Source organism: Pogoniulus pusillus, chromosome 4, assembly GCF_015220805.1.
Source record: "Pogoniulus pusillus isolate bPogPus1 chromosome 4, bPogPus1.pri, whole genome shotgun sequence".
Taxonomy (NCBI): Eukaryota; Metazoa; Chordata; class Aves; order Piciformes; family Lybiidae; genus Pogoniulus; species Pogoniulus pusillus.
In genome coordinates, this window is record NC_087267.1 from 48,262,358 (window position 1) to 48,332,506 (window position 70,149).

General features: G+C 51.5%; 1 protein-coding gene across 5 annotated transcripts; it reads right to left on the minus strand.

Annotated features, from left to right (window-relative positions):
- Nucleotides 1-1,427: 1,427 nt before the first annotated feature.
- FBLN1 (fibulin 1) lies at nucleotides 1,428-59,451 on the minus strand. Of its 5 annotated transcripts, none has more exons than XM_064142828.1 (18): nucleotides 58,180-59,451; nucleotides 48,405-48,504; nucleotides 41,931-42,066; nucleotides 39,836-40,007; nucleotides 38,476-38,535; nucleotides 36,641-36,742; nucleotides 34,525-34,662; nucleotides 32,932-33,069; nucleotides 31,152-31,295; nucleotides 30,760-30,888; nucleotides 29,647-29,772; nucleotides 28,547-28,666; nucleotides 27,177-27,308; nucleotides 25,750-25,873; nucleotides 18,276-18,418; nucleotides 17,961-17,975; nucleotides 15,759-15,890; nucleotides 1,428-2,983 (listed from the first exon to the last, which is right to left on the minus strand). In XM_064142828.1, exons 1-18 carry the CDS (start codon nucleotides 58,253-58,255, stop codon nucleotides 2,844-2,846), a joined length of 2,127 nt encoding a protein of 708 aa, XP_063998898.1. In that variant the 5' UTR covers nucleotides 58,256-59,451; the 3' UTR covers nucleotides 1,428-2,843. The 5 variants fall into 5 exon arrangements, with proteins under 5 accessions (XP_063998898.1, XP_063998902.1, XP_063998901.1 ...); XM_064142832.1 differs by lacking the exon at nucleotides 58,180-59,451 and adding an exon at nucleotides 58,064-58,130; XM_064142831.1 differs by lacking the exon at nucleotides 58,180-59,451 and adding an exon at nucleotides 57,502-57,747.
- Between the last annotated feature and the right edge of the window lie 10,698 nt (nucleotides 59,452-70,149).

Below are 70,149 nucleotides of genomic sequence, written 5' to 3' on the forward strand. Positions count from 1 at the left end.
CCAGGTGGGGTTGGGCTCTGCTGCCAGGCAAGCAGCAACAGAAGAAGGGGACCCAGGCTGAAGCTGTGCCAGGGCAGGTCTAGGCTGGATGTGAGGAGGAAGTTGTTGTCAGAGAGAGTGATTGGCATTGGAATGGGCTGCCCAGGGAGGTGGTGGAGTGGCTGTGCCTGGAGGAGTTGAAGCCAAGCCTGGCTGAGGCACTGAGTGCCATGGTCTGGGTGCTTGGGCAGGGCTGGGTGCTAGGTTGGGCTGGGTGAGCTTGGAGGGCTCTGCCAACCTGCTGGATTCTATGATTCATGCCAAGGGATTTTTGTCTTCCTGCACTCATCAAGCCTCCAGTAAGACAGTGTCAGGTCATTTAGCATGAGAGGAAATGCCCTCAAGTTGTGCCAGTGGAGGGAGACCAAGACCCATGCAGAGGATTCCCTTGAGTCAGGCTGTGTTTGTGAGGATGTGGCATCATAAAATCGTCATTTAAGGACCAGGACTGCTGCAGGCAGAGAAGCTTCCCTGCCACAGAGAACGGAACAGAGGCTCCTCCACGTACACAGTGAAGCTGCTGTGGTCTGTTGTTTGTAAGGACAATATTTGTTTGTTTCCAAAGACCACTCAGCTCAGCAGAAAGACTGCCTTGATACTCAGGGGCTTTTGTGCAAAAGGAAGGGGTAAAAGCCTGGTGCCATTGATGAGCCCTGAAAAGGCAGGCTGGTTTGAGTGGAGTGTACCTACACACAGATTTCATCTGCTAATGGGACATAGATCAGACAACTTCTCTGGTAAGCAGAAACTGTCTCATACTTCTGAGCAGTTCCCACCTGATTGAATCCAGCTCTGGAGCCCCTGGGACAAGAGGTATGTGGAGATGCTGGAGAGTGTCCAGAGCAGGGCCAGGAGGATGCTCAGAGGCTGCAGCAGCTCTGCTGTGAGCACAGCCTGAAAGAGTTGGGGCTGTGCAGGCTGCAGCAGAGGAGGCTCCCAGGGGACCTTCTTGTGGCCTTCCAGGATCTGAAGTGGGCTCCAAAAAAGCTGGGGAGGGACTTTTTAGGCTGTCAGAGAGTGCCAGGCCTGGGGGGAATGGAGCAAAGCTGGAGGTGGGGAGAGTGAAGCTGGAGGTGAGGAGGAAGTTGTTGAGCAGGAGAGTGGTGAGAGGCTGGAATGGGTTGCCCAGGGAGGTGGTTGAGGCCCCATGGCTGGAGGTGTTTGAGGCCAGGCTGGCTGAGGCTGTGTGCAGCCTGCTCTAGGGTAGGGTGTCCCTGGGCATGGCAGGGGGGTTGGAACTGGCTGCTCCTTGTGGTCCCTTCCAGACCTGACTGATTCTATGATTCTGTGACTTTATTTCCTCCTACCTTAAAGCAAGCACACAGAGCTGAACATGAAGCTGTTCATTTTCTGTTCTGCAATAAAGGGGGAAGAAAACCCAAACCAGAACACATTAAACGTTCATTTATTTGTGAGAGTTTCACTGTGTTCTTGCACATGCCTTGGTTTGGTGCACAGGAGTGTACAGCTCAACGTGCTCCTTCTGCTACCAGTTTTCAAATGGCAGGAGCTTTGCTCTACAGACAGGAGAGGTACAAGCCTTGAGTTCTCTCTGTGCTTCTGAGGACAGAGGAGATTGGAATTTAGCAGGATGCTTTATCCTTGTAACAGGTTGGTTTCAGTGAGAGGTATTTAATTACAATCAAACATAAACTTACAATCAAATAATAAGTACCAAAAAAAACCCAACAACCAAACCCAAGCCACCAAAAGCCAAGCCCCAAGTTCCTCTTTCATGATGTGCAGTAACTTGTTAGCCTCTTACCAGTCCTGATTCCTTTTGCACTTCCTCTGTTAGCTGTAGCTGAATGCTGCTTTGCAAATACCTAGGCTGAACCTTTCAGAAACGCTTAGGAACCCAGGTGCCTGCTCAGAGGTATCCACTGGGGCCCTGCAGGGAATGCTCAGCACCTTCTGACTGTCTGATGCCTACAGGGTGAGATTACTCAATGGTGACCAAATGCCTTCCATCCAAACATAGAGCCCCCAACGCAAGCAGGACATGGAACTGTTGCAGCCCATCCAGAGCAGGGTGACAAAGATGCTGAGAGGGCTGCAGCAGCTCTGCTATGAGGACAGGCTACAAGAGTTGGGGCTCTGCAGCCTGGAGAAGAGAAGGCTTGGAGGAGAGCTTGGAGTGGCCTTGCAGGATCTGAAGGGGGCTCCAGGAAGGCTGGAGAGGACTATTGACAAGGTCTTGTCATGACAGGATGAGGGGTAATGGGTTTGAACTGGCAGAGGGGAGCTTCAAACTAGATGTTAGGAAAGGGTTGTTTGCAGTGAGGGTGGTGAGACACTGGCACAGGTTGCCCAGGGAGGTGTTCAAGGCCAGGCTGGATGTCTTGAGTGACCTTTTCCAGTGGAAGGTGTCCCTGCCTATGGCACAGGGGGTTGGAACTGGCTGAGCTTTGAGGTCCTTTCCAACCTAAACCATTCTGTGATTCTGTATTCATCCCAATGAACTCTTGACAGGGCTTTTGTTCCACAGCCTCAGTCACTCTGGCTACCTGGCCAAGGAGCAATGGTTAAGATCTGCTTAAACATGGGGGAAAGATTTGAGTTCCACTTCTGCACACTACATATTTATACAGACAGCTACATGGGGCTCACTTTGCCTGCTCCATCCTGTGCCTAACCAAGGCAAGAGCTTTTATTTGCCTCCAACTCTAACCCACACATGAAAGAAACAAAACAAGAGAAAAGAACACTATTGGGTTTTACAAACAGATACATGGCATAATAGCTCGTGCTACTGTTTTTGGTGGGAGCTGCTTGCCTGGCACTGCAAATGCTCTCTGCCTCTCTCAGAACCAGTACTCCGAGACGAAGATGTGGACGTTGACGATGTTGCGATGCGACACCACTCCACCCATGACGTAGTTCATCTCCAGCTTCAGGATGGCATGGAAGGGTCCCACGATGGGCCTCACCTGTCGGACCACCCCTGTGCAGGGACAAACAGGTTGCTGAGGTTAACAGGACAGGCAGGTGGGTTTGGGTGGGCTACACTCATGGTTGTCTACAGCAACCTGAAGGGGCGTTGTGAAGAGGCTGCCGCTGGGAGCTGGAGACAGAACAAGGGGGAATGGCCTCAAGCTGAGGCTGAGCACCTTTAGATTGGATGTTAGGAAAAAGTTTTTCACAGAGAGAGTGGTCAGGGACTGGAGGTTAGGAGGAAGCTCTTGCCAGAGAGAGTGATTGACATTAGAATGGGCTGCCCAGGGAGGTGGTGGAGTGGCTGTGCCTGGAGGTGTTGAAGCCAAGCCTGGCTGGGGCACTTAGTGCCATGGTCTGGTTGATTGGGCAGGGCTGGGTGCTAGGTTGGGCTATCAAATCCTTTCTGAGACCACAGCTACACACTCTAGAGTTGGTAAATGAGGTGAGTCTGTCCATGCAAGTTCACTTTTCCAACAGTGTAAGACTTCAGCCAAGTTAGCATTCTGCAGACAGACACAAAGAGCAAGGGAAGAAAGAGAGGAACTTTCCTGTCTCCATTGAAAGAGGGCAAATGGCTGACAAGAAATGAACAAGATGCACACTGCTGCTGAATCCCATGTGCTAGGCAATCTCAGGCACCTGCCTTGTCTTGCCTACAGGCACATCTATGCAGGCAAGTCCTGTTCCCCACTTCAGTCTGATGTGTGCTGCTGTTCACACTCTCCAGTTCATGATCTGTGACCCAAACACAGACAGCCTAAACAAAACCTTCTCTGTCACAGGCCAAGTAGAACACTTTCCATTGGCTCACCTCTGTTTGGTTTTGCCTTTTTGTTAACTGAGCAGAGATGTTATTACACATCCCAAATCTCCTTGGGCATCTTCAAGGGTTGCTGACCTCCTTTCAGGAAGCAATGTTAAGACTTCTTTTTCTTGCACACTTTGCCCTAATTGTAAACAGGATCTGTGCCAGTCCTTCCCATCTGCTGATCTGTGTAAGCAAACAGCCTTGGCTTGAGAGGCAGTAAGCTTTTGGATGTCACAGTTGTTGCTGCAGTGACAGTCTGACCATAGCCTAGGACCTTTAAACCTCTGTAATTGGTTCTCTATTGCCCTGCTTTGTCTTCTTTCATGGTTCATATTTCAGTTCTGTCTAAAGTATGCAACCATCTGTAGTGAAGACATTCACAGAATCAGTCAGGGCTGGAAGGGACCCCAAGGAGCAGCCAGTGCCAACCCCCTGCCATGCCCAGGCACACCCTACCCTAGAGCAGGCTGCACACAGCCTCAGCCAGCCTGGCCTCAAACACCTCCAGCCATGGGGCCTCAACCACCTCCCTGGGCAACCCATTCCAGCCTCTCACCACTCTCCTGCTCAGCAACTTCCTCCTCACCTGCAGACTGAATAATATTCACCCAAACAATACATAATACTCATTTCCAGGTGAGAATAATCATAGAATCACACAATCATACAACCATACCATCACAGAATCACACAATCATACCATCATAGAATCAAGCAGGTTGGCAGAGAGCTCCAAGCTCAGCCAGCCCAACCTAAGCCCCAGCCCTGGGCCAATCAACCAGACCATGGCACAAAGTGCCCCATCCAGGCTTGGCTTCAACACCTCCAGGGACGATGACTCCACCACCTCCCTGGGCAGCCCATTCCAATGGCAAGTGACAGCAACCAAAAACCCTCAGAGCCACTGTCACGGCATTACTGAGGCTCTGCTTATCAAAGATGTGGTGGATAAGAGAGCAAGGGTAATATTGTTAATCTTCCTCAGCCTTTCAGCAGAGTTGCTATTACTGCAGTCAGATGCCAGAGGTACTCCTTGGCTGGCCTCTACCACTCATTACATTTCTCTGCTTTGAAATGTGAGGCCCTCAGGCAGCTCACCTCTGTGTTTGGTTCCTGCCTTAGTTTTGCATCAGGCAGCAGATGCACTAAGGAGCTCCATTTTGAACTTAGGAGACTCTGCTGGTTTGTTGCCACATGAACCCATGCTGGATGACAAGTCCTTGCCTCACCATGCAGTAACATTCTGCCTTCTGAAATCCAGACCTCAGTGCTGAGCTTTCTGCCCAGACTGCTGCAGAGGCACTTGCAAAACTCCTTGTAAAAAAACACTTCTGTAGAAGAGTTTCTGTGGTTTGGGTTTGGGTTTTGTTTGATTTGTTTTTTTTCCCCTCACTGCTAATCACAAAACCTGCAGCACTTAGAATCACAGAATCAGAGAATCAGTCAGGGCCGGAAGGGACCACAAGCAGCATCCCTTAATAAAATGTGTCCAGAGAAGGGCCAGGAGGATGCTCAGAGGGCTGGAGCTGCTCTCCTTCAAGGAGACAGACAAGGGAGTTGGGGCTGCTCAGTCCAGAGAGGAGAAGGCTCCCAGGTGGGCTTCTTGTGACCTTTCAGTATCTTAAGGGGGATGCAAGGAAGCTGGGGAAGGACTTTTTTGGGATGTCAGGTAGTGATAGGACTGGGGGGAATGGAACAAAGCTGGAAATGGGTAGATTCAGGCTGGATGGAAGCTCTTCAGCATGAGGGTGGTGAGACCCTGGAGCGGGTTTGCCCAGGGAAGTGGTGGAAGCCTCATCCCTGGAGGTGTTTAAGGCCCAACTGGATGTGGCTCTGGGCAACCTGATCCAGTGTGAGGTGTCTGTGGGCATGGCAGGGGGGTTGGAACTAGATGGTCCTTGTGGTCCCTTCCAGCCCTGATTCTATGATTGTAATTGCATTTCAGGATGACAAAGGCCCTTTCTGCCTCATCAACAGGTCAGGCAGTCAGGATTCAGTTCATTATGAGCACTGTCCTCCGACTGCTCCGTGAAGTTCAGTTTCATTAACACTTAGGCTTCTCTAGAAAGCTTTGATTGCTGCAATGCAGCCAAGAGGCAATAAGGAGGCCTCATGGCATGTTTTGGCCAGAAACAAACAGCAAATATGTTCAAAGCTCTTATCTGTCCCCTTGGATCACATGGAGCCTTGGCATTCTGAAAGCATTAAAAGCAACCTTTGATTTTCCTGAGGTTTGGCTAGTTTACTCTAATCTTTATTAAGGAGCCCAAATAACGTCAGAGAGATGTGCTGTTATCTTGGTTTGGCAACCCTGAAGTGCTCTTAGATCCCTGCTTTGCCTTCCAGCCAAACCTGGCAATGAGTTTTCACATTGACAGTGCTGCAAAACCACTCATGCCTAAAATGCAATAATTACACTGGAAGCAGCCTCATTGAAAAACAGTTTCCACCATAATTTCTTGACCCTTCCTGTTGAGAAGGGTCACCTTTGAGGATGTGACATGCTTTATGGAGTAGAAGAATCCCATGCATTACAAAACCAGGTGGAACAACTTCAAGGCTGAATGCCCCAAAGGTGCAGAATCACCTTTATCAGCCTCCTGATACTGCATTCTCCCTGTCTGATTTACGAGGGGTTTAGTGCCCATCATGGTACATCATGGAACCAGGCAGGCTGGCAGAGAGCTCCAAGCTCATCCAGCCCAGCCCAGCACCCAGCCCTGTCCAGTCACCCAGACCATGGCACTCAGTGCCACAGCCAGGCTTGGCTGCAACACCTCCAGCAATGGTGACTCCAGCACCTCCCTGGGCAGCCCATTCCAAGGGAGGTGTTGCAGCCAAGCCTGGCTGAGGCACTTAGTGCCATGGTCTGGGTGATTGGCCAGGGCTGGGTGCTGGGTTGGGCTGGGTGAGTTTGGACCTCTCTGCCAACCTGCTTGATTCCATGATTATTCTCTGTCCATTTCTATAGGACATGTAAGTGCTGCTGCAGGAAAGAGATGCTTGTTTCCAACACACAAGTTGGGGAGTGGCAGTAGAAGCATCTGCACCAGCCACACAAATATCTCCCTTTGGGGGATGCTCAGAAGAGCAGGAGTCTGGCTGTTCCAAACAGGGGCAAAGCACTTCAGAAGGTTGAATTCATACAGCCAGACAACCACACAGCAACATCCAGGTTGGCAAAGCCCTTCAGGATCACCAAGTCCAACCTAGAACCCTTCTCTACAAGGTGCACCCTAAACCACATCCCCAAGCACCACATCCAAATGACCTTTGAACACATCCAGGGGTGGTGACTCAACCACCTCCCTGGGCAGCTCCTTCCAGTGCCTGACCACTCTTGATGGAGAAGAAAAATCTTCCTTCCTAATGCCCAGTCTAAACCTACACTGTTGCAGCTTGAGGCTGTTCCCTCTTGTTGTGTCACTACCTGTGAGAAGAGACCAGCAGCAACCTCTCCACAAGGACCTTCCAGGTAGCTGTAGAGAGCCATGAGGCCTCTCCTCAGCCTCCTCTTTGTCAAACTAAACAGCCCCAGCTCCTTCAGTCACCCCTCACATGACTTATTCTCCAGGAACACTCTCCCAGAGGAACTGCTACAGCCTGTTTCTCAGAACAGTGGATTCCAAATCTGCCTTTATTTGCTTATTTATGCAAGATCTCAGCCCACTGATTGAAGACTGCAAGCTCTGGAACCAGCAGCCCCCTTGCTGCTTCCTGAGGCAGCCCATTTCTTGCCCAAGTTGGCAGGCTTCACAATTCACACTGTAGGTCCCAAACCTGGGGCCAGAGTTGCAGAGTGGTTTATTTGCCTGCTGGCTTTATGAAACTCTAACTGAAGGTGCTCTGCCTGAGTGCTTTTGCAGTGTGTTTGTGCCAGTCTGAGCCTAGCTGGGATATTTGGGTGAGAAGAATTAGATGCTAGGCTGTGAGAAGGAACCAGTGGTGATGTCTGCTGCACTCACAGGCTTGCTGAGATGGATAAGAATGAGAACACAAACACAGATAACAGAGTCTGTCTCTGGGCTCTGGGGCTGTGTGCACTGCTCTCTAACTTGCTGTCTGTCTAATCCTTCTGCTTTCTAACCCCCCTGGCTGACCCTCCAAACTCACCTTGAATGTAAGGCAAAGTCTGGGGTAAAGTATAGCATGGGAAGAAGGTGGAAGGGTGGTTGGGAGCCCCTCCTGGGGACTCTGTTTGCTGGCAGTGCTGTTGTGTTTCTCTCTTACCTTTAACTTGTCTATTTCTGTCTATATTGTAACTCTCTGCTTGTATCTTGTGCTAGGCAGTGAATATGGAGCTTCATTCTGAAGCTGAGGCAGCAGTGCCCAGGTGGGCAGCAGAGCCAATGGCATCCTGGGCTGGCTCAGGAGCAGTGTGGGCAGCAGGACAAGGGAGGTTCTTCTGCCCCTGTGCTCAGCACTGCTCAGGCCACCTCTGGAGTGCTGTGTCCAGTTCTGGGCTCCTCCATTGCAGAGAGATGTTGAGGTGTTGAGAGAAGGGCAGCAAGGCTGGGGAGGGGCCTGGAGCACAAGGCTGGCATGAGGCAGGGGCTTCCTCTCGAGCACAAGGCTCCTTCTCAGCAGAAAAGCTCCTTCAGCATTTCTCAGATGCAAAATGAGAATGCACCTCCTGCTTGTTTGCAAGATCTCCCCAGCCTGACATTCTTTTCTGGAGGGGAGGGAGGGTGCGGAGAGATTTGCCTACTGAACAGCAGAGTCATCAGCATCCCAGGAGGGCATGTTCAGGCAATACATCTAGGATGCTGTTTACCAAAAGGCTTCTGGGCAGCCTTGTCTCTAAGGCAGAGCTGCTCCTTTCTGCTGGGCAGCCTGGCACGGTGAAAATCTCACCAAACACTCTTTGCTGAGGGACTCCCTGCTGAAAGGAGCAAGCTCAGATGAAGCTGGAACACAGAGGCTGGCAGGGACTGTCCCCTGCTTTAACCCAAGGCTGCAAGGGGCTGAGGAAACACCTGCTCCATGTGCTCCCCATGACAGCCTGGACAGCACTGCTTTTGTTTGCCCAGACACCACTGGCATCTCATGCCAATGGCACTGCAGGCACGGCCAAAGTAGCTGCCATTGCTTGCTTTCTAGTTAGAGTATCTGCAAGGGGGGAGAGTTGTGTGGTGTGAACAGCCCTGACTCTGCCTACACCTGGTCTCCACTTCCCCAGAGGAAAGCAACTGTAGCTGAACTGCTGCTTTCAGCATCACAGCCCTGCCAGGAGCCCCAGATCAGCCCAGGCATCTCACTCTGCTCAACAGGCTAGCAAATGCTTGCTAAGAGCCAAGCAGCCTCTGGCCCAAAGGGAAACGGGCTAGAGCAAAAGAGGATAAGAGCAGCAGAGAGAAATGTGAAGGTACTTGCCTAGCACTGCAGAGTGGGTTCAGGGACAGAGCTCAGAACCAAGACTTTTGCAACCCAATTGCTGTGAATTGAACATCAGACTACACAAAGATGTGAGTGGTGGACTGTGAAAAGACTCTGGCCCTCTGGGAACAGCCACTCTACTTATGAGACACACAACTGCTACCCTTGCAGCACACTGGCTGATTCTGTGCTCCACAACCTGCCTGGAGGTGTTCAAGGCCAGCTTGGATGAGGCCTTGAGTGACCTGTTCTAGTGGGAGGTGTCCCTGCCTATGGCAGGGGTTTGGAACTGGCTGAGCTTTGAGCTCCCTTCCAATTTAAACCATTCTAAGATTGATTCTATGTTAGGAGCATGTTCTTTACCATGAGGGTGGTGGAACACTGGAATGAGTTGCCCAGGGTGGTGCTTGTAGCCCCATTCCTGGAGATATCCAAGGTGAGGCTTGGCAGGCTTCTGGGCAACCTGATTTAGTCGAGGCTGCCCCTGACTGGATGACCTCTGGAGGTGTCTTCCAAGTCAGTCCATTCTCTGATCCTATGGTATGTGTAGTCAAGCATCAGAACCACCCTCATGGAATTTTGTACTTGTATTAGCTCTGGATGTTTTTGATGAGAACATCACCACCCTGCCTAACAGGCAAGGACATATGCTTAGTAGCACAGAACCAGAGACTCAGTCAGGGCTGGAAGGGGCCCCAAGGAGCAGCCAGTGCCAACCCCCTGCCATGCCCAGGCACACCCTACCCTAGAGCAGGCTGCACACAGCCTCAGCCAGCCTGGCCTCAAACACCTCCAGCCATGGGGCCTCAACCACCTCCCTGGGCAACCCATTCCAGCCTCTCACCACTCTCCTGCTCAGCAACTTCCTCCTCACCTCCAGCCTCACTCTCCCCACCTCCACCTTTGCTCCATTCCCCCCACTCCTGCCACTCCCTCACAGCCTCAAAAGTCCCTCCCCAGCTTTTTGTAGCCCCCTTCAGACCCTGGCAGGCCACAAGAAGGTCACCTGGGAGCCTCCTCTGCTGCAGCCTGCACAGCCCCAACTCTTTCAGGCTGGGCTCACAGCAGAGCTGCTGCAGCCTCTCAGCATCCTCCTGGCCCTGCTCTGGACACTCTCCAGCATCTCCACAGCCCTCTTGTCCCAGGGGCTCCAGAGCTGGATGCAGGACTCCAGCTGGGGTCTCAGCAGAGCACAGCAGAGGGGCAGAATCCCCTCCCTGGCCCTGCTGGCCACACTGCTGCTGCTGCAGCCCAGGCTCTGCTTGGCTTTCTGGGCTGCAAGTGCACACTGCTGGCTCCTGCTCAGCTTCTCCTCCAGCAGCACCCCCAAGGGCCTCTCCTCAGGGCTGCTCTCCAGCCTGGCACTGCCCAGCCTGGATTGGTGCTTGGCATTGCCTCCACCCAGCTGCAGGACCTGGCCCTTGGTCTTGTTGAACGTCATGAGGTTGGCCTGTGCCCACCTCTGCAGCCTGCCCAGGTGCCTCTGGCTGGATCCCTGCCCTCCAGCCTGGCTGCTGCAGCACACAGCTTGGTGTGGGCAGCAACCTTGCTGAGGGTGCACCCCATGCTCTCTCCATGGCACCCACAAAGGTGTTGAACAAGACTGGTCCCAAGTGCAGTATGGAAGCTTTCAGCCTAACCAAGCTACTTTCAGCTGTATCTCAGAATTGTAAAGTCCTCCTGAATTTGACAGACTGCACTGCAAGATGGTATCAGAGGCAGCTAAGGCAATGAATGCGGAGCTGGGGGGGGTTATAGTATCTGATAATGCCTTAGGCATTGATAGGGCATCTTTCTGCAGGTTGAAAATGCATTCTTCATTTCTCACTGACAGCTGGTTAAAGAAGGAATGCACTGAGAAGTCCATACAAGCTTAAAAAACCAAACCAACGACCCAGAGAGCTCTGCACTTCTGTTCCCCTCCCAGCCGTGCTCATGAGTGGTGCACAGCAGCCAGCAGCACCCTTCAGATTCAGTGCCGCCTTGGTGGGTAACCAGCAGGGGAACAGGGAGCCCACAGCTCGCTTAGAACCAGGAGAAACAGGAGGTTCTCAGCTCCTGGTTGGATGGGACTGGGTGATAGGCTGGACTGGATGAGCTTGGAGGTCTCTTCCAACCTGCTTGATTCTGTGATAAGACTCTTTTCAACACAGGGCAGTAGAAATGTCGGAGGAGACTTTTTACACTCTCCCTGTTTTCTCCAGCTTGCATCAGCTGTACACACTGTCACTCCAGCAGGCTGCCTGCTGCCCCTTCTCTTTCCCTTCTCTTCCATTGGAAGATATGTTCAGCAGGTCAGCACAGCTAGGTTTGTATTTTATACCTCAGTTTCGGATGCTGTTATTGCCTCTTTCTTCCCCTACTACATTTCCTCTGCTAGAGACTATTATTTCTTTGCCAGAGACTATTGTTTTTTTTACTGCAGTATTCCATTTACAGTTCTTTCCTCTGTTTCTAACTCCTTGCTTCCCCTTCCTCACAGCCTGACCCTACAAAACGTTCTCTCTTCCTATGACCTCAGCAGCTGATTCTCCATCAACAAATCATCACTCAGCCAGACCAACCACTTTCCATTCAATCCTACACATTTCTCAGCTTCCCTAACATCTTCTTCTGGTTGATAATAAGTTATCCAAGGGACAGAAAAGTGCCCTGGTGGCCAAGAAAGCCAATAGTGTACTTGGGTGCATTAAGATCTGTTGGAGGGCAGCAGAGCCCTGCAGAGGGACCTGGCCAGGCTGGATGGGTGGGAAGAGGCCAAGGGCATGAGACTGAACAAGGCCAAGGGCAGGTTCTGCACTTTGGCCACAACAACTCCAAGCAGCACTTGGGGCTGGGGCCAGAGTGGCTGAGAGCAGGCAGGAAAAAAGGGCCCTGGGGGTGCTGGGAGAGAGGAGCTGAAGCTGAGGCAGCAGTGCCCAGGTGGGCAGCAGAGCCAATGGCATCCTGGGCTGGCTCAGGAGCAGTGTGGGCAGCAGGACAAGGGAGGTTCTTGTGCCCCTGTGCTCAGCACTGCTCAGGCCACCCCTGGAGTGCTGTGTCCAGTTCTGGGCTCCTCCATTGCAGAGATGTTGCAGTACTGGAAGGTGTCCACAGGAGGGCGACAAAGCTGTGAGGGGCCTGGAGCAGAGCCCTGTGAGGAGAGGCTGAGGGAGCTGGGGGGGTGCAGCCTGCAGCAGAGGAGGCTCAGGGCAGAGCTCATTGCTGCCTGCAGCTGCCTGCAGGGAGGCTGTAGCCAGGTGGGGTTGGGCTCTGCTGCCAGGCAGCCAGCAACAGAAGAAGGGGACAGAGGCTGAAGCTGTGCCAGGGCAGGTCTAGGCTGGATGTTGTTAGGAAGTTGTTGTCAGAGAGAGTGATTGGCACTGGAATGGGCTGCCCAGGGAGGTGGTGGAGTGGCTGTGCCTGGAGGTGTTGCAGCCAAGCCTGGCTGGGGCACTGAGTGCCACGGTTTGGGTGCTAGGTTGGGCTGGGTGAGCTTGGAGGGCTCTGCCAACCTGCTGGATTCTATGATTCTCTTCTGTGACCAATTATGCTTTCTGACCACCATTAACCTTGGTGGTTTGCCCATTGTCTCTGCCCATTGTCTTTCCCCACTTCACATAAAGCCTTCCCTTGCTTACAGGAGCACTCACTTTGTGAACTGCCTCAGACTAGGATCCTGTCTTAATTACCTCGAACACTTCCTAGCACTTTAATGGGAACACTTAACGCTGTGATTACTAACAACAAGAAGAACTGACGTTGTGATGAGAGCAGCAGAATGCCTGCTGGCCTAATCACCTGCAGTCCTAATTTCACCCTCAGAGCATGCTGCCCCGAACCTCGGCCCCTCCAGCGAATGTCAGCTGAGGTTTTGGCTTGTCTTCCCAGTTTCCAGCTCTGCTGCAGGCAGTTGACTTTGCAGCTCCCATCCATTAATCTCACAGTACATTTACATAGAGGAATCCATTAAGACTTTTTCACACCAGTATTAATTAAGACAGTAGTGTGCATGTTTTATCATCTCCATATTGCACTTGGGGGAACTGAGGTGAGGGAAGACTGGCCCAGTGCTTTTGCAGAGCTGGGAATGTACTTCAGCACGTAGCATGTCCTCTCAGCCTGGTGTGTGAGGGTCCCCTTGCGAGGCAGAGACCCACTTCACCAGGGAAAGCACCACTGCAGTGCACTCCTGTAACCTCCCTCGGGCAAACACCTTGCCCAGACAAATTTCCCACCACATTCCTCTTTCTTACTTGAGACAGACAGAAGGACACAAAATGAGAAGCAAACTACTGTAACTACTATGGCACCTGTCAGCATTTATGCTCTGCTAAAGAATCAACCCAGTACCTGAGCACCGCAGTCTTATCACCCTGCTTTAGCAGGCTCTCCCTCTTCCTCAGCGTTCACATGGCAAAGAAAGATAAACCTAACGAGGTATGATTCTTATCACAACCCCCCTGCACAGCTGGGGCTCGGCTACCACGCTCCTGAAAGGCAACAGTGCCACCTTCAGACCCAGCCAAACAGGACCCTCTCACAAACTCAGCCTGGAAGAGCACAGCAGTGATTTGTCCTTCTGTCCTGCTAGGAAGCCCCGACGAACATCTCTAGACTCGGGCAGAAGCTGCACACTCACGCAGGGGTGCAGGGGAGCACAGCTGCTCTGTTTTCTCAGATCAGCGTTAAAGCAGAGCAGCGAAAGGCTCCTCCTCAGTGCCAGGCGCAGCCACTCTCAGCGTCAGAAGCACAGCGCATCCCCCGCCCTGCAACCGCCGCTCGCACTGGGCAGAGCAGCGCAGCACCCGGGACCTGCTCCTGCCCTGCAGCTGGCACAGCAGTTGCCAGCTACTCCCAGCTAGGATGGATCCCAGCTAGGATGGATCCCAAGTATGTCGGATCTCAGCTATAATGGATTCCAGCTAGATGTCAGAGCCCAGCTAGGTGTCGGAGCCCAGCTAGGTGTCGGAGCCCAGCTAGATGTCAGAGCCCAGTTAGGTGTCAGAGCCCAGTTAGGTGTCAGAGCCCAGCTAGGTGTCAGAGCCCAGTTAGGTGTCGGAGCCCAGTTAGGTGTCAGAGCCCAGCTAGGTGTCGGAGCCCAGCTAGGTGTCGGAGCCCAGCTAGATGTCAGAGCCCAGCTAGGTGTCAGAGCCCAGTTAGGTGTCAGAGCCCAGCTAGGTGTCAGAGCCCAGCTAGGTGTCGGAGCCCAGCTAGATGTCAGAGCCCAGCTAGGTGTCGGAGCCCAGTTAGGTGTCAGAGCCCAGCTAGGTGTCAGAGCCCAGTTAGGTGTCGGAGCCCAGCTAGATGTCAGAGCCCAGCTAGATGTCAGAGCCCAGTTAGGTGTCAGAGCCCAGCTAGGTGTCGGAGCCCAGCTAGGTGTCAGAGCCCAGTTAGGTGTCAGAGCCCAGCTAGGTGTCGGAGCCCAGCTAGGTGTCGGAGCCCAGCTAGATGTCAGAGCCCAGCTAGGTGTCAGAGCCCAGCTAGGTGTCAGAGCCCAGTTAGGTGTCAGAGCCCAGCTAGGTGTCGGAGCCCAGCTAGGTGTCAGAGCCCAGTTAGGTGTCAGAGCCCAGCTAGGTGTCGGAGCCCAGCTAGGTGTCAGAGCCCAGCTAGGTGTCAGAGCCCAGCTAGGTGTCGGAGCCCAGCTAGGTGTCAGAGCCCAGCTAGGTGTCGGAGCCCAGCTAGATGTCAGAGCCCAGCTAGGTGTCAGAGCCCAGCTAGGTGTCAGAGCCCAGTTAGGTGTCAGAGCCCAGCTAGGTGTCGGAGCCCAGCTAGGTGTCAGAGCCCAGCTAGGTGTCAGAGCCCAGACATATGTTGGATCCCAGCTATGTTGGATCCCAGCTAGGTGTTATCCACATTGGGCCAAGCTACAGCACATCCTGGAAATACCTGTCTGTCTGTCTGTCTGTCCGTAGCATGTTCTCGACCTCAGGCAGTGGATGCAGCATGCATTCTAACACCCAGAGTGCCCTGCCCTGAAACAAGCCTACCAGAAAGCTCAACCTCAGGTCAGTCGTAGCCACATCCTGCTGGATGAGGGCTTGCAGGTCTGGCCTGCACACAGGTGTACCTCCTGCTACGTCTGCTCCCTGCCAAGCTGGGGCTACAAATCCATTGTGCATGCTCCATTCCGAAGCTTCCTCTAAGCCACAGCACTCGACAGACCCTTTTACCTTCAGCAGAGGTATTCATTTCAAACCCAAGCAGCCTGCCATTAAATATTAAACCAGTTAATAGTTCCAGTACGTTTTGATGACTATCCAGAAATGGGTGCAATGCTGTTTAAGCAAGAAGGAGCACTTAATTACTTTACAGTCTCTTTGCTGACAAGCTAGGTATCTCATGTTTGGGTTGAATGCAGTAGACAAACCTCACCACTTGCAAGTGAAGCCGTTTGCATTGGTAATTGGAGCCAGTTAAAATACCTCCCCAATCAAAATTCAGGCCTCTGGTATTTTTGAATAAGCAATTATCTGGGGTATTAGTTCAACTTAGGCAGATTGGAGTGGAGAGTATTAAATCAATACAGGCTTGAAAATCAAGGAGGGAATTAACCTTATTCAACCTTACCCTCCTGTAGTATTGAGCGAAGAAGGGGAAGAGGGAAAAATCCACTCACCCACTGTCATGCTGTCCATGTAACGCTTGATGATATCGAAGGAGTCTCTTAAATTGCCCTCTGTGATATCAAATATGATATCTGCCTGGTTGGCTGGGTACGTAGGTGTGATGGCACGGAGGAAAATAATCTCTGCAAGCAAAGGGCAACACAGAAATGTGCTGAGAAGCATCAAAAAACATCACTGAAGTGTCTGACGAAATGACCTGTGACACCTCCCTCCCCTCCCCTCCTACATCAGTGTTTAAAATGGAAAGAAGGAAAATCTTGGGGGAGGGAGGATTTGAAATGGGACACATCCCTGGAGGTGTTCAAGGTGAGGCTGGATGAGGCTGTGGGCAGCCTGCTCTAGGGCAGGGGCTCCTGGCAGGGGGGTTGGAACCGGACGATCCTTGCCGTCCCTTCCAATCCTGACCAACTCTGTGATTCTATCCTCTTGCACCACTCAAGAAGCCCTGAAGCCAAACCACTGCTGCTTTTAGAGTCCAGAAAGTCCAGTCTTCATAACTGGTCAAGACTTTTGGCATGCACCCAGAGAGGACAGCAGCAGAGGCTGACAGGGTGGGCAGTGGAGGAGGACCGAACCGATAAGCCCTCCAGCTCTGATTCCCATAGGCAGCTAAACAAAGTGTTGCCATTACAAATGACAGAGTCCTTTGGAGTGTTGGAGAATCATAGAATCAAGCAGGTTGGCAGAGCCCTCCAAGCTCATCCAGCCCAACCCTGGCACCCAGCCCTGCCCAATCAACCAGACCATGGCACTAAGTGCCCCAGCCAGGCTTTTTTGAACACCTCCAGGGAGGATGGGTTTAGGTTTAAAAACTCTGAAGGGAGACTATTTCTCATGCCCCTTGTGAGGGAGGTAATTATTACTGCTCTCATTAATATTCTCAGTCTACAGATGGTGAAACTAAACCATGGAGCTGTAAGCATTTGCCCAAGGCCATGAACTGGATTAGTTTAGGAACTTCTCCTGAGCCTGGGTAGTACTCTCAGGTCGTTCAGAGCCTTTTGATTAAATCACGAGGATGGACTAATGAGGAAACGGCTTGGAAGCATCCTAGGCCAAGTCCTTAGCTCTGCTGCCAGTACACCTGGTGAAGCTGTAGGGGTGTGTATGGGAAGAGCAGTGGCTATGGGGCACTCCCCCATTCCCTGTGAAGCAGGGCCAGCCAAGGCCTGGTGCAATCTATAGCAGCTCTACACAGCTAAGCTACTGGGAGTTAAGTTGTTCCTCATAGGAACAGGGACTGGCATGCCTCCTGATCTAGACCTTCTGCTGGTCTTTAAAGAAGTGAAGAACCAGCTCTGGCTTTTGCAAAGGAGACAGATTTTGACATCTTCCTGAGATAGCCAGGCTGAGCCTCTGGGTGCACTGCAGACAGGGATCTGCCACCTTTAAAAGCCCCTCCAGAATAATCAAGTTTCCCTCCATCTCCCCTTCCCCTCTGTGCCTGTGCCACACAGTAAGCTGCTGAGTGGCTCACTCTGCAGGGCAGCAGGGCTGAAGGCAGTTAGCTACCCCACCTCTGCCTGCACTGACAATTCACAGGGAAGCTGCCAGAAGCAGAACACAAACTCCAAGGAGCAAACATTGGCTCTTTCTCTGGGCATTTGTATGTGAAGTAGGCAAAGGAGTGTGACCCTTGCCAGACTGCAGGACTCGCAGGTGCTGCAAGAGCTCTCCAGCCTGGCACTGCCCAGCCTGCATTGGTGCTTGGCATTGCCTCCACCCAGCTGCAGGACCTTGCCCTTGGTCTTGTTGACCCTCCTGAGCTTGGCTTGTGCCCACCTCTGCAGCCTGCCCAGGCGCCTCTGGCTGGATCCCTGCCCTCAGCCTGGCTGCTGCAGCACACAGCTTGGTGTGGGCAGCAACCTTGCTGAGGCTGCACTCAGTGCCTCTGCCCATGGCACCCACAGAGATGCTGAACAAGACTGGTCCCAGGACTGATCCCTGAGGGACTCTGCTTGTCCCTGGCCTCCATTTGGCCATGGAGCCATTGACAGCCACTCTTTGGGTGCAGCCATCAAGCCAGTTCTTTATCCACCCAGAGGTGCATCCCTCAAACCCATATGGCACCAGCTTGGAGAGCAAAGCTAAAGGCTGTGTTCTTGGAACAAGCCACCTGTGAATACCAAGCAGTAGAGCACTAAGAGCTGAGAGGAACACAGTGCAATGTATTTTATATTCTGAGCACCTACTTGCTACAGCCAAACCTGCAAACAAAGAGAAAGGGGGACAGAAGTCACAGGGCTGCTGTGTGAGTAGATGAGAATACATGCTCCAGAGCTCCTTAGATTGGGAAGCTGCAGGAGTTAGAGCTCAGAATGGCTTTCATTGTCCCATAGAATGGAAACTCCTGGGTACTGAAGGCTTTAGTTAAATGGGTAGTACACTGCAGTTTGGAACTGCACAAACATTTCCCTGCACCGGCAGCTCGTCTGGCTTCAGGCAAGGATTTCTGCTGGAGGCTTCCCATGTTGTAGTCTATTAAATGGAAGGAGCAAACCACTTACCTTCAGGTCTGGTAAACTCCCTGAACGTGGGCAGGGAAATGACAGTGTGGGAAATGGTGTGGACTGGATCCAGCACACAGCTGACATCGTTGGGCCGGCAAGACTTAATGCAGCGGATCGTGTCTGTCTTTTCGAGTCTGACACTGAAGAGCAAGGAGAGAGACACACAGGGGCTCTGAAAATCAACCACATCATGCTCTGGGGAGACACAAACCATCAGTGCCAGCAGGCCAAGGGAGGGGATTCTGCCCCTTGGCTCTGCTCCCAGCCAACCCCACCTGCAGTCCTGGGGGCAGCTCTGGAGCCCCCAACACAAGCAGGACATGGAAGTGTTGGAGCTAGTCCAGAGGAGGCCACCAAGATACTGAGAGGGCTGCAGCAGCTCTGCTGTGAGCACAGGCTGAGAGAGTTGGGGCTGTGCAGCCTGGAGAAGAGAAGGCTTGGAGGAGACCTTGGAGTGGCCTTGCAGTGTCTGAAGGGGGCTCCAGGAAGGCTGGGGAGGGACTATTGACAAGATCTTGTAGTGACAGGATGAGGAGGAATGGGTCTGAACTGGCAAAGGGGAGATTCAAACCCGATGTTACATTTCCTTGCAGCAGCCTTTTAGTGCTCCCTGATCTTCAATGCTCTGGTGTGGACTCACCAGGTTTAGTGCAGCTACGTTTCCTTGCAGCAGCCTTTTAGAGCTCCTTGATAACCATTCTAATAAAGCACAAAGAGTTCATTTCCTCCTAGATAAAACTGGCAGGAACCACCTGAAGGGCCAACTCTCTTTCACCATTTTCAGTGCAGCAAGAGCCAGAAAAGCCTCTCTTAGGCCTTTTCTTTTTCTCCCACACACATCCCCTAAACTGGGAAAACAGCGAGGGATGGAAACTGGGAGAGAGGGGGGTGGGGAAAGTAAACTACAGCATTTCAAACCTCAAAGACTGCAGTCTGAGTTTGGGGAAATGGGAAGGGTCATTTCATATTGCATCCCAAGCAGCTGCTCATTCGCCCTTGAAAGTCTATTAGAAGTTAAATGGCTTCTTCTCACCCTTGTCCACTAGACTCAGCTTAAAGTCACTTACAGTTCAAGAACCTCACACAATACCTGCTCTGTGCTCACCAGAGATGAAAGGGCTGTGCTGGGACTCACAGTGTGGCTAAGCCCCACCAATGATCTCAACTTTGACCTGCCCATTTCTTCATATTTCTAAGTGGGGAAAAAAAAGAAAAGGCTGCAATGCTGGGGAGAGGTGGGGGGCGGGGGGGGGGGGGGTCTGTGTGGAATTAAAAGATTAAAAGGAAGAAGAAAATCCACTGAGTAAAAGGGAAACAAAACCGGCAGTCTGAGGTTTTCAGGTCACTGTAGAATCTTCCTGCTCTTTTCAGAGCGAGTTACCCCAGTCCACACCTACAGGCATCCTGTGCCAGATGTTCAAAGGGGCTTTATGGCTCTATTCACAACAAATATGTGAGTAACTTCTCACATGTGTGCCAGTTTGAAGCTAGCTGGCATATCTTGGTGAGAAGGATTAGATGCTAGGCTGTGAAAAGGAACCAGTGGTGATGTCTGCTGCACTCACAGGCTTGCTGAGAAAGATACAAACAAGAACACAAACACAGATAACAGAGTTGCTCTCTGGCTGCCTCCGTTCTCTCTCTAAACTGCTGTCTGTGTAACTAATCCTTCTGATTCCTAACCCCCCTGGCTGATCCTCCAAACTCACCTTGAATGTAAGGCAGACTCTGGGATAAGGTAGAGGGGTGGAAGGGTGGTTGGGAGCCCCTCCTGAGCATTCTGGTTTCTGGGAGGGCTGCTGTGTTTCTCTATCACCTGTAACTTGTCTGTTTCTGTCTATATTGTAACTATCTCCTTGTATCTTGTGCTAGTTGTAAGTATAAAGCTTCATTCCTTACCTTCCAGCTCGGCCGAGTCTAGCCTGGGTGACTTCATGAGTGGGGGGGCAGGTAACACCCAAACCATCACCATATGCTACCCACATTTGCTCCCCAAAGAAAACAAAGCCAAACATGCTGGCAAAGCATGGAGCTAACCTCAAAATAAGAGAGAGACATGATTCAACTCAAAGGAAACCAAGCTTCAACTGATGTGAGCTGGTGTAGTTCAGGCAGTGAACTTGGGTTACCACACAGCAGCTGGGTCTGGCTTCTCATTCTCACCCTGCAGAGGGTGTTTTGAGACTGCTCAGGAGATACAGTTGGGTACTAAACGTTGTCATTTCCAAGACATCTCAGAGATACCAGCAAAGGGCTTTGTGCTGAGCCACAGCATCACAGAACTGCATGGCTGGAAAAGACCTTTCAGCCATAGCCTACTGTCTCCCCACACCCAGGTGTCACAGACCATGTCCCTGAGCACCTCATCCAACACACAGTTAAGCACTTCCAAGGAGGGTGACTCCACCACTTCCCTAGGCAGCCTGTTCCAGAGCCTGATGACCCTTTCAGGTGAAGAAGTTTTTCCTAATATCTAATCTAAACCTCCCCCAGTGCAGCTTCAGTGCATTTCCCCTTGTTCTATCACCTGCTACCTGGAAGAAGAGGCCAGCCTCCCTCTTACGACAACCTCCCTTCAAGTAGTGGTAGAGATCAGTGAGGTCTCCCCTCAGCATCCTCTTCTCCAGGCTGAACAAGCCCAGCTCCCTCAGCCTCTCCTCACAGGACTGGTGTTCAAGAGCCCTCTGCGGCGTCATTGCCCTTTTCTGGGCATGCTCCAGCACCTCAGTGTCTTTTGGTATAGTGAGGGGCCCAAAACTGAACACAGTACTCAAGGTGCAGCCTCACCAGTGCTGGGCACAGGGGCACTTCACTTCCTTGCTCCTGCTGGCCAGATAACGACAAAGTAACTCTGGATACCCAGACAACAGAGCCTGACCTACAACAACAGATTCCACCTCCCTGCTTCAAACCTCAGCTATCAAACCAAGGGAGGACTTCCAGCTAGCTGCCCCTCACCTCTGGTGAGTTTTGGGACATAATTACTAATGAAGTGCTGATGCATCCTGAACTTTCAGAGCTGCATTTAGATAGTAGAGTTTGTGTGTGGGAGGGTCAGCAGCAGTCAGTATTGTTCTGCCTTTGCTCCTTGCTAGGAAGGAAAGGGAACTTTTGTCTTCAGCTGGAACAAGATTTGGCAGTCAAACATTTCAGAAGTCCTCATCCAATAAGCCCATGAAGGCCTAAGTAACACTCAAAAGTCACAACTTTCACTAACTGATTCCATGGTGTAGTGTCCTGACAGGAATTAGGGTACCCTGCCTAGAGCAATGGAGGGTCACAATGACCACAGTGATTTCATTCCTAGTTAAAACCAGACACGACACTGGATGCATCCACCTTGGAACCACACAGACAGCAGGTAAACATTTGTGCCACTCCTGTTCTTTGCAGTTTCTCTCTCACAACCCCCAAACCCACCACCTTTTTTTTTCTTGCATTCCCCATTTTCCCCTGCCTCAATCCTCTGACCTCCTTTCATAGAATCACAGAATCAAACAGGTTGGAAGAGACCTCCAAGCTCACCCAGCCCAACCTAGCACCCAGCCCTGCCCAAGCACCCAGCCCATGGCACTAAGTGCCCCAGCCAGCCCAGGATGCCATTGGCTCTGCTGCCCACCTGGGCACTGCTGCCTCAGCTTCAGCTCCTCTCTGCCAGCACCCCCAGGGCCCTCTCTGCCTGGCTGCTCTCAGCCACTCTGGCCCCAGCCTGCAGTGCTGCTTGGGGTTGTTGTAGCCAAAGTGCAGAACCTGCCCTGGGCCTTGTTCAGTCTCATCCCCTTGGCCTCTGCTCACCCATCCATCTTGGCCAGGTTCCTCTGCAGGGCTCTGCTACCTTCCAAGAGGTCAACACCTGCTTCTAGATTGACATCATCTGCAAACTTACTGATGCTGGACTCAATGCCCTGCTGCAGATCATCAATGAAGATGTTAGCTTGCATACAGTTGTAAATCATAGAATCATAGAATGTCAGGGGCTGGAAGGGACCTCGAAAGATCATCTGGACCAGAGTCACCTAGAGCAGATATTGTGTGTATCTGCTTGTAAATTTGCCTTGCTGTAAATAAGTAGAGCTTCATCCTTAACTTCTAGCTGGCTGAGTTAGTCTGGTGAATCGTGGTGGGGAGGGACACTCCAGAACCACTACCAGCAGAGTAGACACCTCCCTGAATGGAGGTGTTCAGAGACAGGGAAAGTGGGAAGGGCAATGCTGGTGGCAAACAAAATGCAAGCGCAGCATGCGACCAGAGAACTAATCTTTATTGAAATGGAGAGGAGAAAGCTACTCTCAGAGAGGGAGAGGTAGGCAGTGGTGCCTGCAGAGCCAGGGATCAGAGCTGGGCAGAGACAAAGATGAAGAGTTTGGCAATGAACGTGCTGAGGGTTCCACGGCGCCAAAGTCGCATTTGAACGGTCAGGAGAAGGTCTCTGGGCTCTGTGATTTGCCGCTGCATGACCACAATGCCACTGTGGTGGTTCAGTGTCTTTGTGGTGAACAGCCCCTCTGCGTTCCCGCTGACGATGGACAGTGTGACTGTGTCCCCGGGGACAGCACTGGCAGGGCCCATGCGGAAAATGTCGGTGGGCACTTGGATGTTGGTAGGAAAAGAGAGGTGATAGGAGGTTATTCTCAGGGGCAGGCTCTGGCACTCCTTATTCTCATTACAAGGCAAGCGCTCACAGCGACTGCAAGAGAAGTGAGAACAAGAGAAGAGGGAGATTAGCGAGCGTCCCACACGCTGGCAGGGCAGCAGGGGCAGCGGGGGTGGAGAAGGCACACTGCATCCAGCCCTCATCCTGGCACCTCCCTGGTGCCACCAATGGACAGCAGGGGCAGTGGGGGTGGAGAAGGATGTGCCAACTGCCACACTGCATCCAGTCCTCATCCTGGCACCTCCCCGACGCCACCAATGGACATGTATTAAGTGAGGATGAACTGGGTAGGTGGTGCTCGTGGAGAAGCACTGCCTATGTATTGCACTGTCTAACTGGAAGTGCCTGCAGCTGTCTTATGGGTGTTTAAATCTTGCACTGTCCAATTTTTTGGCTGAATAAATAACTGCTGTTGTGATCCAGCATCCGAGATTTATTTATCTTGGAATCAGAAGTTGGAAATATGAGGAAATTGTTTAATCTACCTCCTTTCTCTGCCTCTCAGTGTTTAAGAGGAGAAAAATGATTCATTGTGAGGAATGCAAGAAACTGGAGAGCTTCAGTAGCTCTGGTGTATTCCCCATGTTACGTTTTCTTAAGTCTCCCTCTTTCTGTCTTAGCATTTTGAGTACATACTATAACTAGAGAGCCAATGGCATCCTGGGCTGGCTCAGGAGCAGTGTGGGCAGCAGGACAAGGGAGGTTCTTCTGCCCTTGTGCTCAGCACTGCTCAGGCCACCCCTGCAGTGCTGTGTCCAGTTCTGGGCTCCTGAACTCAAGAGAGATGTTGAGGTATGGAAGGTGTCCAGAGAAGGGTGATGAAGCTGGTGAAAGGCCTGGAACACAAACCCTATGAGAAGAGCCTGAGGGAGCTGGGGGTGTGCAGCCTGCAGCAGAGGAGGCTCAGGGCAGAGCTCACTGCTGTCTACAGCTACCTGAGGGGAAGCTGTAGCTAGGTGGGGTTGGACTCTGCTGCCAGGGAGCCAGGGCCAGAACAAGGGGACAGAGTCTCAAGCTGTGCCAGAGCAGGTCTAGGCTGGCTGTTAGGAGGAAGCTGCTGGCAGAGAGAGTGATTGGCACTCGAATGGGCTGCCCAGGGAGGTAATGGAGTTGTCATCCCTGGAGGTGCTCAAGAAAAGCCTGGCTGAGGCACTTAGTGCCATGCTCTGGGTGATTGGATAGGGCTGGGGGATAGGTTGGGCTGGGTGAGCTTGGAGGTCTCTTCCAACCTGGCTGATTCTATGAACATATTTATATATGCCATGAGCTCTCTCTACAGCACTCTGATCAAATACCTCTGCTGTGACACTTAGATGGCATTTGACAGATTAGGGTCTAAGAGGAGGCTACCTAATCCCTGCAAAGTCCCTCTGCTGAAGGTGAGCCTTAGCATCACTTAACAGAGGCTGCACAGGATTTTACCTGAGACGGTGCGCACCTGAACGCTGACTGTGAGAAGAAACCGCAGGCTGATGGCAAATGTGATGTATCAGCTTTCCTCCCTAGCTGCTGGAACACACTTACCTGGGTGTGGGCACATGGTGGGGACCATGGAGCAGCTTTGGAAGGATCACTGGAGTACAGGGTGGAGGCAAAAGCAGTCATCTGCATCAGTCACAAACTTTAGCTACGCAACTGAAATTCGGCAACAACTTCTCCACTCCGCTAGCGCCACTTGGGAAGGGTAAATGAGCTGCTGGCAGCTCCTCCTCCCAGATCTGGCTAACATTTTGAGCACCAGAATGCACAGACTTCCTCTGAGATAGGTTAAGCACCACAAATAGCAGCAGCAGCTAACACACCAGCCTTCAGCCCTGCTGGGATTCCAGACTTTTTGAACAGAGGAGAAACAGTGCTAAAATTAAGGCATTTTTGCAATGCTTTCAACAGCACTGGCAAGAATTCAGAGGGGGAGCTAAAAAGAACTTCCACTGCAGTGCAATGTCAAGGACAGAACACATGTGGAAGGAAGAAAGTCAGAGTTGTGAAGATGAATGCAACTCTCCTTGCAGATCAAGGGAGGTTCTCCTTCCCCTCCACTCTGCCTGCTGAGACCTCATCTTGAATACTGTGTTCGGATTTGGGCTCCCCAGCTGAAGAGGGACAGGAATTACTGAAGAAGGTCCAGCAGAGGGCTGTGAGGATGATGAGGGGACAGGAGGGCATTGCCTTATGAGAAGAGGCTGAGGGCCCTGGGACTGCTTGGTCTGGAGAAGAGAAGACTGAGAGGGGATTTAATCAATGTTTATAAGTATCTGAGGGCTGGGGGTGAGGAGGAGTGGGACAGGCTCTGCTCACTGCTGCCTGGGACAGGACAAGCAGCAATGGATGGAAGCTGCAGCACAGGAGGTTCCAGCTCAGCACAAGGGGGAACTTCTTGGCTGGAAGGGTCCCAGAGCCCTGGCACAGGCTGCCCAGAGAGGCTGTGGAGTCTCCTTCTGTGGAGCCTTCCCAGGCCTGTCTGGATGTGTTCCTGTGTGCCCTGAGCTGGATTGTGTGGTCCTGCTCTGGCAGGGCGGTTGGACATGATGCTCTCCTTGGGTTCCTTCCAACCCCTGGCATCCTGTGAGCCTGTGATCTGCTTATGGCTCCAGAGATCGCAATGAAGCAAACCACTGAGGTGTGGCACTTCTGAACGTCTCAGACGGAAAGAGAAGTAGGAGAAAGGGACTGGCTTAGGCATGCAGGACATGGGGTGGGCCTGCCAACAAAACCCCTACTTGCTGAAATCATTAAAGCAGCAGTTGGCAGCAGTGTGGCTTCAGGAGAGCTTGCCTCGGCAGCAAAGAGCTGAAGCCTGAAGCAGAAAGCACTTACGTGTCTCCCGACTTGCGGTAGTTCTCCGGGCACTCCAAAGACAGGCAGCGGAAGCCGCCCTGGATGTTAAAGCAGGTCTCGTTCAAAGAGCAGTTGTGGCTCTCTGCGACACACTCGTCAATATCTGCCAGACAGGGACAGGGCAAAGGGTTACACAAATGCCCTTCCCCTCCTTGCAGCTGCTGGGCGAGGAAAGTGCAGCATTAGCTGCTACAGAGCATGAGGTGCAATTAAACCTTGGGAAGAACGCTTGGAAGGGGAGAGCAGGAGAACACAAAAGAGAAGGAAGCTAACCCAAAGAGCAGGCAAGGACAGGAAAAGGAAGAGCAGCAGTGCCACTAGGTGGACAAGATACAAGTATTAGCTGCAATGTCCAGAGCACACAGCCTCTTAGTGGTTCAGCTAACTCACACTACCCCACACCAGGCATTTTAGTAACACCACACAAAGTATCTCCTGCTGCATTCTGTAGCTTGCAACTTTCTGTGCTGATAGGCTTGATGGGGCAAACATGGGCTTACCCAGGCTGGACTGCCCAGACATGTTCCCCTGCTCCTCCTGTGCTGGGGGGGCAAGCATGGGAGGGGAAGGCAAAAGCCCTGGCATCACCTAATCTGGTGAGGCCTGGCAAAGTGCCACTCTGATTGGCTAAGCTATGCCCAGTGCCCCACTAGCCACAGGCAGAATATTGGTAAAAGGGATAAGCAGGCAGCACAGTGCTGCTGCTGCCTCATTTGCATGCAGAATTTGCCTGAGGAGCTTACCAGAACAGGCTCCAAATGCCTGCACACGGGTGGCTTGCATAGCCCCCAGCGTGACACTGTGCTGAGACTGCACATCGCAGGACATCCTGCCTGCCCCTGAACGTCTGCTGCTAAGATGAGAAGTCCTGGAGATACACAGATCGGCCTTCAGAGGAGCCAGGACACAAGGCCAGAGAGTGCCTGCCTCCCTTCCCCAGAATCAAGTCTCAGTGGGCAACAAGTCAGAGTTCCACCTGCTTTGGATACTCTCTGATCAATACTTTGTGAGTAAATACTTAAAAGCCTCTTCCAGTATCACATTTGTGTTTGCCACTGTAAGAAGTAAGTGCTGAGGCTCTGCCTGTGCCCTGCCTGCACACATCTCCAACCGGTGCAGTTTTGAACCTGTGAATAAGTTTCTGGTGAGTTTTGATGTCAATAAACAGTTTGACAGCTGCTGGCAGTCTGCCTGGCTACCAAACTTAATGCAGATGATTCGTTTTGCATCGTCCCTCACAGCTTGCTGCACATTTATCCCCAAACACTGCTTGCTTCAGGTTTCAAGCTGACGTTTACTGCTTTACCTACAGCATTGTGATAGACATCTGAGCAAACATGCAAAGTTCCTACAGCTTCTCCTAAGCTCACACTGCAGTTAGGTCTCCCTGCAGTGACTGAACTCACCTTGGCAGTTGCGAGCATTGGGTGCCAGCCTGTAACCAGTGGAGGGACACGTGCATTGGAAGCTGCCGGGAACATTGACGCATCGGAAGGAGCAGATGTGCCCCCCCGTGGGTAAAGCACACTCGTCAATGTCTGCAAGAAGAAGACACCATGAGCTCAGTAGGAGTTCAGGACATGCAAGCAAGTGCACAGGTATGGTGCTGCTGCTGTCAGCCTCCAGTGTCATTTCACTGTCCTGACTGCTGGGTAAGGAAAAACATCCTGGGATAGGTGTGGGTCTCATCACTAAAGGCTGTCAGGAGTAAATCATAGGATCATAGAATGGTTTACATTGGAAGGGACCTCAAAGCTCATCTGGTTCCCACCCCCTGCCATAGGCAGGGACACCTCCCACTAGAACAGGTTGCTCAAGGTCTCATCCAAGCTAGTCTTGAACACCTCCAGGGAGGGAGCAGCCACAACCTCCCTGGGTAGTCTGTGCCAGTGTCTCACCACCCTCACTGCAAAGAACTTCTTCCTAAATGGAGGTGTGAAGAAAACCAGAAGTAAAATAAAGAGCCCAGAGAGACAGAGTAAATGGGTCAGAGCAAGCACTTCAGAGCGATGCGCATCACAGCACTCTGCAGAAGGGCAGGAGAGGAACAGTTTTCACAGAATCCTAGAATGGCCCTGATTGGAAGGGCCCTTAATGATTATCTAGTTCCAACCCCCTGCCACGGGCAGGGACACCTCCCACTAGAGCAGGCTGGTCTCAAACATCTGCACAGATGAGGTGTCCACAACTTCTCCTCTTTATCCTTGATCTGCTGGACACAATCTGCTTAATACACCCCAGAATCCCCTTGGCCTTCTTGGCCACAAGGGCACATTGCTGTGCCATGGTTAACTTGTTAGGCACCAGGACCCCCAGGTCCCTCTCCACAGGGCTGCTCTCCAGCAGTCACCTCCCAGCCTGTACTGGTGGAGTTTTATTATTCCTCCCCAGATGCAGGACTCTGCTCTTGTCCTTGCTGAACTGCACCTGGTTCCTCTGTGCCCAGAGCAATATGCAACACAAGATATCTGTTTGTATCTGCACTTGATGAAGACTACAAATTCTGTTAGCTCCTTACAAAGCCAAACCAAACCACCCCTAGCAAGTTACTAAAGCATGCCCAGCTACAATTCGTGTAAACAGCAACACTGACACCACAGGAGAGGTTCCCAACCCAGCACACAGGTGGGAGACAGTCATTAAACACAGCTCATAGTGTCACAGGGGAACACCAAAGATCAGACGTTTAAGTGAAACAGTTACAAGTACACGGAACTGCTCACCTGCTACGGTGAGAGCAAGGAACGCTCACTCACCCTGTCTGCAGAGGGCTTACCTTCACAGGAGATGCCATCTATGTCACTGAGCTGGAAGCCACGGCGGCAGTAACACTGATAGGAGCCGTACACGTTGGCACACTCTTGACTACAGGGGCTGCTCTCACACTCATTTAAATCTGAAAGGCAAAAGGATGTGTCTGAAAGCCCAAATCTCCTTCTATATTCATCACTGCTATTAGAGGGCTAAGAGAGAAGTTTGGAGAGCTTTTGCTTTAATTAAACAGGATGGCATGCATGGCACAGAGTGAGCTGGGAGCAGGCAGCTTCCACAGAGTTACACAACCAGCCACGTTGGAAGAGAGCTCCGAGCTCACCCAGCCCAACCTAGCACCCAGCTCTGCCCAATCACCCAGACCATGGCACTCAGTGCCCCAGCCAGGCTTGGCTGCCAACACCTCCAGGCACAGCCACTCCACCACCTCCCTGGGCAGCCCATTCCAATGCCAATCACTCTCTCTGACAACAACTTCCTAACAACATCCAGCCTAGACCTGCCCTGGCACAGCTTCAGCCTCTGTCCCCTTCTTCTGTTGCTGGCTGCCTGGCAGCAGAGCCCAACCCCACCTGGCTACAGCCTCCCTGCAGGCAGCTGCAGGCAGCAATGAGCTCTGCCCTGAGCCTCCTCTGCTGCAGGCTGCACACCCCCAGCTCCCTCAGCCTCTCCTCCCAGGGCTGTGCTCCAGGCCCCTCCCCAGCTTCGTGGCCCTTCTCTGGGTGTATTACTCTCTAGTGGCTGTGCCAGTATAGATTGTTCTGCACTGTGCTATCTTCTCCCTCTGTCCTTCAGAAGCTGTGACTTGGAGAGAGTCTTTAGGACTTGCATTTTTAAGCCTGAGTATCAGCAAGTCTCCAATCTGCTCTATCCAAGCCACCCTTCACCCTGCAATAGATGCAGAAGCACACACCTCTGCATCCCCCAGTGCAAGCAATATGCTTGACCTTCCTCACTCATAACGAGTCATGTCACCAAGACACCAGAGGGGTCGATTTCTTATGCCATCCCAGTGCAGATTTACAAGCTAAAATCAAACGGAAACAGCAAAACAGCAGTGAGCTGTGCCTCAGGCTGTACAGCCACAGCACACAACAGCCATACCTTCACATGACCTGCCGTCAGCTGAAAGCTTGAACCCCGTGGTGCAAGTGCAGTAGTAGGAGCCAGGAGTATTCTCACACTTGTGAGCACAAAGGCGGCCTGGGTAGCGCCTGCATTCGTTGATATCTGCAGTGAGACACGTAAAGAGAGGTCTGTCTGTGGTCTGGCTCCACTGCTGCAGTACCCTGGACAAGAAGGTGCCCAGAAAAGTTTGGGGGTTATCTTCCAGATCTACATTTCATACTGGAGGGGAAAGGACTTGCTAGAAATGCTCATCCAGAAGCATCTCAGCCTGCAACTGCATGAGATCTCTAAAGAAGAAAGTTGCTCTGATCTTCCAAAGGAACATTTTGCTGTAGGTGCACACAAAACCAGCACAGAGAACAATGACACACACACTCACAGCCCTGCCTCCTGACAGGAGAACAGGTAGCACACTGACAACAGCAACTCAGCTCCCTTTGAGGCAGCAGCAGCTGTTTAAGGTGGTATTAGGTTTATCTAAATGCTACAGCAGCCAATCTTACATTCATCTGAAAAAGGTTGTGCAGCAAGCAATAACATTCACAGAACCACAGAATCAACCAGGGTGGAAAAGAGCTTTGAGATCCTGGAGCCCAACCTATCACCTAAGCCTTCTGATCAACTAAACCGTGGCACTAAGTGCCTCATGCAGCCTCCTTTTAAACACCTCCAGGCACAGAGACTCCACCACCTCCCTGGGCAGCCCATCCCAATGCCAGTCACTCTCTCTGACAACAACTTCCTCCTCACATCCAGCCTAGACCTGCCCTGGCACAGCTTGAGACTGTCCCCTTCTTCTGTCGCTGGATGCCTGGCAGCAGAGCCCAACCCCACCTGGCTACAGCCTCCCTGCAGGCAGCTGCAGGCAGCAATGAGCTCTGCCCTGAGCCTCCTCTGCTGCAGGCTGCACCCCCCCAGCTCCCTCAGCCTCTCCTCCCAGGGCTGTGCTCCAGGCCCCTCCCCTGCACTGGACACCTTCCAACATCTCAACATTGAGGTGTTGAATTGAGGAGCCCAAAACTGGAGACACCTCTTACATGGGGTCATGTTTTCCAATGCCAAGGCTACAGGTCCACAGGTGCAACCTACCGATACAGGTCCTGCTGATGACATCAAAAGAGTAGCCAGGCTTGCACTCACAGCGGTAACTGCCGGGGCCATTTATGCAAACATGTCCTTCTCCACAAGGCTGGTTAGAGGATGAGCATTCATCCACGTCTGAAAAAAGGAGGGTGGTGATTGAAAAGGCATTTGTGAGCGTGCAAGCTGACAGAGGAGCAACGTGTTGACGTATTTCTGTGTCCCCTTGTTGTCACAAAGTGAGATTTTTGCCTATCTCTTACCTTCTAAGAGATCAGACTGCCCTGAGGGAAGGAAACGGACCCAGAACTGCCTGTGTGAATGAGGAAACCTTGGGCAGGGCAACACACTGGTAAGCATAAGTGGTAGATGTCACTGGTTCTGTTCAAAGTGTTGCTCACCTACACATCTTGTTCCATCCTCATTGAGATGATAACCGCGGCCACAGTTGGGAGAGATTCGCTGGCACATGTAGGAGCCATCAGTGTTGATACATATCTGCCCAGCCGGGCAGGGCATGCTGCTGCTCAGGCATTCATTGATATCTGCAAGAGCATAAAAGTCAGGGGTAACTCTCTGCTGTCTGAAGACCTTTAAAGTAAGATACTTTCCTGATGCAAATCCTTCAGAGTCCGCATCGTGATGAAATTCTTCAGCTTTGGAAAGCTTCTGCCCATGGGAGAATACAATTATCTGTGCCATTTAGCTTCTCCCTGGGGAAGGCAGGAGAGGCCCAGATCCCACTGAAAAGCAGTGGTAACAGAGTACAGAACTTGGAGTCATCTAAAAGCCTTTGAAAGTCTCTCCTAAATATATGGAGAGATGATCATAGAATCAACCAGGTACAAAGAGACCTCCAAGCTCATCCAGCCCAACCCAGCACCCAGCCCTGTCCAGTCAACCAGACCATGGCACTAAGTGCCCCAGCCAGGCTTGGCTTCAACACCTCCGGGGATGATGACTCCACCTCTCTGGGCAGCCCATTCCAATGCCAATCACTCTCTCTGCCAACAGCTTCCTCCAGCCTAGACCTCCCCTGCCACAGCTTCAGGTTGTGTCCCCTTCTTCTCTTGCTGGCTGCCTGGAAACAGTGAGGAGCAGAGACCTGAGGAGAGGCTGAGGGAGCTGGGGGTGTGCAGCCTGCAGCAGAGGAGGCTCAGGGCAGAGCTCATTGCTGTCTGCAGCTCCCTGAAGGGAGGCTGTAGCCAGGTGGGGCTGGGCTCTGCTGCCAGGCAAGCAGCAACAGGACAAGGGGACACAGCCTGAAGCTGTGCCAGGGGAGGTCTAGGCTGGATGTGAGGAGGAAGTTGTTGTCAGAGAGAGTGATTGGCATTGGAATGGGCTGCCCAGGATGGTGGTGGAGTCCCTGTGCCTGGAGGTGTTGAGACTTAGTGCCATGGTCTGGTTGCTTGGCTAGGGCTGGGTGCTAGGTTGGGCTGGATGAGCTTAGAGATCTCTTCCAACCTGGTTGCTTCTATGATTCCAATACTCCTCTCCACAGTGTGTTATAACTGACCCAATATTCTCATACACAGTAAGAACCTTAGTAGGCTGTACCTAACAGGGGACAGGTCTGGGAACACCTACATGCATGTAAGGCCTACAGGAACCACCCACACACATGCTAATACCAACAAAATGTCTCACAGGTGATGTCATAAATGACAGTTCTATACTAAGCTTTAGCTAAAACCTTTTGGACAGGGACATAAAATAGATCACAAGTTTAGGAAAAATACATTTCTTTCAGACAAAGCACCCAAAGAGGTGAAGAAAATGCTCAAATGCAGCTAAGTGACTTAGGTCATTAAAAACAGAGATTGAATATTTAAGTCTTTCATTTAAATGGCAAAATCTTACCTGTGGAACCAAGGCTGCCTGTAAAGGAGCAGAGCAATGCATGCATGCACAAAGAATGACTCCACAGAATCACAGCACCATGCAGGCTGGCAAAGCCCCTCAGGATCACCAAGTCCGACCTGCGACCCTACTCTACAACATTCACCTTAAACCACAGCCCTAAGCACCACATCCAAACCACCCTTAAACACATCCAGGGTGGGTGACTGCACCACCTCCCTGGGCAGCTGGTTCCAGTGCCTGAGAGACACTCACCCAGAGAGACTACAGCTGATCTGAAGGCAACACTTAGGTGTTCACCGAGCTCGGAGCATGCCTTACCAATGCAGTTGCCCAGAGCGTCCTGTATGAACCCATTCATGCACTGCAGCTTGGGTCGGCAACGGAAAGAGCCTGGAGTATTCTGGCAGATAAAATCGGGGGGGCAGTTATGAGTACCAGTCTCACACTCATCAATATCTGGTACAGCACCAAAAAAAGAAGAAGAATAAAAAAAGGTTAGCAGGAGTTTGACAGAAGGAAGCTTTCTCCTCACATTGAAAAGGTAAGACACAGCTCAAACCATCAGGCAGAGCAGTCCTCAGCACACCTCCATGCAGCTCAGTGCAGTGACCCAGGATCAGTCCGAGTCCTGCTCAAACAGAATCCCAGCAAAAACAGGCAAAGTGCAGAGTCTGCTGGAAACTTCTGAACACTGTATCTTGGAGGGGGCATGTGTGTATGTGTGCTTATGATGCTTTACCAGTTTAGTCCCCCTAACAGCTCAAAACTATCATAGAGCACCTGAAGCATCATGTTCAGAGGTGATCAGCTTTGATTTGGGAGTTTGCTTACAGCTCTGATTTGGGAGTGTGCTTACAGCTCTGACTTAGGAGTGTGCTTACAGCTCTGACTTGGGACTGTGCTTATATCCAGGCTCAGCTTTGATATCAGCAAGCTCTAATTGTATGTCCAAGTGTAATTTCCATTATGGCCTTAGATCCACTGTAGATATTGTTCAATTCTTCAATAAACTAATGTGCCAGTTGGAGCCTAGCTGGGATATTTTGCTGAGAGGAATTAGAAGCTAGGCTGTGAAAAGCAAACAGTGGTGATGGCTGCTGCACTCATAGGCTTGCTGAGATGGATAAGAACATAGATAACACAGTTGTTTGTTCTCTGTCTTTGGGGCTGCACTTCTCTCTAACCTACCCTAACCTACCATCTGCCTGACTAATCCTTCTGCTTCCTAACCCCCTGGTTGACCCTCCAAACTCACCTTGATTGTAAGGCAAAGTCTGGGGTAAGGTAGAGGGGTGGGAAGAAGGTGGCAGGGTGGTTGGGAGCCCCTCCTGGGGACTCTGGTTTCTGGAGGGCTGTTGTGTTTCTGTATCACTTTTTAACTTGCCTGTTTCTGTCTATAGCTGTAAATATTGTACCTATCTGCTTATATCTTGTGCTGATTTGTAAGTATAAAGCTTCATTCTAACTTCCAGCTTGAGTGAGTCTAGTCTGGGTGATTTCATAAGAGTAGGGGGGGGCAGGTAACACCCAAACCATCACAGCCTAACTCTGATGTCTTTCAAATCACCAGAAATTTTACTTCAAAGACTGAGAAGCAAACATCAGAAAAATGACTACAGCATGAGTGCTAGATCTCCAAAATCAGCTGGTTCAGTCCCCAAACTAGCTCCACAACAGTGCAGTACAAGTTGCCAGTGCAAAACCAGCTCCGGTTATTGCTCCTGGCAGTCTCTTGCTGTAGTCCACAGCCAGGCTGATCTGTCACCTGCAAGGTGGAAAACCATTGTCTCAGAGAAACTAGCCCTGTGTGTGCTTGCATAACTGCAGGCTACCAAAAGAGCATGATCTAGTGAGGTGCTTCTTTTTCTCACTGCAGCCTGGAGGCTGCCAGTGTCTCTGCCCAGGACATACCTTTGCAGCGACTGTCATCGGTCAGCTCATAGCCGGTCCCGCAGCTGGTGTCTCGCTGGCAGCGGAAGGACCCCAGCGTATTGACACAGGTCTGCCCAATGCCACAGCTGTGAGTGCCAGTGATGCACTCGTTGATGTCTGGGGTTTGCAAACACATGGTAATAAAGAAGAGGGAGAGAGTAAATGTGAAACGTGGAACCACTGCAGAGATGAGGTCAAAGGCTAGCTGTGGGCACACAGCATCATAGAATCAACCTCTGAGCTCATCCAGCCTAACCTAGCACCCAGCCCATGGCACTCAGTGCCCCAGCCAGGCTTGGCTTCAACACCTCCAGGCACAGCCACTCCACCACCTCCCTGGGCAGCCCATTCCAATGCCAATCACTCTCTGGCAAATCAATCATCCCAAATCATCTCTGGCAAATCAATCCTCTCCAACCAGTCATTACTTTGCGTGCAGGGTAACAAGACCAGGGTGGATTTGGCCTCCCGCTCACCCAGCCACAACGTGGCTGCTCATCTGTGATGTCAGAGCATGAGCCAGTGAGGATGTTTTGACTCTGTTGGTAACAGGCCTTAGGGCTGCTGATTTGCTGTACTTGAAAAGGAGAAGGAAGTTGTACTGAGTGAAAGCAAAGGGACAACATCATTTGAGCTCAGCAGCAGATGTTTACAGTGACAATGCTAATGAAGCAAACTGGAGGAAATCCTTTCTTTGCTCTGTCTCCCACAAACGTATGTTTTATGGCCTTCCCAAAACACCACTTGCCACTTAGAATCATAGAATCAGTCAGGATTGGAAGGGACCACAAGGATCATCTAGTTCCAAACCCCCTGCCAAGCCCAGGGACACCCTAGCCTAGATCAGGCTGCACACAGCCTCAGCCAGCCTGGCCTTAAACACCTCCTTCACTCTCTACTTCATAGCTTCTCATGTACATTTCTTTGGTGTTTATTTTCTCTTTGAATGCATAAGAACACTTGGCATCCATGTGCATCAAATGTAGAGGAGTTCCCTTTTTATATTTCACACCAGATTAGTGCAAACCTCAGCAATCATCAATATGTATTTCACATTCTGAAGACTACTTCATATTCCAGAGCAGGGCCAGGAGGATGCTGAGAGGCTGCAGCAGCTCTGCTGTGAGCACAGACGGAAAGAGTTGGGGCTGTGCAGGCTGCAGCAGAGGAGGCTCCCAGGTGACCTTCTTGTGGCCTGCCAGCATCTGAAGTGGGCTCAAAAAAGAGCTTGGGAAGGACTTTTTAGGCCATCAGGGAGTGCCAGGACTGGGGGAATGGAGCAAAGCTGGAGGTGGGGAGTGTCAGGCTGGAGGTGAGGAGGAAGTTGTTGAGCAGGAGAGTGGTGAGAGGCTGGACTGGGTTGCCCAGGGAGGTGGTTGAGGCCCCATGGCTGGAGGTGTTTGAGGCCAGGCTGGCTGAGGCTGTGTGCAGCCTGCTCTAGGGTAGGGTGTGCCAGGGCATGGCAGGGGGTTGGCACTGGCTGCTCCTTGGGGTCCCTTCCAGCCCTGACTGATTCTGTGATTCTGTGACTGTATCTGAGCTACTTACCCAGGCTCCCTGAGCAGTCAATGGCAGAAAAGGAGTTATGGTTTTCATCCTGGAATGGCTACACAGGGCAATGAAAGACGAATTGTGCCCTGGAGTGCTTGTTTCTCTCAGTTTGCAACAAAAGGAGCCTAGGCTGGCTAGCCCAGAATCAGAAGTCTGCGTTGCACATGTCTGAAGGATGATGAGCAATATCCCTCCCCGTTCCATCTGACATCCCTTTTACATCTCTGGAAGAAACTTAACAGTTCTTCCTCCTTGCCTTAGCAACTGCTCTCTACTGTTACAAAAGAGAGCAGGTATTTTAGTTTGGTTTTGCTCACAGCAATAAATTTAGCATCTTCTGCCTCTTGCCCACTCTAAGTCTTCCATCTCCCCACCCTCATTCCAACACTCCATTTAAATCACCTTTTTAACGATCTCACCTCCTTCCCCAGCTGGCACAAGCATGCTCTCACCTCTTCCCTCTGGACCTTTTTTTTCCCAATCTACTCCTGCTCTTTCAAATCAAAGATGCTGCTAATGGAGGCAGCAGTTCTGTGTCTTTTACCTTCACAGTTGACACCGTCTGGCTGAAGCTGATAGCCGACAAAGCAGGAGCAGACGTAGCTGGATCCTGTGTCCCTGCACTGCTGAGAGCAGGGCCCACCACCTAGTTGGAGAGTTTAAGAAAACCTTTGTAATTAAAAAGCTCTTCACAGGAACTGAAACAATTTATTCATGCACAGGATGCTTTCTGACTTAGAAAAGCAGATAACTAAACACAGAGAGTGTCGGAGCTGAGACAGACTGAAGGAGCTGGGGCTGTTCGCCTTGACAAAGAGGAGGCTGAAAGGAGACCTCGTTGCTATCTACAGCTACTTGAAAGGACATTGTGGGGAGGTTGGCACTGGTCTATTCTCACAGGTAATCAGCAAATACACCAAAGAAACTTAGGTCTGTACAGAGTGCTGGTAAAGGCAATGGCATTAGAAGGAGCCACAGCTCACCCAGTGAGTGCCAGGCCTGGGGGGAATGGAGCAAAGCTGGAGGTGGGGAGTGTCAGGCTGGAGGTGAGGAGGAAGTTGTTGAGCAGGAGAGTGGTGAGAGGCTGGAATGGGTTGCCCAGGGAGGTGGTTGAGGCCCCATGGCTGGAGGTGTTTGAGGCCAGGCTGGCTGAGGCTGTGTGCAGCCTGCTCTAGGGTAGGATGTGCCAGGGCACGGCAGGGGGGTTGGAACTGGCTGCTCCTTGGAGTCCCTTCCAATGCTGACTGATTCTGTGATGCTATGATTCCCAGAGAGAAATGGAAGAAAGCACACATTTAATACAGGATCCCCACGTTCTGCTGAACCCAGTGTACTCCACAGACTCAATGAGGAACACCTCTGAATCATAGCATGGTTTAGGTTGGAAGAGACCTCAAAGATTATCCATTTCCCACCCCCTGCCCTAGGCAGGGACACCTCTCACTAGAAGAGGTTGCTCTAAGTTACCTGCTAGAACTGAAATGAATGTTAAATGTGTAGTTCAAGCCTATGGCAGGGGGTTGGAACTAGATGATCTTGGAGGTCCCTTCCAACCTAAACGACTCTGTGATTCTAAGCTTCAGCTGGATAAGACAAACCCCTCTGCAGGAGATAATGCTTCTCCTGCACTTAAGAACTACTGTGTCCAGGAGATCTAGGATGGTTCTCCCTCTCTACTCTGCCACAATGAGACCACCCCTGGAATACTGTGTTCAATTCTGGGCTCCCCAGTTCAAGAGAGACAGGACCCTGCTAGAAAGAGTCCAGCAGAGAGCCATGGGGATGATTTGAGCATTTCCTCTATGAAGAGAGACTGACAGCCCTGGGGCTGTTCAGTGTGGAGAAGAGAAGGCTGAGAGGAGATCTGATCAATGTCCATAAATATCTGAGGGGTGGGTGTCAAGTGGATGAGGCCAAGCTCCTTTTGGTGGTCAGCAGCAATCAGACAAGGAGCGATGGATACAAACTGGAACAGAGAAGGTCTCAGCTCAACATGAGCAGAAAGTTCTTTACAGTGAGGGGGACAGAGCCCTGGAGCAGGCTGCCCAGAGGAGCTGTGGAGTCTCCTTCTCTGCAGACATTCTAAACCCCACCTGGATGCATTCCTGTGCCAACTACCCTGGGGATGCTGCCTTGGCAGGGGGGTTGGACTGGGTGATCTCTGGAGGTCCCTCCCAGCCTCTGCAGTTCAGTGATTCTGTTACCTGCCAAGCATCACACAATGCCTGCTGTTTCTTACACAGGATCTGCTTTCTGCTGTTTTCACCCACAGGTAGCCTAAGCAAAAGGCTTTGCCTACTCTCAGGATCTTAGTTTGCTTTACTTTGTTTTGGAGGCAGTCATGAAAAGGTGGCTAAGAGGACCAGGGACCCGACTTACCTCTACAGCCATCATGCAGGTAGGGATCTTCTTGGTCCAGTTCCTCCTTTGAAATTTCAACTGGAAAGAGAGATGAGCATTACAGGAGAAGGCACTTTTCCTTCTCGCAGTAAGAAAGTGCCTGCTTGGGATGGGACTTTTACAGGGTTTTGAATCAGTGAGGCAAAATTAAAGAGGATTATTTACATCTTCTACAGCTATCTTGTGCTTAAAACTTGTCGTGCAAATGCATGTGGCTATGAGGCATTTTCCACCACTCAACATGAAAGCCACACTGTGGTCACAGGCTACATCTAGGCTGAGATTTGCAAGTGCAGGCTCTTAACACTGGGCTTTAAAACAGAGCTTAACCTCATTTTCCTGCTGAGGCATGCTTGGCTTCCACTGACTTTAGAGTAGCTTAGGGTGCTCACAGCTTTAATGAAAATTACACCAACCTCAGTGATTCCTCCCAAAAAAGAACTCCACACCCAGCTTTCGGGCACCTTCCCATGGCAATCTTTCCAATGAGGCACTCAGTGCCATGGTCTGGTTGACTGGACAGGGCTGGGTGCTAGGTTGGGCTGGCTGAGCTTGGAGGGCTCTGCCCACCTGGCTGATTCCATGATTCTCTTCTATGAAATGTACTTTTTATACCTTAACTCAGACAGTTTGGATCAGTGGTACTTCTGCTATGTACATGTATCCTGAGCTCCTTCTCATCACACAGAAGACAGAGAAGGGCTGAATATCTCCACTGCCTGACCCCACTGCTTCCCTGAGGACTAGCTAATGGACTCCTGCCACTCTGAATGCAGGGGAAGTGGCAGGTTGGTAGTGAGACATGTAAAAACAGTCTCAAAGTCCTCTGGTTATTCTTAGGCAGTTGAGTCTCATTTCAGTGACTGTCCACAAGGCCATTCAACCACCACTGACTTACAGACAATACACCACAGACGTGAGAGCAAGCCCTTGTGCACAAGGACAAGCTAGTACACTCGAGGGATATTTTTGGTCATACAGAAGCTAATGTAAACAGTTGGTCCAAGTGGTGACCTTCTTGTGGCCCTCCAGGATCTGAAGTGGGCTACAAAAAAGATGGAAGGGACTTTTGAGGCTGTCAGGGAGTGGCAGGAGTGGGGGGAATGGAGCAAAGCTGGAGGTGGGGAGGAAGTTGTTGAGCTGGAGAGTGGTGAGAGGCTGGCAGCCTCCTGTGCTGCCCATTCCAGCTATTACCACCCAAAACCTGAGCTCTCTGATAAATCACTCAAAGGACACCTCACATTAGAGGCATTTCAACAGATACAATTCTGAACAGAAGCACTCCTCGTACCCCACATCATTTGTGTCTCACTCTGTCACAGGCTGTAACATAAAGTACCTTGCTCCCTTTTAGGGACATCATCGCTGATGGACACATGGATGCCGCCTTGGTCTTTCACGCAGCAGGCTCTGAAGACAGTCCCACACTGCTGCCCGAGCTTTGGGTTGGGTTCACAACCCTGGCCTTGAATTTCAGCAGCCTTTCCCAGCAAGCAACAGTAACAACATGTCTGTGAAAGAAAGAAAGAATGAAGAAATCAGGGCAGTCCCTAGCCATGAACAGGCTGATTCCAGTGCACATTTGTCCAGTAGCATCAATCTCACCTTGGCAGACTGATGGAAGATTTCCTCCAAACTCTTCAAGAAGCCCTGAGGTGTTTAAGGCTGGGCTGGCTGAGGCTGTGTGCAGCCTGATCTAGGCTAGGGTGTCCCTGGGCTTGGCAGGGGGTTTGGAACTAGGTGATCCTTGTGGTCCCTTCCAATCCTGACTGCTTCTATGATTCTAAGTGGCAAGTGGTGTTTTGGGGAGGCCATAAGACATATGTTTGTGGGAGGCAGAGCAAAGAAAGGATTTCCTCCAGTTTGCACAGGGCCTGGTCCTGTGCTTGGCTCTGTGCAGGCCACCTGCAGAGTGCACTCAACTGGAGTGCAGACTGAAATGCCAGAGCCTGAGTATCTCATAGTATCACAGTATCATGATTTTCAGGGGCAGCCCATTTTGGTTAATGACACAGCTGTCACCACACACAGCTGCCACCTTCAGAGAAGTCCAGTCACTTGGAAGGAACATCAGTAACACCTGAGGAAGCACCAGTTAGTTGACAGGAAAGTGAGTTTCTTTGAGCAGCACTGTCCCATGCATGTGCTAAAGCAGCACAGAGCACCCATTGCAGTCCTTGTACATAGCCCTTCTAAGTATCATAGAATCAACCAGTTTGGAAGAGACCTCCAAGCTCATCCAGTCCAACCTAGCACCCAGCCCTATCCAGTCATCTAGGCCATGGCACTGAATGCCAAGTACCCACACAGAGGGCTAGATATTTCTTGTGCCACATTCAGACTGAGATGGACAAGCTTCTTAACATGAAAGGCTGCACAGAGCTCCATGCTCTAGGAGCAGGCTGTACCCTGACCATGGTTAACAGGTGACATGCACCCCCGCTGGGGGACACAGTCCACTGGCAGACAAAATCACAGTGCACACACAGATCAGTTGTGACAGCCCATAAGTGCCAGGCTCAGCAGAGTGTGTTAGCTTTCTTCTGTTCACAGCAAGGACATGGATTACTTCACAGTCCTGCCACCAGCAGCAGCTGACTGCCAGGACCATGCTGAGATACCTGAATGAACCAAAACATTCAACATCTTCGAGCAGTGGGAAGAACCAGAACCCTTCTCACCTATTTTCATCAACAGTGAAGGGAAAGCCCCAACAAGCCCAGAGTGAGCTATGCCTGGGTCACAGTGAGAGCCATGATCTGAGCAGTGGAATGTTCTTCCAAGAAACACTCTGGAGAGTGGTATGAACATGGTCCCCATCAAGAAAGAGAAGCAAGGACAGGAATAAAGGCAGAGGGCAGGGCACAGCTTCACCAAAGATGCCAATGCTAGTCCTTTTTATTCTGACATCAAACACTGCTATCACAAGCACACAGCTGTCTCCACTCAGTTGTAAATTGAAGTCATGTTAACGACAGACACATAAACAAGCTGGAATTGTGAGTACACTGAGAGGATTAACTTCAGTCCTACCCCTCTGGACCACCAGTACTGAAAACCACTCAGTTTGACCTTAGGCCATGAAGCTCTAATGAAAGCTCAAGTCAGCAAAGCATCCCAGCTCCTCGCTGCATTCCTACGGCACTGATGCCTTCCTGCAGAAGCAGTTTTCCATTAAAGCCCTTCCACGCTTCTGCACCTCAGCAGAGCCCTCTGCCTCTGCTAAAACGTCACCAGTCTGCTCCACCCAACGAGGAACTGCTTCTTTCAAAGAGGCACCAAGTCCACAGCCTTAACAGGGACAGGAGGGTTGGGGGGGGAAGGTTTATGTGCATCAACCCGAGCATGGTGACCTTCAGGGCCAGTCCTGAGCACCAGCCTAGGCAGGCAATGCCACTTCTCAGAGACGCGGAGGAGCAGGTCTGATGTCTCACCTTGAAGTACTCAGCCTCACAGGTGGAATTGTCGGCACTGTGTGAGTCACACTCGTCCCGCACGCTGGCGAACTCCATCCCGTCCGCGCAGGACTGCTTCTGCACCTGGCTGCGGCAGCACTGCGCCTGCGTCACGCTGCACAGGGAGGGAGCAAGCGGAGAGAGGGTCAGACACAGAGGGAGGCGCAGCGCTCCTGCACGCCTTCAGTTACCCCCTGGGGCAGCACGCCTTGCCGTGTTCAACCAGGCTCAGCTGCCTGCCCGCCTTGCAAGCCTCTGCTAATGACTCTGGTGACAGCAAATGGCAACTTCCACCGCCTGCCGCAGGGCTCCAGCGCCCACGTTCCTGCGTGCTTTGTGGCAGCTGGCGGCAGAAGGGAGGGCAGGTGCAGAAGGCAGCCCCTGCAGGCGGTGGGAGCCTGCGATTCCATGGCGGCAGCTCAGCTCCCTACTCTCACCCCTGCTGCCCCTCGCTGCAGCGAACATGCCGAAGGAAGCTCCCGAGTGCTGCTCCCTGAGGCAGCTGGGGACAGGGGAGGCACTGAAGACACCAAGGAGAGTCACAGTGAGAATATGCTATACACAGAGTGTACAGCAAGCAAGAGGAGAAAAGCAAGGGAGAGCAGAGCATTCCAGAGCATGAAGTCTTGGAGAGGGGACAGGTTTCTTAGTTCCACTGCTCATAAAACTCTCCTCTTTATCTCAGTTTCAGGGATTAAATTGAAAACTCATTCCTGTGGAAAAGATCTGCATGAGGAGGGTTTATACTCAACCACTCCTGTTCTACTCTTGAACGTAAAGCAGGCTGAAGAAGGTGTCTCCCTTCTCTCTGCTCCGTTTCTACACAGAGCGCTGCTTTGCTGGCTGTGCTTCTAAACATAACTGCATTGCGAGTGCAGCCTGCAGTCCAAGGCTTTTCTGCCACTGCCTCCTGTAATAGGCACTGGGAGAGAGGAAGAAGTTGAGTAAGAAATCAGACTACACATCAAAAGATGGAAACACATCCAGGTGTCTTGTGATTAGCTCAGTTCCACTCTTACCCTACTTGCTAAGGGGAATGGAATCTATCCCAAAGGCAACTCGAGCTAATAGACTTATCAGGGGCATCTCAAAGGCATGCCCTGATGGCTTAGAGCTCAACAATAAATGCACTGAAACCCCTTAAAATCCACTTCTGTACCCATCAGCAGAGGAAATCTCACCCAGCTTACAGGCCAACAACACTGCACATATTCTCTTTGTGTTAGGAGTATTCATCCAGTTTCCTCCTCAGCTCCAGTTATTTGACCTGTGAGTAAAGTTTCATAGAACCATAGAATGGTAGAGGGTGGAAGTGACCTCCACAGGCTCCAAGCCCCTTGCCAAAGCAGGATCACCTAAGGCAGGTCACACAAGAATGCACCCAGGCAGGTTTTGACAGTCTCTAGAGGAGACTGCACAACTTCTCTGGGCAGGCTGCTCCAGGGCTCCAGCAGCCCCAGAGGAAAAAAGTCTCTCCTCATGTCACGGTGGAACTTTCTGTGTTCCAGTTGGTGTTGGCTGTCCCCCATCCTCTCACGAGGCACCACTGAAAAGAGACTGCCCCCTTCTCCTCAACACCCACCCCTCAGATACTTGTAGACATGAGCAAAATCCTGTCTCAGTCTTCTGAGAGAGTCTTCTCTCAGCCCTTCCCCACAGGACAGGCACTGGACTTCCTCAACCATCCTTGGAGCCCTCTCTCTCTAGTGTTTCCCTGTCCCTTTGGAACTGGGAAGCCCAGAACTGAACACAGTACTCAGATGTGGTGGTGTCACCAGGGCAGAGCACTAGGGAGGAAAACCTCCCCTCAACCTGCTAGGCACACTCATGCTCCACGCACCCCAGGGTGTCCAAGGGCACGGAGAGCAGCAAGCTGCTGGGCTTCTTTGAGCATTACTTAGGAAGACATAAAACTATGCAAATGCACTCAGCAAGCCAATACCCTTTGTCTTCAAAATCCTCTTGGAGATCCATTGAGAGCATAGGCGAAGAAGGACTGGTTAGCTGCACTGCTGAGCCTCCAGCTCCTGCAGCCCTCATCCGCGTGGATTCCGATGCACTGCCCAGGGAGGTGTTTGAGGCCAGGCTGGCTGAGGCTGTGTGCAGCCTGCTCTAGGGTAGGGTGTCCCTGGGCAAGGCAGGGGGTTTGGCATTGGCTGCTCCTTGTGGTCCCTTCCAGCCCTGACTGATTCTATGATTCTACAAATCACCTCTGGAGGAGCTTCTCTGCTCTAGATGACCACAGGATGAGGTTGGACCGGATGAGCTTGGAGGTCTCTTCTGGCCTGGCTGATTCTATGACTCTGTGATTGTGGACACTCAGGTTGTGACAGTTCTTATGTCTGAAAAGGCTGTTTAAAGTTTTTTGGAGGGGTTTGCTGCCAAGCTACATTCCTGAGGAGACACAGTCCATATCTATTGGTCTACTGGACTGCAGCAAGCCTTTGACACTGTCTGCCACAAGGAGCTCCTGGCACAGCTGGCAGCTCCTGGCTTGCACAGATTTACTCTGCTATGGGTCAAGAACTGGCTGGAGGGCTGAGCCCAGAGAGTGGTGGTGAACGGTTGTCAGAGAGAGTGATTGGCACTGGAATGGGCTGCCCAGGGAGGTGGTGGAGTCGCCATGCCTGGAGGTGTTGCAGCCAAGCCTGGCTGGGGCACTTAGTGCCATGGTCTGGTTGGTTAGCCAGGGCTGGTGCTAGGTTGGACTGGGTGAGCTTGGAGGGCTCTGCCAGCCTGCTTGGTTCTATGATTCTGCCATGGTCTGGCTGTGCCTTTCTCCCCTGGACAACAACAGCTACGAGGTTCCAGTGCACAGAACCAAACCCAGGGTAACTTCATGAGGAAGTGACTCTAAAAGAGGCTCTGAATTCCCAGCAAGGAGCTGTGCCCAGGACAGTAACTTTATTTGGCAGAATGGCTGAGGCTTTTTTGTACATTTGACTCAGTTCCAGTCTGAAGAGTATCCAGCCTTTTTGTTGCTGAAATTCCCTCTGAAGCAGAGTTTCCATTCCCTGCCCAGTTCTGGGGTGGTCTGACTGTCAGGGCTTTTGGAAACCTGAACTTCAAGCCCAAGAGTGTGGGAGCTGAGACTTTCCAGCTCTGTTAGTCCTCCAAGCCCTGCTGAGGAGGCAGATATGCTAGCCACAGATAAACAAACAACCAACAACTGAACAACAGCAGGCTTTCAGTAGGGCTGCTTGATGTCCAAGGTGGCTCTTCGTTCCCCCCTCCACACCCAAGTGATGTCTCTGAAATCTGACAAATTGGCCATTCCAACCCAAACAGATGTTTCTGAAAAACCTTTCCCACAGCTGCATCCCTAAGTCATGTGGCCCACCCCAGCTGCAAGAAGGCAGTAAGCATCAGCTGAATGCTGGGTTAAAATACCCTTTGTTCATGCTCACAACAGCAGCAGTGAAACCCACACTCCACTGCCCACCTCCTGCAGAGAAGTGGCACTGGTGGAAATGTTGTTTGTGGCTGTAAACACCTGTGTGGCCTTAACACAGGTACAACTCCTTGGCACATGGCAGAGAAAACCATGGCACAGCTGGAGGTGGGGAGAGTCAGCGCGGACGTGAGGAGGAAGATCATCAGCATGAGAGTGATGAGAGCCTGGAATGGGTTGCCCAGGGAGGGATTTTTCTCTACCTCTCACAGCTACCCAGTTTGCAATCACAACTGGGAAAAGGCAAGCAGGGAGAGGTGCCAGTTCTGCTGACATTTAGGGAGGGAAGGCAAGCTCCAGGAGCAGCCACACTCATCTGTCACACAGCCTCGGACGAGCGCAGCTGGACCGCAGCCACTCACTCCTTTTCTGTCGGCCAGCACTCAGAGCACTCACCTCTACCTGCTCCCCATTCAGCACTACATCACTGTCACCTCACAGCTATGCTGCTGTCCTAGCAGGCCTGAATAGGCCAACACCAGGCTTATCCATCTCCTGGCTTGCCCAGACATGGTTTTCTGCTAGAGGGAGAAGCAACCGTGGGAAAGAGGACAAAGAACCTGGAGCCACCGAGTCTTAGGACTCTGCCTGCCCAGGGCTGTTTTGCTCCTTTGGTAAGCAAGGCACACAGGCTTAGCTTGTGCAAGGCCTCTGCTTTTCCCAAATGTGGGCAGAGCAAGCCTATGGCTTCAAATAATACAGTCAGGCTTGGCTGACTGCCATTCTGATTGGCTGCTCTTGTCCAGAGGCCTCTTAGTCTCAGGATGCACTGATAAAGCAGTTGAGCAGGTGATGCAGTGTGCTCTGCTGTTGTGTTCATGCTCTGCTGCTATTGTTTGCTGCCTCAGTGCATCCTCTCACCACTCTCATGCTCAACAACTTCCTCCTCACCTCCAGCCTCACTCTCCCCACCTCCAGCTTTGCTCCATTCCTCCCAGTCCTGGCACTCCCTTACAGCCTCAAAAGTCCCTCCCCAGCTTTTTTGTAGCCCCTTTCAGGTACTGGAAGGCCACAAGAAGGTCACCTGGGAGCCTCCTCTTCTCCAGTCTGCACAGCCCCAACTCTTTCAGTCTGTGCTCACAGCAGAGCTCTGAGCATCCTCCTGGCCCTGCTCTGGACACACTCCAGCATCTCCACATCCCTCTTGTAATGGGGGCTGCAGAAGATAGTTCAGTAAACTTGGTTTCCTGTATTTTCCTCCCTGTTTTGTCTGTAACTCTCCTGATCCTTCCAAGTATTTCCTAAATTGGGGTTTAAAATCCTATCTGTCAATTCCTCCGCATAAAAGGCTGTTTTCCATGCCAGTATAAACGTGCAAGTCAAAAAACACAGGCAGCCTTGCCTGCAAGACACATTCTTTCCATAATAAAGGTCAGTCCAACACTTCTGCAGTTACCAAGGTTAAATCACACTGCAGTTCATTTGAAAAGATAGAGGGCAGCTCTGCAATGTGTTTTACAGGTGAAACTGCCCCTCCAGTCACAAATTGCCAGCACCAGAAGCTAGATGTTAGCGAGAGCATTGGAGAGCAAACTGCCAATGGCAAATTAAATGTCCCCACCACGTGAGAGATTCAGCATAGCCAAAATACTGGTGTGATAATCATTTAGATGTTTAAATACTTGTTTGCCAGATTAAGTAACAGTGAAGAGTGTCCCATCATGTGCCAGCAAATCCAAGTCAGGGAGCTGTCCGTGTGAAACTATCGACTGGACTCGATGATCTTGAAGGTCCTCTCCAATCTAAGAAATTCTGTGATTCTGTGAATTCTGTAAGCTAAGAAATCTACTAATGAACTAAAGATTAGTGTTTTCTATGTTCACATAGATCTGACAGTTGTTGGACACTGCCACACAACTGGGAAGCTCTCTGGTTTCAGCTTTTGGTTCCCCCGAGCAGCAACTCACCGAAGAACCGCAGGGCAATCGCCCGCGCGGCACCAGGCAGGAGGAAGTGTCCTGAACGAGTGCCTCACACACATGGGTAAGTAGATCTCCAATCCACAGGGTATTCATCTACAGCATCTGTGGTGTTTCTTGATAGAACTTCTGCCCAGGAATTTGGACCATGGCTAGGGCTACATTCACACACCCATAAACCGAAGCAGCTTTGCTGGCAGCAGGGAGCCACACTGAGATGCCTGCCCACAGTCAGCCAAAGCCCCGTGAGGAGAGCACAGTGGAAAAACGCCTGACTGACAGACAGTGCCTGTTAAACACATCAGAGCTGCACAACTCCACACTACAGCAAAAACCACAAGGACTTAAAGGAACAGAAGGAGGTGCTCAGCAGGTACTGACTCTCAGAGTAAACTGGATGAAGGGCAAGACCTGCACCGTGTTTTACAGACTCAACCAATTAATGTGCTTAATAGATTGAAAACATCTTAATGAGGTGGCATGACTGTGAGCCCCTAACCTGGACTTGCTTCCAAATCCATACCAAACTACAGCTGGTTATATAGGCTGGGGAGTCTGTGAACTGGACAGTCTCACCAATCACTGCACTGAAGAACAGCAAAGCTTTACCAGCACTAGCTTCATAAGCACACTGAGACCCAGGCTTAGCTTTGGTTTGACATCATCATCAGCTTTATCACTGTTCCATGGATCAGCACTGAGTAATGAACAGCTATAGAATCACAGAATCACACAATCAACCAGGCTGGAAGAGACCTCCAAGCTCACCCAGCACAACCTAGCACCCAGCCCTGCCCAGTCATCCAGCCCATGGCACTAAGTGCCCCAGCCAGGCTTGCCTGCAACACCTCCAGGCACAGAGACTCCACCACCTCCCTGGGCAGCCCATTCCAATGCCAATCACTCTCTCTGCCAACAACTTCCTCCTCACATCCAGCCTGAACCTGCCCTGGCACAGCTTCAGGCTGTGTCCCCTTGTTCTGGTGCTGGCTGCCTGGCAGCAGAGCCCAACCCCACCTGTCTGCAGCCTCCCTTCAGGGAGCTGTAGACATAAAATACATATTTTAATTTAACACACCATACCTGCATTCTCTGGACTCAGCTATGAATGGTAGAGAAGTACATATTCTGTTTTTATTTGCCCATTCAATACCGTTCTCACAGCATTCTTCCATTGGAAGGTCTGCAGAAAGAAGAAAGAAAACCACAATCATCTATTTCATACAACGTTAACAAATGATGTTGCATCTGGCAGCTGAAAAAAAGAAACAGAGAGAGTGAGCCAGTTTTGTTTTCCTCTCCCTAGTGTACACACAGGGAAGTGCACCTGTCCAAAAGGCAGCCATGGCCGAGGGAAGCATCTGCTAGCAAAGTGCAATGAGCCCAAGTGCTGGAGGCATTCCTTCCTTGGGGAAGCAATCCTGCAGCACCCCTTAACTTTCCAGACAAAGACACAGCCTCCTGTACTATTAAAAGCAGCAGTAGCAACAAGCAGCCTTTTAAATCCTTAAGAATAGAGGGGAGGGAGGGACCAAATAATAGTCTGGTAAGAAACACAGATGAGTCTCACCACAAGCTAATTCACACAGAACCAAGCAGGCTGGAAGAGAGCTCCAAGCTCACTCAGCCCAACCTAGCACCCAGCCCTGCCCAAGCACCCAGCCCATGGCACTAAGTGCCCCAGCCAGGCTTGGCTTCAACACCTCCAGGCACAGTGACTCCACCACTCCCCTGGGCAGCCCATTCCAATGCCAATCACTCTCTCTGCCAACAACTTCCTCCTCACATCCAGCCTGTACTACCCAGAACTGTCTTCTTCCCTAGGGTGGCTATCCAGGTAAGCTGTTTACTCACAAGTATGTCTGTTCAGGCAGAAGCACTGCACAGAGAGACAGAAAGGCATAGAGCACTTTGACAACACAGCAAAGAGAAAACTCAGTACAGATACCAATTTGTACCAGCCCTGACATTAAGAGGACAAGTATAGTGAAGTTAATGCTCTGTGCAGAGCCTGATTTTTGCAGGTCTCCAATTTAATAAACCTAAATACTGCTAATGAACTGAGAAGCACTGCAGGTTTGCTTCCAAGTGCAAAAGTTCACTGCACAGCAGGTGCAGCAGGGCTTGGAATGAAACACCAGTCACATTTTCCTATCAATTATCTCGTAGTGCAGACACCAAACAGCTCCTTCTCCAAGAAATAAGTGTAGAAACCCATCTGGTAACCAAGGGGAGAGCTTTCTGATGCTTGCTCTTGCTTTCCTAAGGGTTTTGACTGATGGCCCTGGCAGGCTGCACCCCTGAGTGCCAAGGCTGCTGGATGCTGTCATTATCTGGCTAGTCTTCATTATCGTTATGAGCTCACAGAACCACAGAATCAACCAGGTTGGAAAAGACCTCCAAGCTCAGCCAGCCCAACCTAGCACCCAGCCCTGGACAATCACCCAGCCCATGGCACTAAGTGCCCCAGCCAGGCTTGGCTGCAACACCTCCAGGCACAGCCACTCCACCACCTCCCTGGGCAGCCCATTCCAATGCCAATCACTCTCTCTGACAACAACTTCTTCCTGACATCCAGCCTGAACCTGCCCTGGCACAGCCTGAGACCATTCCACCTCATTGTACCATTAGCCAGCTTTGAGAAGAGGCCAGTGCCAACCTCTGTACAACCTCCACTGCTGGTTTGAGGCTAAGTGGAATATTTTAATGAGAGAAATTAGATCATTGGATGTAAAAAGAAGATGAAGTCTGTATCATTTTTTGGTTTGCTGAGAGGGATAAAAAGCAAACCTGTCAGCAGTTTGCCCCATTCTGCCCTGGGGCACTGGACCTTTGTGGTTCCTCTGCACTCCACTCTAGTATCTCTCCCTTAACCTTGGCTAACAGAAAACAACATAAGGTTTGCTGGTTGCTTTTGTTTGTCTGTCTGGGAAAGCAGAGGCAGGAAGAGGAGGTAGCTTTGAGCCTTTCTGGGCAGTTTCTTTGTCTGGGAGGGAGTTTGGATTCCTGTGTTATTTCTAACCTGTATATAACTGTAAATGCATTGTGTACTTGTGCTTGGCCAGAAGTCATCTCAGATTTCTGAAGGCACTATTACACTTCACTAACCTTACAGCCTTCTACAACGAGGTAGTGTGGTGGATGAGGGGAGAACAGTAAATGTTGTTTACTCTCTCATCAGGAAGCCTTTTACACTGTCTCCTGTAACTCTGTCATAGATGAACTGGCACAAGAGGGCTGTGGAGATGCTGGAGAGTGTCCAGAGCAGGGCCAGGAGGATGCTGAGAGGCTGCAGCAGCTCTGCTGTGAGCACAGCCTGAAATAGTTGGGGCTGTGCAGGCTGGAGCAGAGGAGGCTCCCAGGTGACCTTCTTGTGGCCTTCCAGTACCTGAAGGGGACTACAAAAAAGCTGGGGAGGAACTTTTGAGGCTGTCAGGGAGTGGCAGGAGTGGGGGGAATGGAGCAAAGCTGGAGGTGGGGAGAGTGAGGCTGGAGGTGAGGAGGAAGTTGTGGAGCAGGAGAGTGGTGAGAGGCTGGAATGGGTTGCCCAGGGAGGTGGTTGAGGCCCCATGGCTGGAGGTGTTTGAGGCCAGGCTGGCTGAGGCTGTGTGCAGCCTGCTCTAGGGTAGGGTGTGCCAGGGCATGGCAGGGGGTTGGCACTGGCTGCTCCTTGGGGTCCCTTCCAGCCCTGACTGATTCTATGATATACATTAAATTCTTGTATGTAACAGAGGTCTGTACTGCTATGACCCAGGTCACCTTTCTGGTCTCACTCACATCGCCAGAACTCATGGTCAGGCTCCTGTCGTTATGAAATGGAGGCAGTATTTGTCCTGCATTCCTCTGCCTGTCCAGAACTGACACCAGTGTCTGAAAGCTGACTCCAGTTCGCAGTGCTGCAGAGAAAATCACTCTGGTAAAGGAAAGATCTGCCTGTGCTCAAAGACATGAATTTGTGTTCCATCTCTGCAGGGAACAGGGACCCTGCCTGGAGCTCTGCCTGCCAGTGCCTCGCTAACAAACATTGTCCACATCAGCTCTCACACAATGTGTTGCAGATAAGGATGTTTTCTCAGTGCTGTTGCCTGCAATCAGTCTCATCTGCGTTGAAAAGTGATGCTGATGTAAGGAGGCGCAGAGCTGGCTGCAGGCTTGCGCATGGCTTCGCACAAGAGAGCCTTCGGCCAAGTTCCTCCCCAGAAGGACAACCCCTGGCTCCGGCCACCAGTCCCTCTCTCCCAGCTCTGGCAACACACAGCTACTCCAACCAAGTAACAAGAACTCAACGCAGGCCGAGCTGAGCAAGCCTGCCTGTAGGAGTGCATCCAGCCACAGCAGGAGTTCAGAGGGTGTGCTGAGGCAGAGCTGCGGTCCAGGCTGCTTCAGTGACATCACAGTCCATAGCCTCCAGAGGTCCTGGTAAGGAGCTCTTGAGAATAGAGGGAAGGGAAAAACAAGAAGGGGGAGAGGGAAGAAGAAAAAAAAAAAGGAGTCCACCCTCAAGGCCATTCCTCTGAAATGTAACAATAAACCAATGGAAAACAATTCCTCTGGCCTGGCTCTGCAGTTTGTTTTGTCCATCAGGGACAAATCTTTGCTCTCCCAGGCTCAGACTGTGTCTCTCACACTTGGAGTGTCACCTCCTGATTACACAGGCACTGATTCTGACTCTTTTGGCATTTCCAGCTGTTAATGAGCATTTAGAAGCAGGACAGATCTGTTGTCTCCTAACTGCACTTTGCCAGGGTTGCGGATTCAACTGTACAGGCACAGACACACGTGGCTCCCAGCTGGAAATCTCTGGCGAAGCAGCTCACGCTGAGGCCCTTTGTGCCAACAGCTTCTGGTCACTACAAGTCTGTAATGCAAGGAGTCCACGAGGGTTTGGTGTTACCTGCCCCCACACTTAAGAAAATCACCCAGACTAGACGCAGCCACTGGAAAATGAATGAATGAAGCTAGAGCTACATCTCAGCACAACAGACAAGCAGTTAAAATACCTACAGAAGTAGTCAAAAAGTACAGAAGCACAGCAGCCCTCCCAGAAACCTGAGTGCCCAGGAGGGGCTCCCAACTGCCCTTCCACCTTCCACCCCTCTCCCTTACCCCAGACTTTGCCTTATGTTCAAAGGTGAGCTTGGAGGGTCGGGCAGGGGGGTTAGGAAGCAGATGGATTAGTCACACAGACAACAGGTCAGGTTAGAGAGAAGTGCAGCCCCAAAGACAGAGAGTAGTGTTAACTACATTTATGTTCTGGTTCTTATCCATCTCAGCAAGCCTGTGAGTGCAGCAGCCTCACCACTGCTCCTTTTCACAGCCTAGCATCTAATTCCTCTCACCAAAACATTCTAGCCAGCTTCAAACTAGCAGAGCATCTGAAAGGAAGGGTAGTGGGAAGCAGTTGGTAGCAGCTACTCTCCAATCACATCTTGGCCTCAGTGCTGTGTGGAAAGTGATGTCTCTTTTCTCTCCAAGTGTTTTCACACTCCTCCTGTCACAGTTAGTGGGCTGGGGGCACCCCTCAGAACTGCAGTGCCAGAGGTGGCTGGATGGGAATCAGATGACTGCTCTTCCAACCTGATGCCCCTTGAACTGATTTGCCAAGTGCCTGACACAAATCACGCAGAGAAGTCTCAGGTACCCTTGAGGCCAAAGGCTTCTGGGACAGGCTGATGATACTGCCTGGGTTCAGCTGAAATGTGCCCTTTTACTTGGAGGGAGAACCCCAGAGGAAAGTTGTAACATCCAGGAATAGACTGGCTGCTCCTCTTGGTAAGCTGTGAGGCAACTCAGCTGTTTGCTATTAGCAGACAGAAAAGCATGGAGATGAAGCAGACATCTGTGAGATGGCAGCAGGATTGCCTCTGCACAGCCTACTCTGGCAAAATCACAGAATCCCTAAGAATGCTGGGGGTGGAAGGCACCTCAAAAGATCATCCAGGCAACTCCCCTGCCAGAGCAGCATCACCAACCAAGCACAGCTTTATCGCTACCTTGGCCCTGTGAAAACAAAAGGGAAGTGCAGCAGGACACCCAAGAGAACTGGAGCCATGGCAGTGTGGTGGCAGTGAAGATGCCTGTCCTGGTGGACTGGAGCCATGGCAGTGTGGTGGCAGTGAGGATGCCTGTCCTGGTGGACTGGAGCCATGGCAGTGAGGATGCCTGTCCTGATGGCCTGGAGCCATGGCAGTGTGGTGGCAGTGAGGATGCCTGTCCTGGTGGACTGGAGCCATGGCAGTGTGGTGGCAGTGAGGATGCCTGTCCTGATGGCCTGGAGCCATGGCAGTGTGGTGGCAGTGAGGATGCCTGTCCTGGTGGACTGGAGCCATGGCAGTGTGGTGGCAGTGAGGATGCCTGTCCTGGTGGACTGGAGCCATGGCAGTGTGGTGGCAGTGAGGATGTGTGTCCTGATGGCCTGGAGCCATGGCAGTGTGGTGGCAGTGAGGATGCCTGTCCTGGTGGACTGGAGCCATGGCAGTGTGGTGGCAGTGAGGATGTGTGTCCTGATGGCCTGGAGCCATGGCAGTGTGGTGGCAGTGAGGATGCCTGTCCTGGTGGACTGGAGCCATGGCAGTGTGGTGGCAGTGAGGATGTGTGTCCTGATGGCCTGGAGCCATGGCAGTGTGGTGGCAGTGAGGATGCCTGTCCTGGTGGTAAGGTGGCATATGCAGCATTCTGAGAGATTTCACCAGTCTTAGGAAGACACAAGTCAGCTCTCTGTGTAGATCTTCTTCACAAGAGTTCCTGGGTGCAAAGTGACTCAGAGTCACCAACTGCAAAGGTTTTGTAGACATGAAGCGCTCAGGAGCTGGCCATGAACTATGCTTACACAGATAAAATGTGTACCAGCAGATGGTTGCCTGTTAAAAAGAAGGTAGCTTGCTGATCTTAACCAGCTTGACACATTGTTGGGAGGTCAAAGCAAGAGATGTGGTTAAAATCTGCATAACCTTAGAGTTCTACAATGTCATAATTGCTTATTCAGCTGCTGTACTGAATATTTTCTGCAAAAGAGAGATAAGCCTAAGAATGTTGCCCAAAAGAATGATTCCTGGAACGAGAAACCCTGAATTGTTTCTGGGAACTGTGCAAAAACTAAGCAGAAGTAGAAAGGATTGGGTAATTTCCACAGCAGCAGCATTCTCCCTAGATCAGACAGACAGAACGGTTTAAGTAACAGTCTACAGCAGCAGCTATTCTGTACAGCTGCTGCAAGAGCCTGTCTGTGATCCAGGCAACCCTCTACAGGCTGGGGACAGAGTGGCTGGGAGCAGCCGGGAAGAAAGAGACCAGGGGGTGCTGGGAGAGGGTAGCTGAACAGGAGGCAGCAGTGCCCAGGTGGGCAGCAGAGCCAACGGCATCCTGGGCTGGCTCAGGAGCAGTGTGGGCAGCAGGACAAGGGAGGTTCTTGTACCCCTGTGCTCAGCACTGCCCAGGCCACCCCTGCAGTGCTGTGTCCAGTTCTGGGCTCCTCCATTGCAGAGATGTTGCAGTACTGGAAGGTGTCCACAGGAGGGCGACAAAGCTGTGAGGGGCCTGGAGCAGAGCCCTGTGAGGAGAGGCTGAGGGAGCTGGGGGGGTGCAGCCTGCAGCAGAGGAGGCTCAGGGCAGAGCTCATTGCTGCCTGCAGCTGCCTGCAGGGAGGCTGTAGCCAGGTGGGGTTGGGCTCTGCTGCCAGGCAGCCAGGGACAGAAGAAGGGGACAGAGGCTGAAGCTGTGCCAGGGCAGGTCTAGGCTGGGTGTGAGGAGGAAGTTGTTGGCAGAGAGAGTGATTGGCATTGGAATGGGCTGCCCAGGGAGGTGGTGGAGTGGCTGTGGCTGGAGGTGTTGCAGCCAAGCCTGGCTGGGGCACTTAGTGCCATGGGCTGGGTGCTTGGGCAGGGCTGGGTGAGCTTGGAGGTCTCTTCCAGCCTGGTGGATTCTATGACTGTAGAATGTTGCTCTTTCCCTGACTGCACTAAAATGCCACGTCAGAAAATGGACTATTAAAACAAAACTCAGCTGAAAACTAATTTAGAGATAGGACTCACCTTTCAGAACTGTGATTTTTGGTAGGATGTGAACTTTTATCTGTGGTAACAGACAAGAAGAGCCTTTTGTAAGTCCTACCTGCACCCATGTGCTGCTTATAAATGTACTGCTATAAAAGCTCATGTAGAAATCATAACCTTAAAATAAAACTCATTCCACAAAGTCAGTGGAACATTTTTTTTTCATTACAAACTATAAGCTCACCCTGAAGAGGCATCTCCAGATGTTTAGTGAGTTAAAACTGTGGGTTTAGTACCAAGACATGCCAAAGATGCAGCTAGAGGGTGAACTGCTCACGCGCTGGACATAGTGACGTTAAGCAGATCAGAAGATGGTAGTTCACATGGCAGCAACAAAAATCAGTGTTTGCAATAAACCAAAGTTACACTGTAAAATTCAGAACGTTTTTAAGGCTCCTACCCTTGCCAAGAATGAGCTCCATATTCAGATGTACCTGATTGTTCCACTGAAGACAGTCAGAGAATCATGGAATCACAGAATCAGTCAGGGTTGGAAGGGACCACAAGGATCAGCCAGTTCCAGCCCCCCTGCCATGACAAGGGACACCCTACCCTAGAGCAGGCTGCACACAGCCTCAGCCAGCCTGGCCTCAAACACCTCCAGGGATGAGGCTTCCACTACTTCCCTGGGCAACCCATTCCAGGCTCTCACCACCCTCATGCTGAACAACTTCCTCCTAACATCCCATCTGAATCTGCCTATTTCCAGCGGTGCTCCATTCCCCCCAGTCCCATCACTCCCTGGCAGCCTAAAAAGTCCCTCCCCAGCTTTCTGGTAGACCCCTTCAGATCCTGGAAGGTCACAATAAGGTAACCTGGGAGCCTTCTCCTCTTCAGACTGAACTGCCCCAACTGCCTCAGTCTCTCTCACAGGAGAGGTGCTCCAGCACTCTGAGCCTCCTTGTGATCACCTCTGCTGTTTTTTCACGAGGACCCCAGCTGATGGTTTGGTGATTCCTTAGTGATGCAAAGCAGCCAAGAAAGCCATTGGCCACTGGGGAGGATGAGGCTGGTTTCCAAAGCTAGGCTGTGCCATGCCTGGGCGACTGGGTCACTGAGGAGGAGCAAAGCTGCATTTCACACTCGGTAACGAGGAGGCTCTAGCTGAAGCAGCAAAGGTTGGTGGCATCTGCCTGCAGTGACCATGAGCTGGTGGAGTTGAGGATCTTGTGTGGTACAGGTAGAACAGCAAGGATGACCACAACCCTGAACTTCAGCAGGGCCAACATTGGCCTTTCCAAGCAACTGCTAGGAGAAATCTCCTAGGGTACTAGAAGATAAAGGGGCCCAAGCTGGTTAACATTCAAGGACCACTTCTTCCAAGGGCAGAGCATCCCAGAGCATTACCTATGATAAATTCATTACCACCAGATGAGAAGTAGTTCCTTTGTCCTATGTTACCAGTTACATTTGTACCGGAATGCCACAGGGAATTAAATCAGTATCCTCTTTCTACACGTCATTAAGAGAACAGGCAAGAAGTGCACAGGATGATAAGGGAGCCGTGGCCCAGCACCAGACCCCTGCTTGCAGAACCATCCTCAAAGCACAGTGTCATCCACCGGTGCCTCCCATCCTGTCTTCAAGCAGACTGCACTCCTCGCCTCGCTACTGCTCCTGCTCCACTGAGGTTTCAAGCAGCCGCTGACCTTGCCCTTTTTGGGGGGGTGTAATTTGGTCGCCAGCAGATCAGACCTGACGCCTCTCCTGACTACCCCTTTCGGCACCCATCACTTTTGTGCCCTTCACGCAGTCACACAACGGTAGGGGTTAGAAGGGACAGCAAGCCCGGCTAGGGTCACCGAGCCCAACCCCTCTGCCTGAGCAGGGGCACCCACAGTAACGCCGCACAGGAACACGTCCAGCCGCGCTCCGAACGCGGCCGGAGGCAGAGACTGAGCCACCTTCCTGGGCAGCCCGTTCCAGTGCAAGCTCCGCTGGCAGTGGGGCACCATGCGACGGCAGCCGGCAGCGCAAGCAGTCCCGACATGTCGCAATCCCCTGGACACGGCCAAATCCTCGGGCGGTCCCCGGTGTTTCGCCCCGGGCCCAGCGCCAGCAGCCCGGGGGGCGCCTGGCTCTAGATGCGGGTAGACAGCGCAACTCGGCTCTACCACCCACCGACTCACCGGCTCCCCGCGGCACGGTCCGTCCCCGCGGAGCCTCACGCAGACCCTCCGAGGCAGCGATAACTGCTCGGGCGGCGGCTGCCCCGGTGCACGCCACGCCTTTCTGCTCGCTTGAACGTGGCAGTGGTGCTTTCAAGCCTGCCCGGGACGCCCAGGGGTGGGGGACACAGAGAGGGGGAGCCGAGCCGCCCTGCTGCCGCCCGCCTGCGGGGTCTGCGGCCGCGCTCCGAGCACCCGGACCCGCGCGGCTCTAACGGCAGCGCCTGCTCGTTCGCGCCAAACCCAGCGCCAGAGTCCGAGCCCCATTGTGCTGACAGCAGAGATGCCTCAAAGCCTACCCAGGACGTCCGGGGGTACCGGTAAGGGGGAAGCTCTGCCGTCCCGTCCCATCTCCCGTGGGCCTGCTCTAGCGGCCGCGGGATACCGCTCCGCACCCTCCCGCCTCGAGTAAGACGGCGGTACCGCCAGGGCAGCCAGCCCAGCGATGGGGCAGGCCGGCGAGCTTCCTCGCCGCCGACAGCGTTCCGGTTAGGTGGGGCTGTGCCGGCGTCCCCCAGCTTACCGGTACGCCCGGAATGCCGCGCCGCTTGCCCCGGGGGCAGAGCCGGGCCCGCGGGGGATGAGCGCAGCCCGGCGGCCGCTGGCCGCTCAGCTCGGCGCGCAGCTCCCCGCACTTACCTTGGCCCCAGAGCGAAGGCACCAGCGCCAGGAGCAAGAGCAGCCGCAGGGGCCGGGTCCCGCCGAGGTCGTCCATCGACCGCCCGCTGCTCCCCGCCGGCAGGAGCACTCGTACCGAGCGGGGGCTTGGCTCTGCTGCAGTGTCCGGTGGGCTCACCCCTTTTATTTTGCTCGCTGTTGGCTGCTGTTTCTGATGTTACCCCAGCTGCCTGAGACCGGTTGGAACAGAGCTTGCCGGAGCCCCCTCGCTCAGTGGGCTTTACACAGATGTGATTCACTGCCTCCTCGGCAATTACACAGCCTACGAACGCGGAGGAGCGCGGAGACCCCTCTGCCGCTCGTGAGCGGAGACCCAGTTGCTTCTGGGACCCCTCTGCCTCTCTCTCCTCGCCACCCCCACACAGGCGGTAAAAGTGACTCCCTTTCCCTCGGAAAGTTTTACAGCTACTCGGCGTGAACCTGGGACCGGCGTGACTGATGCTGCGAATGAGAAAACGCAGCGACTTCTCTCCGTGCCGAGTAGAAGAAAGCCACAAACAAAAGCGAGGAAAAACAACAACAAAGACACACGAGGGAAAAAAAACCCACGCAAAATAATAACGAAAAATTAAAGGACCACAACCACCTAGCAGAGGAGGAAGGTTTTAACCTCTGGCAGGGAGATACTCAACCCCTCTTCTCGGTCTTTCCATACATTTTAGTCCAGCACAACTTTGAACGATAAAAGGTATTCTAGAATCTGTTAAATTAGTTGCCAAAAAAACCCATAACCCAGAATCCTGTCTTTGCTCCTCAAGTCAAGATGAGGATTCCAACCCAAATGAGGCAGTCAGCTCTGCTCCTTTCCTCCCCTCCCTTCTTTTCCGTTTTTTTAAAGCCTCTTTATCTTATTTAAACAGGAACACAAACGCTGTTAGTGGTCAAAGGAGCAGCTGGAGTTGAAAGCACTCCCTTGGCTAAGCTGTTGCTAGGATCTTCAAGATAACGTGAGGGAGCCCAGTTTCAGGCCAGTGTGCCTGGAGACAAACGGAGAGTTCATCACCCCTTTATACTTTGCCCTCGGTTATATTCGGACGAACAGCTGGAAGCCAGTTCGTGTTTGCATGGCAATTGTGCCGCGTGGGCTCCGGTTGGATCGTTCCTCTTGTAACCTACTCAGTAGCACAGCTTTTTAATGCCTCTCCTCAAAATGCCCAGCTGGAAAAAGTCGGTAAGGCAGGAAGAGGTGCAAGTGTGCCTGTTTTGTTCTGCACCGAGCTACGTGCTCTCTTCTGACACAGCAAACATGTGCAGCTCGGGTGCAGCTATCCCAACACCCTGTGCTCAGCAATGGTCGCAAGTGGCCACCAAAGCGAGAGTATGAACAAGGAAAACACAACGCGATCATTCTCCCAGCTGCTCTCCCAGCCTCCAGCTGCTTTGCGTTTGGAGGGTTTCTTCAGTGGAATGTGGTTTCCGTGCCTTTAGGAGCCCCCAGTGAATTTATAGTCCAGGTATTTATTCTCTCTCCCCATGTGTTCTTGTAAACCTTTATCATCCAAAATATCCTTTGGCAACAGATTTCAGGGCTCTACCAGTAAGTGTGTGAAGGGCCATTTCCCTTTGTTCTTTCTGAACCTGGCTCCACCAACCTTTCCATTGTGCCTCCTAACTGCACTACAGGAAGGGACATCAAAGACCTGACCCCCTTGCACACTCCTAACGCCCAGGTCATCTTTCTTTGACTGCTCCTTCGTTATCTTCTCTTCCTTTGGTTGGCTGGTATGGTTTTCTCCTCTATTTTATTGGGAAGGAGCAGCTGCTAAGAGGAAGCATGGTGGATGGCCGACCTTGTTTGGGGGGTTTTGCTTCCTTCTGCTACACATGCTTATCTATTTCTGTCTCTCCTTTACATACCCTAACTCAGTTTACAAGGATCTTGCACAAGTCACAGTGGGACCTTGGCGGTGTTTCTTCACAGCCTCCAAGCTACTGTTTCTCACCTATCAGGCAGCTGGAGGAGGCAACTAACAAAGATCACACATTGCCTAAAGTTTGTGCCAGCTTAACAGAACCCCCCTCAACAGAATCCCTGTTCAGTTCAATACTGGCTTAAACACTTTACTTTAAACCCTCTCCTAATTGATTAAAGGTGGGTAGAAAGGAGTTCACCCACTTGACTGAAGCCGTGTGAAGTCACACATAATAGCATGGAGTTACCCTGATTAACACCATGTGTGGAGATTCGTACTCCAGAGTGAGAATTCCTCGTTGCTGATCAGTGTGCCACCACACAATGTTTACCAGAAGTGAGGCAAATTCAAGTAACAGCTTGAGAAACACTTCTAGAGCCCATCCTGGCTGTGGTCGTCTGCAGATCCCACAGCAGGTTTCTCCCTGGGCCTGCATCACATTAATGCACGTTTCCAGTCTAAATTGGCACTTTCACCTACCATCAGAGTCGGTGACCTCGAGTCCATGTGATTCTAATTACTGACCCCGAGCTTTGTAGTGAGCTAAGCCATGCACTGCAAACTCAATTCAGAGCTCCTGGAAGTCAGAGGAAAGCAAAGGCTTAGGAGAGGGAACATTTTGCATAACCACATTTTTCCTCACATATCTCTGCAAAAGCCCTGTAATCCTTTGTGTAGCTTTTTAAAACAAACAAATTCTTTAATGAGGATTTTATTTTTGCTTCAGAAGAAGAGAAAATCGTTTGCAGAAGCTCAGATTAATGAGTAATGACAGCACAACAAACCGTGTGCAAGTGATTTCCCAGGGCGCCGTTGGGAGCGGGTACGTGCAAGCGCACTGCCGAAGAACGTAGAGCCACTCTGGCAAATCCAGCACCACCCGTGGCAGCAGGGTCACAGTTGTCATTTGGCTGCTTGCTTTCGTGGCAACAGGAATTGTTGAGGTGGTCTGAGTAAGCCTATGCAAGGACATCAACCTCTGCCTAACAAACAAAGCTGCCCCACAGTCCCAGCTGCTCTACCTCCCAGCTCCTCTGCTCTCCTGCAGCTTCCCAATCCTGTGCTGGTTTGTTGGGCTTGTTTCCCCTTCAGCCATCTGTCCCAGCGTTGAGCGGAAGAGAGGGAAAGGAAACTGCTCCCTGCTTTCACAAAGAAGCTTGCAAGGAAGGAGGATTAACCTGGAAGTGAAATCTAAGTGTGATTACTACAGGGTGACTCCTTCTGCCCAAGAGCAAAAGAAGCAGCTACCTGTTGTCTCAGGTAATGTCTCATGCACTAAAAGGCAGCTGTGCAGCAGGAAAGACACATCAGTGCTGCAGAGCCCCAGGGACTGTGACAGGCCCTTGTGGGTCTTACCAGCTGTCGCCACAGAAGTAAGACCCCAAACTGTGCAGTAGGCAAATCCCTGACTACTGGAGTACAAATGACCCACTCATCTTAGCTCCAAACTCTGGTATGTGCAAAGCAAAACTGACATTTGGCTTCTTGCCTGGAGAAAACACCACCTGAATCTTGTCTGAACTAGAACAACAGGGAAGACCTCTGTCCGAAAGACATGTGGCAACAGGGGTGACCTCATTGTGGCAACCACTACCTGCAGGGAGGCTGTAGCCAGGTGGGGTTGGGCTCTGCTGCCAAGCACCCAGCAACAGAACAAGGGGACACAGCCTGAGCTGTGCCAGGGCAGGTCTAGGCTGGATGTCAGGAGGAAGTTGTTGTCAGAGAGAGTGATTGGCATTGGAATGGGCTGCCCAGGGAGGTGGTGGAGTCACCGTGCCTGGAGGTGTTGCAGCCAAGCCTGGCTGGGGCACTTAGTGCCATGGTCTGGGTGCTTGGGCAGGGCTGGGTGCTAGGTTGGGCTGGCTGAGCTTGGAGCTCTCTTCCAACCTGCTTGGTTCTATGATTCTATGAATCCATGCTGATAGTAGCAAATCACCTCTTCACTATTCTGTCTCAGTAGTGCCTGCAGGAGGATCTGCTCCATGATCTTACTGAGCATAGAGGTGAGACTGACTGCCCTGGATGATGATCCAGTCTTTTCCTGAACACCTCCATGCATGGCAATTCCACCACCTCCCTGGGCAGCCCATTCCAGTGCCAATCACTCTCTCTGCCAACAACTTCCTCCTGACATCCAGCCTAGACCTGCCCTGGCACAGCTTCAGGCTGTGTCCCCTTTAAGACAGACTGATAGAGTTGGGACTGTGCAGGCTGGAGCGGAGGAGGTTCCCAGGTTACCTTCTTGTGGCCTTCCAGGATCTGAAGGGAGCTACAAGAAAGCTGGGGAGGGACTTTTGAGGCTGTCAGGGAGTGGCAGGCCTGGGGGGAATGGAGCAAAGCTGGAGATGGGGAGAGTGAGGCTGGAGGTGAGGAGGAAGTTGTTGAGCAGGAGAGTGGTGAGAGGCTGGAATGGGTTGCCCAGGGAGGTGGTTGAGGCCCCATGGCTGGAGGTGTTTGAGGCCAGGCTGGTTGAGGCTGTGTGCAGCCTGCTCTAGGGTAGGGTGTCCCTGGGCATGGCAGGGGGGTTGGAAGTGGCTGCTCCTTGTGCTCCCTTCCAGCCCTGACTGATTCTGTGATTCTATGTTCCTTTGTACTTCAGAAATGTTCCACAAACACAGAGGCCAGTAATGAGGGGCATATGAGTTGTGTGTGTGTAAATAATAGCTCCAGTGCATGTCAGAAACCAGGACTCTCTCACTCCCCTAGGGTTCCCACTAAATTGATGTACTCCCTGTGTATTTAGAAGCAACAGAAACTGTGTCCAGCTATCAGGAAGCACATAGCTAGTAAGAAAAGCATTTGCAGGATCAACACAAATCCAGAGAAGGAAGCTTCTTTATTTGCAGATTTCACTTTCCCCTCAGTCTATTCAATACACTGTACTTAATAGCTCTGCAAAAGAGGAGTGAAATCTTGGCTCTATGGAAATCACTGGCAAAATTCCCACTGGCTTCAGTGGGGCCAATACTGCTGTTAACTCTTTCCTGCAAGGAAAACCCAGATTGCCTAAGAAACTGACCTGCCTCTGTTAAAACCACAGTCCAGATTGCTTACAAGTTGAACTGACCTCGTGTAATCACTCAGGCTGTTGTTCTTGAGAGTTTGCCAGATCCTTAACACAAAACTAGCCCCATAAATTATCCCCCAAACTCCTACCCTGCAGTAAAACAAATCTTCCCATTTTTAAAAGTGAAAGCACCTATGCAAACTTACATCTTCTGATAGCTCCACTGAGAGCTCTGCCTCTAGACAAATTCTAACACTCACAGAATCATGGAATCAGCCAGGTTAGAAGAGAGCTCCAAGCCCATCCAGCCCAACCCAGCACCCTGACCTATCCAATCACCCAGACCATGGCATGAAGTGCCTCAGCCAGGCTTGGCTTCAACACCTCCAGCCACAGAGACTCAACACCTCAGGGGTGCCCCTGTGCTCAGCACTGCCCAGGCCACCCCTGGAGTGCTGTGTCCAGTTCTGGGCTCCTCCATTGCAGAGAGATGTTGCAGTACTGGAAGGTGTCCACAGGAGGGCGACAAAGCTGGGGAGGGGCCTGGAGCAGAGCCCTGTGAGGAGAGGCTGAGGGAGCTGGGGGGGTGCAGCCTGCAGCAGAGGAGGCTCAGGGCAGAGCTCATTGCTGCCTGCAGCTGCCTGCAGGGAGGCTGTAGCCAGGTGGGGTTGGGCTCTGCTGCCAGGCAGCCAGGGCCAGAAGAAGGGGACAGAGGCTGAAGCTGTGCCAGGGCAGGTCTAGGCTGGATATGAGGAGGAAGTTGTTGTCAGAGAGAGTGATTGGCACTGGAATGGGCTGCCCAGGGAGGTGGTGGAGTGGCTGTGGCTGGAGGTGTTGCAGCCAAGCCTGGCTGGGGCACTTAGTGCCATGGGCTGGGTGACTGGGCAGGGCTGGGTGCTAGGTTGGGCTGGATGAGTTTGGAGGCCTCTTCCAACCTGGTTGATTGTGTGATTCTATGATCTGCTCTAGGTGATCCTGCTCTGGCATGGGGTTTGGACTGGATGAGCTTTCGAGGTCCCTTCCAGCCCCTGACAATCTGTGACTCTGTGTGAAAACTGTAGATGCTGTTAAAAACTTTGAGAAGGATGCCTCAGGAAAATATTGGACCTATTAGGCAGGGAAATATTCTGAGCTGTTGCAATCCTTGGAAGAGATGATCAAGGAGTTGTTTCTGAAGTAGTCCAGAAAAAGCAGAAAAGAAGGAAATGTCACAGACATGTCAGCACTGAAGCCAGAGAATTGGCCACTGGATGGAAGCAGCTGGAGAACCAAGTGACTGAGAGGTGACCTCATCAATGGTTATAACTATGTGCAGGGGGAGTGGCAGCAGGCTGGAGCCAGGCTCTGCTGGGAGATGCCAGGGACAGCACAAGGGGCAGTGGTGGAAGCTGAGCCATAGGAAGTTTCACGGAAACATGAGGAAGAATTTTTTCCCAGTGAGGGTGACAGAGCACTGGCACAGGCTGCCCAGGGGGCTGTGGAGTCTCCCTCTCTGGAGATATCCAAAACCTGCCTGGATGTGTTCCTGTGTGATCTGCTCTAGGAGATCCTGCTCTGGCAGGGGGGTTGGACTGGATGACCTTTGGAGGTCCCTTCCAGCCCCTGCCACTCTGTGACTCTGTGAGTGCTGATACCTGGCAGTGGTCATTGAATGAAGTCTGCCTCCTCCTCAGTAGCCTTTCTAGATGCCAAGATGCATTTTTTCTCCTGACTCTGGGAAGTTTTGCAATAGATGTTTGAGTGTTGCTGCTCTCTCCCTAGGTGAAAGAGATCTGACTGCTCTGAACCAGCAAAGCTGAACACGGCTTTAACGTTGCAAGTGGCTGCTGCTGAGGTGGTGATAGTCCTTTGGAGGGCTTGTTCCCAGCAGGTGCTGTGCAGTCTGATGGCAATAGAGAAAACACTGCCGCAGTCTCTTATAGTCCTGGTAATTTAGTGGCATTACTCAGACACCTTAATTTACACATGCCCTTAAATTCTTTACTCAGCTGGGTTGTGTAAGGTGTCCTAAACAGAACAGCTGACTCATGCTTTTCATTTTCCAGTGTTGGGAACTGTAGCCTTTCACTACTCTTTCTCAAGTGCTGTTTAAAAGGCTGGCATTTGCCAGGCTCCACTGTGGCTCAGAAAAATCTTTTCCATACACATGCTCTCCATGCCTCCTTCCATAATCCCTGACAGCTCACACAGTTTCAGGTCCTTTTGACTGAAGTTGAATCACAGAATCAGTCAGGGCTGGAAAGGAACACAAGGAGCAGCCAGTGCCAGCCCCCCTGCCATGCCCAGGGACACCCTACCCTAGAGCAGGCTGCACACAGCCTCAGCCAGCCTGGCCTCAAACACCTCCAGCCATGGGGCCTCAGCCACCTCCCTGGGCAACCCATGCCAGGGTCCAGCTGCTGTTGCAGTGACCTTCTTCCTTTCTGAGTAAAGCTAAAAGGCCTGTAAATTCTCTCCTGTTTTGCTCTTCCATTTCTAGTAACAAAATCCATGCTGGACTTCCCGGAGTTTTCACTGCTCCATTTCTATTCAGTGCTCTGCTGGAGGAGAGGACCTGGATAACAGTTTCAGCACTGGTTTGCATGGCTAAGTTGGAGCAGTTTGTTTCTATGACATTCTGAGTTACTTTATTTTGTGAAGGAAGCGATGATTGTTCTCCTTCTAAAGAGCTACTGAAGTTTGTCATGGAACTTTCCTTCAGAAATTACCTTCCTGGAGAACAAGAGTGTGTTTGGCACTGTAACAGGCTGCCCAGAGAGGCTGTGCAGTCTCCTTCTCCAGAGACTTTCAGAACCTGCCTGGATGTGTTCCTGTGCCAACTACCTTATGAGGTCCTGCCTTGGCAAGGAGTTGGACAGGATGATCTCTGGAGGTTACTTCCAACCTCTAAGATTCTGTGATTCTGTATCTCATAGAATCATAGAATCAAGCAGGTTGGAAGAGCCCTCCAAGCTCACCCAGCCCAACCTAGCACCCAGCCCTGTCCAAGCACCCAGACCATGGCACTAAGTGCCCCAGCCAGGCTTGGCTGCAACACCTCCAGGCACGGCCACTCCACCACCTCCCTGGGCAGCCCATTCCAATGCCAATCAATCTCTCTGCCAACAACTTCCTCCTCACATCCAGCCTGAACCTCCCCTGGCACAGCTTCAGGCTGTGTCCCCTTGTTCTGTTGCTGAGTGCCTGGCAGAAGAGAGCAAGCAGGGACTTTGAGTGCACTGCAGGTAAACAGACTGTCACATTACCATGACTGTTGTTCACTGTGTCAGCTAAATGCAGGCTGTGTCAGGCAGGGCTATAGATGGTAGAATCATTCCTTTCTTTGGCTGCACAGACATCAGCTATAGAAGGTAATGTATCTGGCATGGTGGCATCTCACTAGTAAAGAGAGATGCCCCAGGTACTGCCGTGATACAACCAGTAACTAGCAGCAGTAATGACAGTAGATGTACGTTTACAAACAGGTACACTTTTGGATGGTACTCTGAAGAATTCCTTCCATCTCTTCTATCTTCCTACATCCCATGGCTCCTCCTTGTACAATACTCTTAGTATTTGCCTTGGACACCAGCTAAAAAGCTTTGAACCGGGAAGGCTGCTGACAGACATTTAGGAGATCGAGGGCTGCTGAGATGGAAGCTTAACAAGAGATCTTTCTTACTCTGAGGGCAAGTCTACTCTTAAGAGCACTACCAGAATGGACACAAGACTTAATCGTGTATGTGGCTGTGTACTGTACATGGTCACATGTACTGTGTACTGCATAGGGTCACAGTAGTGTATGCTGTACAGGGTGACAGTAGTGTATGCTGCATAGGGTCACAGTAGTGTATGCTGCATAGGGTGACAGTACTGTGTACTGCATAGGGTGACAGTAATGTATGCTGTACAGGGTCACAGTACTGTGTACTGCATAGGGTCACAGTGGTATATGCTGTACAGGGTGACAGTAGTGTATGCTGCATAGGGTGACAGCACTGTGCAGTGCATAGGGTGACAGTGGTATATGCTGTACAGGGTGACAGTAGTGTGTGCTGCATAGAGTGACAGCACTGTGCAGTGCATAGGGTGACAGTGGTATATGCTGTACAGGGTGACAGTAGTGTGTGCTGCATAGGGTGACAGCACTGTGCAGTGCATAGGGTGACAGTAGTGTATGCTGCATAGGGTGACAGCGGTATATGCTGTACAGGGTGACAGTAGTGTATGCTGCATAGGGTGACAGCACTGTGCAGTGCATAGGGTGACAGCGGTATATGCTGTACAGGGTGACAGTAGTGTGTGCTGCATAGGGTGACAGCACTGTGCAGTGCATAGGGTGACAGTAGTGTATGCTGCGTAGGGTGACAGCGGTATATGCTGTACAGGGTGACAGTAGTGTATGCTGCATAGGGTGACAGCACTGTGCAGTACATAGGGTGACAGTGGTATATGCTGTACAGGGTGACAGTAGTGTGTGCTGCATAGGGTGACAGCACTGTGCAGTGCATAGGGTGACAGTAGTGTATGCTGCATAGGGTGACAGCACTGCGCTAGCAGGACAGTGTTTCTCAGAGAGCTTTTATCAGCCTTTATGCTGCTTTCAGCTGAAGCTCACTGTGAGTATTCACAGCATTTTCTAAACGTTTTCCTGCAGCAGTATGACCTGTGTGGCCCTTCCACCCAGGCATACCATGTCAGGAGGAACTCAAAATGCCTCTTCCTATATTTTTTAACAATATGGGCCTAGAGAACACTTCTGTCACATCTGTGAACACAGCTACTCTTTGGTTTTGGGACTCGCTGCTGAATAGAGTCACTTTAAACTCCCTTTGCTCTGCTTAGAGCAATGCAAAAGGGTTTTATGGTCTCCTTCTTAACAGAGTTGAGCAACACATACAGCAGCTTGCAGCAATTTAAAGTTACACATTAGGACTGCAAAGGCCTTACACTGCTTGAGAAGCAGAGTGCACACATAATGGCTGCTGTCTGTATCTCCATCTGCTCCAGATGGCAATATTCATTTTTCTCTCTCTGTTTTTTTGAACACGAGGAAATGCTCAGCCAGTGTGAGTTTGTCTGGCTCAGTTTTAGCTCTGCTCAGCTTGTACAGCTTTTGGCTTTGCCCATTCCCGTACAACCCAGGTTCTATTTTACTGACAGATACTTTCACAGTGCTCCTCTCTACTTCAGAGGGCTCCAGCAGAAGTAAAATGAATAGCTGGCTTCATTCTACATAGGGCAGTGGACTGCCACTTCATTTGCAATGTGAGATTGGAGCTGTCACTACAGCATGTGTCCTGACATTTACACTATCAACTGTGTAAGCACTTTTAGTTATCACAAGAATCACTTGTTCTGTTGCTGGGTGCCTGGGAGAAAGACCCACCCTTACCTGGCTACAGCCTGCTTTCAGGTAGCTGTAGAGAGTAACGAGGTCTGCCCTGAGTCTACTCTTCTCCAGGCTAAACAACCCCAGCTGCCTCAGCCAGTCCTCACAAGAGGAGCAGACTATGTCTTTTGTGAGATGCACACACACAAAAACATAGGGACTTGAATGATCACCTTCTCCAACCCTGACTGATTCTGTGATTCTACAGTTCAGCAAGTGAGAAGGTTTTGCCTCAGCACTCCTGCACTCCAGACAATTTCAGGCAAAGACTGAACAGATACACATACTCTAAAAAAGTAATGAAGCAAACCAGAAGTCATATCATAGCCCAGAATGCAAAGGGAGTATGTATGTAATGTCCAGATTCTCAGCTGAGTAAGTCCTCATGGCTCCACTCATTTCAACAAAACTCTGTCCATTTACAGAAGAGGACTTCCAAAGCTTGGGGGGAAAGGGAGGTGTAGCATTTTTCTATGCAGGGGATAGGAAGCCTGCTGGTGTTTATTCAGATATGCTGGTTCAGGCTAGGCCAGCTTCAAGGAACTAGTACTGAAACCTAGACTTGGAAAAATGCTGTTAGCTGTAAAATCAGACCTTAAACACATCATGCTACCAGCAATAGGACACAGGGACACAGTCTCAAGCTGTGCCAGGGCAGGTCTAGGCTGGATGTGAGGAGGAAGTTGTTGGCAGAGAGAGTGATTGGCACTGGAATGGGCTGCCCAGGGAGGTGGTGGAGTGGCCGAGGCTGAAGGTGTTGCAGCCAAGCCTGGCTGGGGCACTTAGTGCCATGGGATGGGTGACTGGCCAGGGCTGGGTGCTAGGTTGGGCTGGATGAGCTTGGAGAGCTCTGCCAACCTGCTTGAGTCTATGATTCTATGCTATAAAGCACTCTACTCAGCTGTAATAATTTAAAATATCCTGACACTGCTTGTAAAATCATGGATAGGACTTGAACCAAAAGTCCTTTCTGTTTTCACATTTCCCATCCCTTCTTTTTTTATGTCTTTTTTTTCCTTTTCTCTCTCTCTCTCTCTCTCTCTCTCTTTTTTTTTCTTTTCCCCAGAGTCAAAACTTCTTAAAGTCTGCTTCAAATGAAAGCAAAATCTGGTCCCAGATGTCCCTAATTGGGAACAGGTTAGCAGAGACATTTTAAGAGTGAGGGCTGAAGTCACAGTTCATTGGGCTCTGACAGCAGCCTGTTTTAGCAGGCTCTTTCATTCAGTTTGTATGGTAATATCTTTAATACTGCACAAAACCCAGAGAATACATCTAAGCAGAAAAATTGGATCAGTACAGGTGCTATTAACTGCTGTCAGTGCTTGCAGTGCACTGCATACCACTTAGACATCTCCTTTCTATCCGTAGGGTTGGTATGAGCACAGACCCAAAAGGAAATCCATCCTCACCGCCTTTTGTTTCCTGAATCAAGGGAACTGCTGCTGAAGCTGCCGTTTAAAGAGCCAGTTTGACCTGAAAGTCTCTCAGCAGATCCTTAGTTAAAGAGCATTTAAAACAGAATTTTCTGTAGTAAACAATGCATTTCCAGAGGGAAGGAGGAGGAGGACAGGGAGTTGTGGTTACTCATGATGTAGACTTGTGTTTGCGGCTGGAATGGTCAGGAATTGGGCCATGAATTT

Bases quoted from the DNA above. Each gene is read 5' to 3' on its own strand.
- FBLN1 (XM_064142828.1), bottom strand. From the start codon at position 58,255: ATGGACGACCTCGGCGGGACCCGGCCCCTGCGGCTGCTCTTGCTCCTG. The intron at 48,505-58,179 runs GTAAGTGCGGGG...TTCTTTCTGCAG, and splicing joins GCCTTCGCTCTGGGGCCAAG to ACCTTCCAATGGAAGAATGC. The intron at 2,984-15,758 runs GTGAGTGGATTT...GTCCCTGCACAG, and splicing joins CATGGACAGCATGACAGTGG to GGGTGGTCCGACAGGTGAGG.